The following is a 60948-nucleotide window of genomic DNA, read 5'->3' as shown; positions in this document are numbered from 1 at the left end:
CAACTTAGTGTCCTCATTTGACCCTTCGAAGGGTCAAGTTGCTGTTACCTTCTAAACTTTTATCAGAAACAACCTCCATGACTGCGATGAACCCACCAACCTCTGTGTGACCCCAAGCGATTCTGAATAACCGCCTGATAAACTTACGGGCCTTCACATGACCCCATTCAGTGCCTTCATTATCTGCTCTGGATTCTAAGATACCTGCTGAGAGTCTAAGGCTGGAACCTAATGTAGTCCTTGATTCTTTTCTCATCGTTGCGGCTACTCATTCATTTCACAGGTGTGAAAGGATCCTGGGAGCAGGCCCTTTCTCCACTCTGCCTCTCAAATTTCTGCCTTGGGGCATTTTCAGTTGGCCTGTCAGGAAGAGGTCCAGTCCAGTTAAGTGACTTCCCTACTACCACCCTGTCTCCAGGAGCACTTAGGACATTTGGGCAGCTTCCTGAATCAGTCTTTTTCCTCACTCCTCCAATTCTTTCTTCTCTCTGCCTTGTCTTGGCTTGTCTCCCCACCCCTCCCAGAGTCCCAAATGGTGATGGTGACTGTCTGTCCCCCTCCCCTCTAGACTGTGAGCCCCACGTGGACAGGTAGCTGGTCAATCCTTTTCTCCCCGCAGTATCCCAGCAACCAGCACAATGTGCAGTACTGTTGACCTTCATTGAGTGAGAGGATGAATGCTCAAGAGACACTGTCTTCAGGAGGCAGCCCCCAGGAGTCGCTGAGCTGCAGCCACTTCCCAGGACCAGTAGGTGGCGCAACCACTTGCAGCATCTCACCTGCGTCCTCCAGCCCCTGGATTTGGACAGTCCTGGAAAATGGGCATTATTTTGTGGGGTGAACATAATGGTCCACTAGAATGCAGGAAAAAAAAAATTAGAACTTTGATTTAGATTTATTTTCATCTCATCTTTTTTAAATTTCTATTTTTGTGTATGTTTTATAATGTACATAATATTTTAGTACAGTAGAACATGTATATAATTTACAATAAATAATTATACAATTAAGAAAGTGAGCTAAAAAATGTTTTTTACTGATCGGAGGCACAACAAGTGCTCAGGGAAGTACATCTGTCTGCAACGGACAGGGCTTGCTCCTCTGTTTTCACTCACCTGCCCTCAGAAGGTGGATAATGGGAAGCTAACCCCCAAAATCAAAAGACCTTTGAGACAGCATGGAGAAAGTACAGAGAGCTCTTTATGTTGCCACGCTGCTCTTTCACTTTCACGTAAATGAGCATTTAAGTATCCTCAGCAAAAGGAGGGGGCCAGATGGTTTGATTATAAATACACTTCAGCTGATCCCAATTAAGTAATCTGCTTTCCGTCCTTGGTTATCAGGGTTCTCTCCAGCTAGTCCTCTGACTTTTCAGGGTGGTTCTTCTGTATTTTAGTTGTATTTCCAGCTTGGTCCTGGGAGAGTGTCATTGTCGCTTCCACCTACTCCGCCACCATTTTTCACACAATCCAAGTGAAATAATCTGGATTTAAATCCCTACATCTCTCCACAGATTCACATATCCCTTGCATCAAACATGAGTGGACTTGTACATGTTGGGTGCTTAGTTGCAAGGTTGACTTATTAACTAAATATGTTACCACTGAGATCAAACTGCTGGCCAAACTACAGTAATCTATTTTAAAAATAGAAAGGATTTACTCATCATAGCTCCACTGAGGGTGTCATCACCCCACCACTTGTCAGTCTGAGGAACTCAGGGTTTAAAGGATGCTAGTCTGTGATCATCACGTGGCAAATTTCTCTTTCTTCCCAAAAATGTCCTTAGCTAGCTAGCATTTCTGAAATGGTGAAAGAAATATCAACTTATAAAAACAATCAGTAACTTGTCATTCCACCTTTTCCCAAGACCAAGGATGAATGGTTTCTACAACCTTTCCCCCATCAAATCTCTTCCAGCTTGTTGACAAGTGGCTATTTGCAAGGCAGATTGTCTTTTATTCCTGTAACAGTGGGTCTGAACAAGAGGCCATCTCTGGAGCTCAGAGACCTGGCAGCACCAACATAAAGACCAAAAAATAAACAGAGCCACAGTCCCATCCCACTCACACACCATGATGCCCGTGGGACAGGTAGGGTGGCACACACACACACTGCCTATTTATTCCAAAACATCAACTGTAAGAGCTATGTAAGTCACAGGTCAGCCGGAAGGGGGGAATGGAGTGAGAGGAGGTCAACACTATTTCCACCTTTCCTCCCAGAGTGTCAGGGCCACCATGGGGCCAGACAGCAGCCCTGAAATAGGCTTTTCCTTCATCTTATTTTATCCTCTAATTGATATCAGTTCCAAAACCATCCTTAAAGGGGGTTTTATATAGATATATAATTCCTATATCTATACACTTGTGTCCGTATAAAAGAAAGCAGCAGTGGCCTCAATGGATGGAAGGAGAGGTGGATGCACACATGAGTGGAGACAGCTCGGCACGGAGGAGCAGGCCCGGGTCCTGGATTATTGCAATGTGAGAGCGAGAACGGGGGGCGATTCCAGAGGCTGCTGTGTAGAGGGAGGGAGGATAGTGCTGGTGGTCCGCAGACCTGCTGCTGCTCAACTCAGAGGCGGGAGGAGGAAAAGGGTAGGGGTCCAAGCTGAGACCTGGAGTCCAGGCCTGCCCTCCGAAACAAGGGAGATGAGGGAAGGACTTGTGAGAAGACGAAGGCCTGGGAAGTCCACTGCCCTTCCCGCTTCACCAGTGAGATGGTATGTAGAGCATGCACACAACAGGCCTACAAAATGAGGCTCCGTGGTGGACAGGGATGCAAGGGCTGAGGAGAGGGTCTGAGGCCCAGAAAAGCCCTAGAATACAAAATCAATGCCATGAATAGCATCTCCATCTCCTTGGCTCATGGGGCTCTCCACACCCCTATGGCTGCCCGTCAACTGCCTGGAGCTGGCCCAATTGGCCTGTGGCTGGAACGGTGCTCTCTGACCCCTCTGGGGGCATTTGCCTGCCTCTGGGGCCTGCTCATCCACGCCAGCTAAGTTTCAGGTCCAGTGGTGTCCTTCGTGGCTTTGCTGCCAGTCACAGTTCCATGGCCCTGGCTGAGGGCAGGGCTTGAGTGTGTCTTGCGGAGGGAAGGGTCCTCCCCTTCCAGGGTGGCCAGCCGGGACTCAATCCGCTCCAGGTCATCCGAGCCCACTTTGATTTTCACGGCCAGGAGGTGGATATAGGTCTCATAACGGCTTTTCTAGGGAGAGAGCAGAGAAAGGTAAAAAACTAAGTCAAAAGACAACAAAATGTGGAAAACTATTTGTATCTTAGATGACAAACGACTAATTTCTGTAATATTCAGAAAACTCTCATAAGTCAATAAAAAGGAGATAATCCAATAAAAATAATAGGAAAGCACCGGCAACAAAAGTAAAAACAAGCAAATGGGATTACATTAAAAAATATTTTTAAAGAGGAAGTCTTTTTTAATATGTTTTTATTGATTTTTAAAGAGAGAGGAGGAAGGAGGAGAGACAGAAAGAAATACCTATCGGGGATTAAGCCCGAAACCTGGGCATGTGCCCTGACTGGGCATCGAACCAGCAACCTTTTGGTACACAGGACAATACTCAACCAATTGAGCCATACTGGCCAGGGCAGGATTACATCAAAATGTTAAACTTCTGTGTATCTAAGGATCCAAACAATAGAGTAAAAAGGCAATCTAAAGAATAGAAGAGCCCTAGCCAGTTTGGCTCAGTGGATTGAGCATCGGCCTGTGGACTGAAGGGTCCTGGGTTCGATTCTGAGTTGTGGGCTCTATTCCCAGTGAGGGGCATGCAGGAGGGCAGCCAATCTATGATTCTTTCTCATCATTGATGTTTCTATCTCCAAAGAATAGGAGGAAAGATTTATAAATCATATGCCTGCTAAAGGTCTAGTATCCAGAATGTATTTTTTTAAAAAAAACTTTCTACAAAGAACCCAATCAACAAATGGACAAGGGGCTTGAATAGACATTTCCCAAAGAAAATGTACAAATGTTCAATAAGCACATGAAAGTTTTAATCACTAATCTGAAGAAATGCAGATCAAAACCACAATGAGATACCACTACACATCCATTAGTACGGCTATATAAGAGGAAAAACACACCAGAAAATGCCAAGTGTTGGTGAGCATGTGGAGAAATCGGAGCCCTCATGGGCTGCTGATGGAAATGTAAAATGTATAGCCGCTGTGGACAACAGTATGGCTATTCCTCAAAGACAAAAACAAAAACAAAAACAAAACAGAAAATAACATTACCATATGATCCCACAATACCACTCTGGGTATATATCCAAAAGAACTGAAAACAGTTTTGAAGAAATATTTCCACACCCATGTTCATAGCAGCATTATTCAATAGCCGAAAGGTGATAGCAACCCAAATGTCCGTCAGCAGATGAAGAGATAAACACAATGTGGTATATACATACAATGGAACATTATTCAGCCTTAGAAAGGAAGGAAATTCTCACATTTGCTACAACACAGATAAACCTTAAGGACATTATGCTAAGCGATGTAAGTCAGTCACAAAAACTCAAGTTCTATATGATTCCACTTATGTGAAGATACTAGAGTCCTCAAATTCATAGAGATAAACAGTAGAATTGTGGTTTCCAGGAGCGGGGAGGCGGGGGGGGTGGGGGGGAGGTAGTGGGGGCAGGTTGAGGAGTTGTTTAATAGGTATAGTTTCAGTTTGGGAAGATGAAAACGTTCTGGAGATTTGTTGCACAAACAGTGGGAATACTAGACTTAACATTACTGAACTACACTCTTTAAAATTGTTAAGATGGTAAATTTTATGCTATGTGTATTTTATCACAATTTAAAATTTTTTTAAATTTTTTTTATTGATTTCAGAGAGGAAGGAAGAGGGAGAAATAGAAATATTGATGAGAGAGAATCATTGATCGGCTGACTCCTGCACGCCCCCTACTAGGGATCGAGCCCTCAGCCCTCAACCCGGGCATGTGCCCTTACTGGAAATTGAAGCATGAGCTCCTGGTTCATAGGTCAATGCTCAACCACTGAGCCACGCTGGCCGGGCACAATTTAAAATTTTTAATCCAAATTAAAATAGCAATAAGATGCCACTTGTTAAGCCTATCATATTGGTGAAGATTAAAACATTCAATAATGTCCAGTGTTGATGAGGGCATGGAGAGAAAAGTGAATTCACAAACTATTAAACGAGTTGTAAGTTGATAAACATTTAGGAGGGTAATCGATTTGACAGTGTCTGAGGGCCTTGACACTGAGCTTAGGCCCTCATCACAGTCAAGGGAGGCTAGGGTCCTGGAAAAAGCAGGGAGTAAGGGTCAGAAGACTCTATTCCTGCCCAGCTCAGACATATGAACAGAAACCCCTTCATTGCTAGGCTTCACATCCCCCCTCCCCAATTAAACCAGGTGGGAGTGAGAAAGACCAGGGCACTGGAACCATAATCTATCCCCTGGTTTAGGAGCCTGGCTCCTGCACTTCTTTTTAACTGTGTCACCTCAGGCAAGCAATCTGACCTCTCCAAGCCTCAATTTCCTGTCTGTAAAATGGGGATAATAACAGAACCCACTTCACGGAGTTAATATGAGGATTAAATCAATCCATAGAAGGTAAGTGACGAGAATCACACCTGGAAATTCATAAGTGATCAGTCCCCTGTAGCTTTTGCCGTCACCATTTTTACCTTGCAGAGAGTGTGGATCTGAGGAGATTTCTATACGCTACAAAGCTTTACGTGTGTCCAAATGGCAGGGTCTATCCTGGGAGCTCTCCTCTCTTCCCCACACCTCAGTAGAAAATCAGTGCAGGAGTTTAGAGACTGAGATTGGTAACTGCTTGCCCTTCCTGCTCTGGGGGCGTCCTAGCTCAGTCCCAGCCTATCTGGCTGGCTGTCCACTCCCAGGTGCAGGGCAGTCCCAAGGCCAGTCCAAAATGGTCCCTGCCTTCCTCCCTCAGCCAACTCCCACCCCTCAACCAATGAAGGTGATACTCAGTCAGCCCCATTTGGGAAGCATCGTGGGGCAGAATCAGGGTAGTGGGCAGAGAGATGAGATGGAAAGAAGGGAGAGCTTAGGAGGAGAGATTAAGTTGCTCTGCTCAAGAAACATGTGAAAGAGGAAAATGAGACAAAGAGGGTAAAGTCACATGGATAGGGCTTGCGATTCGGTAGCTTCCTGAGAAGCTGGGCCTGTGGGGAAGTGGAGGCGACGAGCGAGCGGCTTGGAGAGGAGTGAGAGGAGTGGTTGGGAGGGGAGGAAGGTCTGGTAGAGCCCGGCTGGTGCCCTTTGAGAGACATCACTGACAGCTGGACTGTGCAGACCGGCCCATAGGAGGCCATGCATGGCTCATGATTGCCTCAGGGGAGCCCCCAAAGTGGGGGACCCCCAAACTAGGAAACCCCCTGGCTATGGAATGATGTTGGTGGTGAGAAGTGGCAGATGGTAGGTGGAGCTGGCCTCCTTGGGCCCCAGCCCTGTCCTTCACCATCCTTCCCACAGAGCGCCCACCTCGAATGTGAGATAGTGCTCCTTCAGCCGGCTCTCCTCCGCCTCCTTGGATTTGTGGCCCCTCTCCACTGGGTGACACCTGTGCTCAGCCAGCTCCGCAGTCACCTGCCTCAACTTATTCTCATGAGAACGCAGCTGCTCCTCCTGCAAAGACAAGTCCTGCGCGGTGAGATCCTGCTCTCGGGATGTCATAGGGGTGCATCTAATCCTGTCCTGCCAGGACCTGCTTCACCACAGGGAAACGGAGGCCTGGCCAGGGTCATCGATTCGTGGGGTAGAGGCAGGCTCTGGACTTGAGGGCATGCTCCTCCACCTTCTTCCTTCCTCCCTGCTCTCGTTGGCATCAGCTCTCCTAGCTACCACCCCTCCCCCCACCAGCAAACTTGGGAGAATAGAGACCCTAAGCTTGTATGTGCACATACACACTCCCTGACAGACACACAATCACCCAGAGACATCCCCTGGCTCATGTGGACTCTCACACACAAACACACTGGACCAAGGGCAGCCTGGCCTTATTACCCCTGGCTCCATACAATTCACACATTCTCCTACACTCATGCCAGACACAGAATGGTCACAGACCCAGGATCACACTGAATGACAGAGACACTGCCACACAGACAAGAGCATGCACACATCCTACCACAGTATAGTCACATTGCTTTGTGCTATGTGAGCAATGGGCTGCAGGCATGTGTGTGCACGTGTGTGAATGCATGTACAGTGCATTGAGTAAGCATGAATAGAGGCTCTGGGCATAAGCAGCAGCCCCAGGAGCTCAGTGGAGAGACCCAGGAGAAGGGCCCTGTAGGAAAAGGGCCAGCAGCTGGCAAAGACAGGAAGTAAGAAGCTTCCCCTGCCCTCTCCCTCTCAAGTTGTGGTCTTCCATTTAGCCTTTCCTCTCAAAAAATAAAAATAAAAACACAAGCCCTAGCCGGCTTGGCTCAGTGAATAGAGCGTCAGCCTGCGGACTGAAGGGTCCCGGATTCGATTCTGGCCAAGGGCACATGCCTGGGTTGCGGGCTCGATCCCCAGTAGGAGGTGTGCAGGAGGCAGCCGATCAATGATTCTCTCTCATCATTGATGTTTCTATCTCTCTCTCCTTCTCCCTTCCTCTCTGAAATCAATAAAGAAATATATTAAATAAATAAATAAAAACACAAAATAACGGAAAAACTGGAGTTTGAATGGATTGGAGTTTTCTGGCATTACAAATAAAACATTTAAGGGTAGATGACTAAATAAAGGGTCAGTCAAGTCTTTCTATCCCTAGCTCCCTATGACACACACATTTTCTCACATTCATGCCAAACACAATTGATGCCCACAGACCCACAATCACATCCACAGGATACACTGCCATTGGCATAGAAGCACACCCGAATCACTCACCACAGCATAACCAGGCCAGTGTTGTGTGTGGTCTCAGTCTTCCCTTCTGTAAACGGGAGTAAGGGGGGAGAATATCTGCCCCTTCGCCTTGTCTCTGAGCCCAGGACACTGTGTAGGAGCTGAGGTGAGGGCTATTAAATGAGGGGGCCTGGCATGGGGGAGGCAGCCTGGGGAGGCGGTGTTATGACCCTAGGAGCTTGTACCTGGCAGAGGCGAGTGGTGCAGGAGGGCAGCAGGGGCCGACAGAACTTCTTCATGGAGCTGACAGCAGCTGGGAAGGCCGGGGCTGAGAAGATGGCGGCCACCAGGTTGATCCTAAGGATCCAGGACAGCATTTCCTCTTTGCTCCTGGGGACAGAATGGGAGGGGAAAGGGCGCCCGTTTCTCACAATAGGACTCCCTCTTCCCTACCCAGCACCCCATACCCAGCACTAGCCTGGCAGAGAGAGAGCACAAATACCTCCGTGCAGGTGGGCAAAGGAGTGAGGGAGGAGGGTGGGCTGGGGGCTGGGTGGGCCTGGTCACATCTGGATAGGGAGCTCCCTTCTGTCCCAGATCTGAGGCAAGACCTGGATTTTCATGTGAAAATAAAGCTGCCAGGTCCAGAGCTAATGGCCATGGAGCTACTGGGTCCTGGGGCCAGCTGGCCCCAGGATCATTAGAGGCAGCAGGTCATCCCCACTTCCATCCCGGGCACAGACACTCATCCTGAGAGCTCGCCTACTAGCCTCTCTCATATGAAACATGAAACCCCAATCGGAAGTCACAGAAGGATGGTGTGCAGGGGAATGGACGGAAGGCCTTACAGAGAAACTGTAGGGCGTCTTTCCCACCCTTCCCCCCACCCCGACTTAAAGCGAAGGATGGTTCATAGACCATCTACCCCGTGTGTAGGGAGTCGGCATGCATCAGAACCACCTGGAGGGCTTGTTTAAACCCAATTGCCGGCCCAGCCCCAGAGGTTCTGAGTCAGCAGGTCTAAGGTGGGGCCGGAGAAGCTGCATTTCTAACAAGTTTCCAGGAGACGCTGAGGAGACCATACTTGGAGAGCCACGGCTGCAGGGGACCCCGCTGTTGGTTTGTGCTGAGCGGATGCACACATGCAGGGGGAGCTGAGGGCACCTCCCCTAAAGCAGATGAGGAGAGGGGTGCGGTGCAGGCTCCATGCTGCAGGCTCTGAGTCCAGAGGGAGCAAGGGGCTCCCACTCCTACTCACGGTGCCTGGAACAGGAAGACCCTCCAGTCAGCTGTCTTCAGCTTGAGCACGTTGGACTTCTTGCTGTAGTCAGAGGCCCGGGTGGCCAGAGCATGGTGCACGCGAATGGCGTTCTTCAAGTCACCCTCAGACAGAGCTTTGTCAGGCCTGTACTCATCCTGGACAGATGGGGTAGAGGCGGGCAAGCCTCTGTCATGGCCAGGCTCAGGCTTACTGACCCACATTTCCTCCACCCTCGCCTGCCCTCCCTTTTGTTCTTCCTCCCTCTGTTGATATATCTCTCTTCATATTCAACTCCTGCTGCTGTGATACATGCCAACCCCAACAAGAATCACTACAGGCACTCCTCAGTTTATCCCCGAGGCCTGCACAGGCCTCACACTGCTACCCTCTGAGCCCCTGGGCACTTAAAAACACTCTCCCTGAACTCACCAAAGCTCTGGGTGAGGCCGAGTCGGGCCCCTTCTCAAGAAGGACCCAGCATCTACCTGCCTAAGCCCCAGGTCCTTCCCAGCACACTCTGGGCACCACAAGAAGGGGCTGGTCGGGGGAATGAGCTGACCCTAATTGGGTAAGGACACGGAGGCAGTCTCTCACCTTCTGCAGGTACAGGATGGTCCCTTTGAGCACCGCATAGAATTTCTTCCAGCCACGCCTCCCACGGGGCGCTGGAGACAGGGCACAGGTAGTGTGGCTGCAACCATCCACCCCAATAGCTTCCTCCTCTGCCTCCCCAGCACATCTACCTGCATGTGCATCCCCGGAAGACTGGCAAAGGGGGTGGATCCCATCTCGACTAGCATCCCTCCCCATGCCCCTTCCCCCGCCTGACACCCACTCCTCTTGCCATCCATGTCAGCGTGGGTCTTCCGGGTCAGCACACCATGCTTGTAGGTGGTAGCGCTGAGAGCCTGTGGGACATCCAGGAAGGGGTTGCCACCATCCAGGATCCGTGTCACCTTCTTTGTGCCGGTCCCAAACTTGTCATCCACCAGCTCAGACAGTGATTTCCTCAGCTCATCCTCGTCACTGGGAAAGTGCTAGGCCTGAGCACCACCTCCAGGGAGGCCTCAGCCCCACCTCAGCATGCCCTCTACCCACCAACCACTCCTCTGAGAGCCAGTCAGGTGAAGAGCAGAAAAGCAAAGGTTCCAATTCTAGAGCTTTGACTCCTCCCTTCAAGTCTTCAATTCTGACCCCTGACCTCTGCTCTTTGATTTTTTTTTAACCTCCAATTTCCAATCCACCCTTGATCGCCAAGTTGGAGACCTTATTATCTCCTGATCTCCTTCCTGGTCTTCGTCTTCTCTCCAACCCTGAAAGCCCAGCTCCAGGGAGCAGTAACTCGTGGCCAGACTGAAGCTGCTGCCCAGGCCCCACAGATATGCTGGGAAGGGCAGCCAGTAGATGAGGATTCCCATTGAGCCTTGGTGGAAGAATGCCAGCTCTTCCCCGTGGGGTTGAAATCCCTAACAATCCCTGCCTGGGACCTCCACACAGATCCAAAGACTCGGACTGCCCTGGGGAACACAGCAGGGCAGAGCTACTCAGTCTCCCCAACTAGCAAGGTCACCACACCTCTTTCCAAATGGCTCACCTTCGGGACTCACTGCCTTCACAGGGCAAGTTAGGAGGCAGTCACCCATCCCCACTGCCAAGAACAGCTGCCACCTAAACATGGTCATATTCTTGGGATGATTGGGGGCCCCATGCCTCCTGCCTGCCTACCTACCTCCCAAAGGGGAAAGAGTTATTATTTGGGAATAGTGACAGTATCTCCAATACAGAAAGCCAGTGTGCAACTTAAGTCACCGTTCAATCTGTTCCATAGCAGCGTAAACACTGCACGCTTTTTATCAAGACAGAAAACAAACCCAAAGGGGAACTCAACATCAGGTTTGGCCAGCTGGACAGGGGTCAACAGGCCCTGGGGTGAAAAAATCAGCACCATGGAGAGTGGCAGGAGTGACATCCCTACACCCCACCTCCCCCAGCCACTCCCGTTCGCCCTCCCAGTGATTCCGTGTCCCCATACCTGTGCCCATGGACACTACTCACATGGCCCATTCCAGCTTTTCATTCTTGATGGAGTTGTAAAGGGCCTGGGAGAGGAGTAGAGAGAAAGAGATGAGCTCTAATGAAAAATCAAAGAAATCTCTATCTACCTCTAAAAATGTGGACGCAGTGAGGGAGCACTTTTAAGCCAGTGGGGCAAAGTGGGTGTTTGATTCATACTTGTTTTTTGGATGGGTGAGTGGATGAGGTGGATGATTGGTATATGACTGGGTGGACAGATTTGAGTATGAGAGGGTAGGTAGATGGGTTGGTAGGTAGGTGAATGGGTGAGGAAATGGGTGGATAGTGAGTGGATGACTGGATGTGGAGTGTGTGGGGGGAATGTTTAGAGGTATAGGGGATGTCTGTGTGGGTGATGGGTGAATGATTGAGTTGATGGGTGAGTGGATGGAAGGATGGATGCATGGGAGGTGAATTTGTGGGTGAATGAGTAGATGAGAAGTATATAGGTGGGTGGTGAGATTGAGATTATTTGATCTCACAAATAACAAGTGCTTCTTGATGGTGAAGAAAGTAACTATGATAAGAGAGTGGTGGAGACAATCTTCTATTTTGTTAACCTCCAAACTCACTATCCAACTGTCCCTCTGGCATCACCAGGTCCTTCAAACCCACTATCTAAAACTGAACTCATTTTCTACCTCAAAAAAAAACCAAACACCTGTTTTTCATCCTCTAAGGTCAAGAACTGACCAGAGCTCTACCCTGGGGTTCAGCCTCAAGAGAAAACTAAATTCCCTTAATTCCTGGTGATGTTGAAGGAATGAGTGGGCTTTTCTCTATGGTGAAATTGATGGCAGTGGTGGTGGTAAAGGTGGTGGTGATGGCCATGAGAGCTGTGACAACTGGTGGCAGTGTTGATGATTACCATGACACCTCTGCCTAACTCAAGACACATAACAGTCAAATGTTGAGCTGAATGATTTCTAACTCTGTCCCAAAGTCATGGTGGCCCTGACCTCGGCATTGAGAATCCAGAATATCATTTTAGTGGGGCAGAGGCCTCTCTTCTCTCCACCCACCCTGGTACAGCTCGGGGAAGGGGAGCCCTTAGCAGGTTATACCTTCAGCAGGTCTTTGGCAAAGTCTTGGCCATCATTCAGGTGGTCCAAGTTGGCAATGAATTGCTGGCAGGACATCTTCTTGCCAATGTTCTGTAATGGAGAAACAGTTCTGCCTGAGAGTAGGGGCAGAGGCTGGTGCCATCCCCACACCTGCCCTGCCCAACCAGAAGGGATGAGGCAGCATCAAGGTCAGGGCTTCCCTCTGTCTCCAAGAGTTTACAAAACTCTTTTTTTTACATTCAAGATCTATTTGGTCCTCAAGCATCATGAGAGGTTGGGGTTCTCCTCAAACCCAGTTGAAGGAGTCAGACTGAATGCAGTATTGTAATAGTTGACATTTGCCAGGTGCCTACTATGTTCTAGGTATTGAAGTTGACATGCATTATATTGTTTCCTTTTCACAAGGAGAAGGAATAGTGGTTGTTATCATTATCCCCATTTGAAGGTAAGGAAACTGAAGTGCAGGAAGGTGATATGCCCATGATCACACAGCAAGGAAGTGGAAAGGCTGAGTGTGTCTGACACCAAAGCCCATGCTCTCACCCGCTACTCCATGGTTAACTCTCCCAAGGTCTTGAACCCAGGCCTCTTGGCTCCTGAGCAGAAGCTCTGTGTATTCCGTCACAACTGTCTCACCCTCTCACCTGTACAGAGGGGCGGCAAGACCTCTAAGAGGTAGGTGAAGTGAGGGAGAGTTTGGTCTTATGAGAATCAAAAATCAATCCCAACCAACACATATGGGTACCCCGTGCTGAGCTTGGCTGGGACCAAGGGAACCCAAGCAGATGGTTTTACTCCAGAAGGTACAAACAGACAAAAAGCTGGGAATAAGCATACCCCAAAGTTATGTCTTCATTTTTTTTACCAACTAAGTAGCAAAAGGGCTCCAGCACTCCAAACCCAACACCTGATACTTTCAGACTCTCCTTGCAATATCTACATTTGAGGAAACACTGGATAACACTTCATCTTTGCGAACACGAAGACCCTTGAACACCAGATACTTATTGGTATAGGATTTTGTGGATTTAGCTTTGCTATAGGCAAAGTCTCCCAAGATTACCTACCAATGGAATAGGTATTCCCCCAAAAGGGATTTCATAATCAAATAAGTTTATTTACATGTTTCAGAGTCTTTAACATGCTTAAATGTGTTGAATGTCTCCAAGGTAATGATTCCATGGACAATTTCCCAAATTTATTGACTTTGGCGCCATTTTAACAAAGAGAATCTATTAACATCATGTGTGACACTTATATACCACAGAAAATAATTCAGAAAGCAATGAGATAAGGCTTTATGACTAGCTGACAAGCAAGAATTTTCTCTACCTTTTCCAAAGGCTTAAGGAGAAAAGATCCTATGTGTGCCTTGATATAGTGTGTTTCATATGTTTATGTGTATACTTTATGTATACATGTTTGTATGTATGCATGTGCATATGTAGCCATTTATGTGTGCATTCATAATAAAGGAGTATGAAGGCAATATTGATAACATTTTCTGAGTGCCACACACACGAACATTCCCCAGCCATCAGTCAGGGGTACAAAATCAAAAAATAACCAGGCAAACTTTCCAATCCTCATAACAACAGACCATCTTGTTGCAGATAAAACCTCTCAGAAAAACAGAATTGCTGGTCAAAATATTAACAAAACATCTGGGTGAAGACATTGGGGGAAATATAAAGGTAGTGAGGACTTCAAGGGTAAAGACCTGCCGAGAAGGGAACTATGGAGAGGTAAGCCCAACCAGGAGCAGCTTTCCTCCTGGAAGCATCTGCTAATTCACAAGCAGTGGCCAAAAGGCTGAGCAACTGAGTGGTCTAATGGGGGACTAAAGAACAAAAATTGGAGTTCAGAACCCACCAAGGACAAGAAGCCATGGGAAACACCTCAGTCATACTTCAAAAATATTGAAATTAAGAAAGGAAATACTAAAGGGAGCTCTTCAGACTGAAGGAAAATTATCCCAGATGAAAGCATGGAGAAGCAGAAAGAAATGAAGAACAATAAAATGGGTCGCCAAATCTAAGTGAATATTGATTATGGAAAACAATAACAAAAAGTTTCTGGGGAACAAAATATAGAGAAATATGTAATAGTTAAAAGCATAATACCAGGCAACAATAAAAATAAAAAAGACAAGAAAGCATAATACCAGTAGTGTATAAGTTGAGAGGACAATAAATAGAGTTAAAATGCTTTAAGGTTATTTTATTGCCCAGGAATCTGTAAGAGTGCTTTAATACGTCAAGAATGCATATTGCGGGAGAAACCAAGATGGCGGCATAGGTAAACACCTGAAATTGCTGCCTCGCACAACCACTTCAAAACTACAACTAAACGACAAAACAGACATCATCCAGAACCACAGGAAGCCTGGCTAAGTGGAAATTCTACAACTAGAAAGAAAGAGAAAAGCACTCAGAGGAGGTGCGGAAGTGAAGTGCAGAGGTACGGAGGCTCGCATGCGGAAAGGGCTAGCAATTGAGTATGCGGTTGTCTTTTTCAATCGGGAGGGAGACAAAAGCTCCCAACTGCTCTGAACTCCAGTTCCGGGCAAGACTCTGGGGATTCAGACTCATACGGGGAGAAACTGGACTGTCTGGCATCAGGTGGAACTCGAGGGTGGCTTTCTCTCAGAGGTGCTTGCAGCGATTACCACAGGACACTGAGACCCAGGCCTCTTAGGGCAGGGCTGAGGATCAGCCATAGCTGTTTGCTCCGCCCTAAGACCCCGCCCCACCCAAGCTGTACGCAGAGGCCTTTGCATATGAATGGCCTGGCCCTTTGCATTCTAAAATTACCTAACAAACTGCAGCTGGGTCAGAGAGACCCAGAACATCCAAAAGAAGGCCCAAGGCCCCACAGCAGCCTGCATTGCTTCACAGCTGGGCCTCATCTGGGCACCTCCAAAACCCAAACAAAGAAGAGGAATCTGCAGATCTCTCCGTAGCTCCTGCTGGGTGGCCTCAGGCAGAGGCTAAATTGGCACCTCCTTGGAGATCCAAGAGCCAGTGTACCCAGTGGTCATAGTGGGACCATCCAGATTACAACTCCTCAGATCCATAAGGGACACACTCAGGGGGCAGACTCAGTGAGCACCTACGTCTCACTGAAGCAAGTCTTGTCCCATAAGGGTGTCTCCAGCACAGAAGTTCTCCCATCATAGACACAGCTGATTCTCACAGCCAGTTGGCCTGGAGATCAATTCCTCCCAGTGATACCAACAACAATCAAGGCTTAACTACAACAAGATTGTGCACACAGCCCACAAAGGGGTGCACCAAGGGTGTCCACTTCAGGTAACTGGGGAGGCTGAGCCACTGGGCCCTATAGGACACCTAGCACACAAAGCCACTCTATCAACACAGGGAAGCAGCCAAAATGTGGAGACAAAGAAACAGGTCACAAATGACAGAAATGGAGGAAAGCAAACTACTGGATATAGAGTTCAAAACTATGGTTATAAGGTTTTTCAAGAATTTTCTAGAAACCGCCGATAAATTTAGTGAGACCCTCAAGGATATGAAAAAAGACCAACTAGAAATTAAGCATACACTGACTGAAATAAAGAATAATATACAGAGATCCAACAGCAGACTAGAGGATCACAAGAATCAAGTCAAGGATTTGAAATACAAAGAAGCAAAAAACACCCAACCGGAAAAGAAAAAAGAAAAAAAGAATCCAAAAATATGAAGATAGTGTAAGGAGCCTCTGGGACAACTTTAAGCATACCAACATCAGAATTATGGGGGTGCCAGAAGAATAGAGAGAGCAAGATATTGAAAACCCATTTGAAGAAATAATGACAGAAAACTTCCCCCATCTGGTGAAAGAAATAGACTTACAAGTCCAGGAAGTGCAGAGAACCCCAAACAAAAGGAATCCCAAGAGGACCACATCAAGACACATCATAATTAAAATGCCAAGAGCAAAAGACAAAGAGAGAATCTTAAAAGCAGCAAGAGAAAAACAGTTAGTTACCTACAAGGGAGTACCCATACGATTGTAAGCTGATTTCTCAACAGAAACTATGTAGGCCAGAAGGGAGTAGCAAGAAATATTCAAAGAGATGAATAGCAAGAACCTACAACCAAGATTACTCTACCCAGCAAAGCTATCATTCAGAATTGAAGGGCAGATAAAGAGCTTCACAGATAAGAAAAAGTTAAAGGAGTTCATCACCACCAAACCAGTATTATATGAAATGCTGAAAGGTATTCTTTAAGAAGAGGAATAAGAAAAAGGTAAAGATAAAAATTATGAACAACAAATACATATCTATCAACAAGTGAATCTAAAAATCAAGTGAATTAAAAATCTGATGAACAGAATAAACTGGTGAATATAATAGAATCAGGGGCATAGAAAGGGAGTGGACTGACAATTCTCGGGGGGGAAAGAGGTGGGGGGGGGTGCGGGAAGAGACTGGACAAAAATTGTACACCTACGGATGAGGATAGTGGTGGTGGGGGGGGTAAGGGCAGAGGGTGGGGTGGGAACCAGGTGGAGGGGAGCTATGGGGGGGAAAAAAGAGGAACAACTGTAATAATCTGAACAATAAAGATTTATTTTTTTTAAAAAAATGCATATTGCACCAGGCCGTTGTGGTTCAGTTGATTGAGCATGATCCCAAGCACTGAAAGGTCACCGGTTCAATTCCAGGTCAGGGCATATTTCCAAGTTGTGGGTTCAATCCCCAGTCAGGATGCTTATGGGAGGCAACTGTTGATGTTTCTTTCTCTCTCTCTCTCTCTCTCTCTCTCTCTCTCTCTCTCTCTTTCTCCCTCTCTCTTCTTCTCTTTCTAAAATCAACAAAAACATACATTTTTTAAATGCATATTGTGTCCTGGACAGTGTGCTAAGTGGTTAGAGCATCAGCCTACACACTGGATGGTCACTGGTTCAATTCCAGTCCAGGGCACATACCTCGGTTGCAGATTCACTCCCTGCCCCTGTTAGAGCGCATTCAGGAGGCAACCAGTCGATGTGTCTCTCTCACATCGATGTTTCTCTCTCTCCACTCCCTTCTACTCTCTCTCCCCTCCCTTCTACTCTCTCTGAAAAGCAATGGAAAAAATATCCTCAGGTGAGGATTTTAAAAAGAAGAAGAATGCATATTGCAAACCACAAAAAGAATTCTAAAAGAATGCACAACTAACAAGCTAACAATTCAAAAAATACTTAAATAATCCAAAAGCAGATAAGTGAGAAGAAAAAAGAAACAGAGAACAGGTGTCAAAGAAAAAAATAGTAACCTGGTATGTTTAAATATATTAATTATTAAATATATTAATAATTCATTACATGGTCAAATTAAGAAGCAAATATTATCAGACTTGATTTTTTTAAGTATATGATACAAGAGATACATCTTAAATGTAAGGGAACAGAAATCTTGCAAGCAAAGGATGGAAAAATATATAAATGCCAACACTAACAAAAGAACTTCAGTATAACCATATTGACAAACATAATATCTGACAAAATAGACTTAAGGACAAGAAACATTACTAGAGATAAAGAGCGGGAATTCATAATGATAAAAGGGTCAATCTACCAGAAGATATAGCATCCTAAATTTGTATACAGCTAATAATAGTCTCAAAAAATAAAAGAGAAAAATTGATAGAACCAAAGGAGAAAGATATATTCATAATCTTGGTTGGACATTTTTTTATCCTCACCCGAGGACATGCTTATTGATTTTTAGAGAGAGAGAAAGAGAGAGAGGAAAAAAACACACCAATATGAGAGAGAAACATTGATTGGTCACCTCTCTGCACATGCCCTTACTGAGATCAAACCAGCCACCTTTAGGTGTATGGGACCATGCTCCAACCAACTGAGTCACACAGGCCAGTCAGTTGGAATTATTAACACTGCTTTCTTGGTAACAGGAAGAAGAAGAATACTAAACAATTAATTAGTTAACAACAATTAAGTAATGCCAATAAATTAGATAACCTAGATGAAATGGACAAATTCCTACAAACACACAAACTACCAAAACTGGCTCAAGAAGAAGTAGGAACTCTGAATAGGCCTATAACACGTAAAGGAATTAAATCAACAATCAAAAACCTCACAATTAAGAAGAGCCCAGGACCAGATGGCTTCACTAGTAAATTTTATCAAATATTTTTTAAAAATTAACACCAATACTTCTCAAACTCTTCCAAAAAATTGAAGAGAACACTTCCTAACTCTTCCATAAGGCCTGATACTAAAACTTGACAAAGACATCATAAGAAAACCTATGACATTTTCATGACCTTCGATTTGGCAATGGTTACTTACACATGACACTAAAAGCAAGCAACAGGAGAAAAAATAGATAAATTGGACTTCATAAAACCTTAAAACTTTTGTGCATGAAAAGACATTATCAAGAGAGTAAAAAAGACAACCCACAGAATGGGGGGGGAAATTGCAAACCATATATTTTATGTTATGTGTATTTTACCACAATAAAAAAAAAAGTCACTAAAGAGATACAACATTTTTACAACACAATTAAAAGACTTGACCTTATCTACACATATAGGACATTTCAACCAACACCTACAGAATACATTTTCTTTTCAAGTCCACATGAAACAGCTACTAAAACTGATCTCTCTCTGGACAGAAAAGCAAGACAACAAATTACAAAGAAGTGAAATCACACCAGGTAAATTATCTGATTTAAAAAATAATTACAACAACCAAGCAAAAAGACATGTACCCAGAAAATAAAAAAAAAAGACAAGTACCCAGATCATCCCAAAGCCAAGGGTGGGGGGGATGAGTTGAGATCTCCAAGTTCCCAACTCCTCTCTCCCCACCTCACCCCATTTGGGATCAACAGGACCTCCCAGCCTGCCCTTGACCCTCAGACCTCCCACAGCCTCTGTCTCCCCGCAGAAGCGTATGGCCAGCCTGGTCCCAGACCCCTCCCAAGGCCTGGATGTTTAAGGAGCGCAGTGAGGCGAGGAAGAGAGGGGGGAGGCACAAAGCAGAGGACACTGTTTCCATGAGGTCCTTTGGAGAGCTTACAGTAACTCCAACAACCAGGCCCTGGGCTAAAGGCTTGGCCAATGCTGTCTCCTTAAGCCTCATGGGACTTGACAATGGGGGAACTGAGGTTTAGTGAGTAAGTAACTTGCCCCAGGCCACACAGCTATTGTGTGGAGAAGCCGATGACCCTTGCTCCTGATCGTTGAGCAATACTGCCTCTAGAGAGAAAGATGGCATCCTCAAAGTCTCTTGGCTGCTAAATATGAACAATCTTGCCCCACCCACCTCTGATCTATGAAGGTGTTGATGTTTCTCTTCAGCTACGGGCATTAATGTGGGGCCATGGGCAGCTAAGCCCACCAAGCTCAGAAGTATTATCTACCCAGGGGGTTCATTGAAGAGTGGCTACTGCCCTCCTTAGCAGCTCTTAGCCATGGAGAGGGGCATGCAGGACTTGGCACAGCAGTGACTGGGTCCTGAGGTTGCTCTCAGCCGTGCCAAGGGTAGGTAGGGTATGTTTAACGTTCCTTTTAAGGTGTGCTAGTAAGACCTGCTCTCCATACACAGAGCGAGCTGGTGTTGGGGAAACATTAGCAGGTTAATAGGTGTTAGCTCTGGTGACATTCCCATGGAATACACATATCTTCCATCCTTCCACACATGGCCATGGGCCCGGGTGGACATAACCAAAATTGTCACACGACCACTCTTCTTACGAAGGTCACGAGGCTCTCACCTCCCCAGACCAGGTGCCCCCAGGTGCCCTTGCCCACTCAATTTGTCATTAGACTGTGGCCTTTGAATTCTTGACCCTGAAGGAATCTTCAGGCTGGGCCTTTGGGTTCTCCATCAGGTAAATGTTAATAGTGATAATGAAAACTATTGTTATTCTTACATAATATTATTCATAATTAAATCCTTACTAGGTGCCAGACCTTGACATTTGGTGTTGTGTATATTACCTCTCAGCCCTCCCAGGATGATGTGTGGGAAATCATTTCTCCCACCTACAGATGCAGAACCTGAGATCAGAGCGGGCCGGTGTTCTGTCCAGGGTCACAGAGCTACCCCGTGGAGGCAAGAGTAGGATCTGAAGTCGGGTCCGTCCCAGTTCTTTCTTCCACCCTATGTGCCTGGAATTCTGGGTTCACTCTGGAACCAGGCATGCTGGCCTGTTGTCCCCATGAGTCACTAAAATATCCCCAACCCAACAGGGGGCTCTGATCTGGGTGAGCAATGAGGGGGGCAGTGATTGGTGGGGCCAGACACAGTGATGGGGGGCATGGAGGGGAACATGGAGATGAGGGTCTAGGCTCACAGGGCATGCACACCAGCAGCTACACTTACCACCTGAGGGAGGGCAAGAGAGCCCAAAGGGGTGTCCCCGGAGCAGATAAGGAAAAAGGAGTCATGGAGTCAGAGCAGCACTGAGAAAGCCCAGGGCCCGGACCAGACAGCCTCACAGCCCACCCAGGCACCCACCTGTCACCCCACTGTTTGGCTGGTGGGGGGCAGGGTGACGAGAATGCCTCTGGAGGGAAACTGCCATTTGACAGGTAGGGGCGACCTGGGGTGTGGCGCTTCAATGGGGCCACATTCGGACTTGTGGGATGACGGGTAGGAAGAGCACGTGACCTTTTAGCAACGTCTGGCCTGGGCGCAGCTAGGGTCGCACATCTTATTTAGCACATCCCAAGTTCCTGTGTGCCTCAGCTCTTCTCACTGCCCTGCCGAGGCACGTGTCAGCTGGATAAACTAGGGCAGGACCATGTCTAGAGGCCACACTGCCCAGCTCTCAGGTCTGCTGAAGAAGCATGGCTCCTAAGCAGTAGGTCTCAGGAAGGGGGCTGGAGAAAGGGCTGGCCCCTAACAACCCTCCCCAACTCACATGTCCATGCAGGTCCGTGTTGAGCAGCATCAGGGCACAGGTGAGCGTGTGGATCCCATCTAAATCAGAGATGGCGGCACCCTCAGTGTGAGGGCCCACTCATTCCCACCCCCAGCCACCCCCTTGTCTCCTGACAGAGCCAGACTGAAGGTCTCAGAGATTGGAAGAGGCCAGCCACTTGCTAAACCCAGTGCCTGTGTGATGCCCCCTGCCCTACCCCCATTGAGGCACTGGAGTCACTTGCCTGCCCAAGGTCAGGGCCAACCCCTCCCTCAGAGGAGACTTGACCACCCTGGGCCTGCTCTGGCTCAAACTCCTACCTCCTGTGGCCAAACTCACCTTGAACCTCAGACCCAGGAATGGCTCTGGTTCCCGGGCCGTGTCCCTGCCATAGCCTGTATCTCTTCCAATAACTGGCCTAGTCCCCCAGTTTCTGGAACTCAGGTGCATCCTTAGGGCAGGTCTGGCCCCTAAGAGGGCCCCAGCCCAGACCCCCACATCAGGACTCCCACCACACTGAGAATTGGCATTGCAACAGGGGACCGGGGAGAACAAAGACCCAAAGGACTGAATCTCTAGGATGGAGGGTTTCAGGCCTGGGGAATGGCAATGGGCAAGACATCAGGAGGTCTCTTGCCCAGCAGCAGGCTGTGCCCATTTCATGTGCTGTAGCTTATTCACTCAATGTTGATTGAGCGGGACAGAAGTGGCAGGTAGATCAGGGCAGGAGGAAGCCAGGGCCTGGCAGGGAGGGGCAGGGTGGGCCAGGCAGAGGGGGGCAGGTGGCCATACCTTCCGAGGTGCTGTCATCGGGGTTGCACTGGCAGTACCGGCGAGAGAAGTGAGTGAGGACCCGCTCTCGCTCCTGCGTCTCCCCCATCAGCGGGAAGGCCTTCAGGAAGGTTCTGAGGGGGGCACAAATCAAGGATGCTGAGGGCCTCCCAGAGCCCCTGAGTCAGTCTGGATCCTCACTCAGGGTAGGAACCCCCACCACACACACACACACACACACACACACACACACACACACACACACACCTGCCCTAAGGGGCCAATGCTCTAGGGCCCCAGCATCCAAGCCCAGGGAGGCCCTGGCCCCCAGGACAGCTTCTGGAGTTTCAGCCCCCATCGCTCTCCAGGGCCTTTGGAAGTGGGCAGGGGACAGATTGCGATGAGCAGGGGAACATCTCAGTGCTGGCATCAGCTCTTCTTTGGGGTAAATGCCCATTCCTTGCTCCCTCCTCTACGCTGGACCCAGACTGACCACACCTGCCCCTCAGACTGCTCTGCCTCAGGCACACCCACTCCTCACTCTGTGCTACCAGCTGAGCCCAGAGCACAACCCCATCCTCCCACACTCTTCTCCCACCCCAAGTCTGAGCTCTTACCAAGTTGTTCTTCACCCCTAATCTCAACCCTGCCTCCTCCTCCTCTGTCCTCATCATGGGCCAGGACATCTCCAGACGGGGGCACCCCTGCAACGCCCCAACACATCCTCCCTGCAGACACCAGTGGTCTTTCTAAACACACATGCAGTCAAGACTCACCCCTGCTTAAAACTGGTCACTGGCTCCCCAGAGCCCTCAGAATAATGCCCTGGCCCTCCTGACTACACAAGCCCCCTCCTGTCTCTGCAACCTTGCACCCACCTGCTGCCACATGTACTCAGACCCTGGACAGGACAGGCACTTTCACTGCTCAGGGCCTCTGAGCAGGCTGGGCCCTGCCCAGAAGGCCTTCTCTCTGCTGGGCAGCTCCCCACCCCTTCCAGGGCCCAACACAAAGGGCAGCAGCTCTCAGGGGCCCTGGCAGCTGATCCCCACACCAGAGGGTCTGGAAGATGGGGCCAGGCGCCTCGCCCAGGGGAAGCTGCAAGCTGAGGTAGTTTGGGTCTCTGTCTGTCCTGGCTCACAAAGCTCATTTGTTCCTAATTTGGCAATGGTTCGTTTGGTTTTTGTGGCGCCCACTGTGCTTTATCCTCTCACACTGCTCCTAAGGCACTCTGGGACCTATGAGCCCAGCTCGGCCAGTCCTGACCCCCTGAGGCTTCCCAAGGCATCAGAAACGGCTGACCACTGCTCCATCCCAACCAATCAACTGCTGTGCAAAACCCTCTAGTTTTCCTCCTCTCCCTGTCTCTCCCGCTCTCTGTTCTCTTCCCCTCGGCTGGCCCCCAGCTCTGTGTTTCCCCTCCCTCTTCTCACACCCCATCAGCACTTTCTAAAACCCATCCCCCATCCCAGCCTTAACCTGTCCCCAGCCCAGTTCCTACTCCCCAGCTCAAACACCCCTTCCCTGGGGGCTTCCCCAAGCCCCAGCTCAGCACAGCTGCCACCAAACTCAGGCCTTGTCTTCTACCACCTGGTGGAGTGTGAGAAGCCCGACGCCTCTGGGTCAAAAGCTGCCAGCATGCTGCTATCAGCATCGCCTCTCAAATCCTGCTTCATACCCAGCACCTGCTGTGGCTCCGCAGTGTCTGTGCAGTACAGCCTCAATCCATTGGGCTGACATGCAAGGTCCTGCCGCCCAGCGTCCAGCCTCTGATCGTGAGCTGATCCGCTGTATCCCCCTCATTCCACTGCAAACTTCAGCCTCAGCTCAGGCCAGGGTTGCTTGCAGCAGACCAACTCGTCCACTGAGAAGGACGGGGAAAGCCAGGCAGAACACATCTCTCTTACGCTCTCAGAACACTGCCCTGGGTTCTGACAAAGACCGAAAGGGCCCAGATTCTGGAGAGGAGAGTAGGCTGTCCACAGCTGCTTGCTCCCTGGGCACTGGTGGTTATGGGCACAGGCAGGAGGCAGAACTGGTGGTGGCTTCACGGAGCTGAAGACACGAACCCAGAGACTCGAGGGGCTGTACACACATGGCCAGCTTTCCTTTGAGAGATTTGCCAAATTTTGACACGTGTGGGGCAGGATGTACATGAAAAGCTAAGCAGAAAGCCTCTGAGAAGAAAAGAGGGATTTGGATTGATAGTCTTACCACGTCGAGGAGACAATTTTGGATTCATGATCCACCCAAAGGAGAGGCGCCCATGAACACACCAGGCTCCCAGTGGCAAGCCCGACGGGACCTGCCCCCTGGGGTGCGGTGAGCCCTAAACCTCTCCTCAGCTCCGCCTTGGCTGGATTCAGACCGGGCCCCTGCCTCCCTCCAACTGCCTAGCAAAGGACAGGGCAGCCCCTCTCTGAAGGTGCATAGCATGATCTAGAGCAGCTATAATTCTATCCAAAATGTACAGCATCTCATTAAAATGGTTCTACACATACAGAGAGACCCTTATGATGTGGTCAAAAGGGGGGGAAATAGACAATAGAAACAGAAATAGATGATAATGGCAGTGGGCTGGGCAGACAAGGGCTTTGACATAACCATGGCTAATATGTCAAGAAAAGGGGGGGAGGGGAAGTGAGAAAACAAGTGAAAAGATGGGGAATTACCCAGAGAATTATAATCTGTAAGAAATATTTTTTAATAAAGTGAAAATTCTAGACCTGAGAAGTATAATAATAGAAAGTGAAAACTCAACAAATGGGTTTAATGCCCTGTTAGACACTGAAAAAGGGTAAATGATTTGTAAGCAGGGCAATAGAAAATAGCCCAACTGAGCAGGAAAAAAAAAAAAAGAATGAAAAATGCATTTTTTTAAAAAGTGTAAGAGACATGTGGGACATGACGGGAAAGTCTACTATGCAAGGACCACCCGGCCCGTAACTCGGAGACTGCTGTCTCTCCCCGAGGGCTCTGGCCTGGTGTCACCCTGCTGGCTGGGCCACCAGGCCTGCTGGACACTGGGCTGCATCCTCCCTCTCTGGGCTCCCCTGAGGGCTACTCCCTGGGCCCAAGCCCCAATGGGGCCTGAGATCAAATCTCCCTCAACAAGTGCGGAAAAGTGGGAAGGGAGTGGGGCTGTTGCCTTCTTTCCTCTCCTCGACCTTCACAGCCTCAGCACCCACACATCGCGGGCACTCACTGAGTCGCTGGAAGGCTGCTGCTCTGATGGCCCCTTCCCCAGCCTCCCCAAAGGGGTCACGTTTATGACAGAGCTGGCATGAGAATCCAGATGTGCAGCCTGTAACACCTGTGGGCACTGCCCTGTCCCAGCCCCACTGACCTGAGCGCTCTGTCCAGAGTCAGGCCTGAGAAGTCGAAGAAGCTGAGGTACTCCCCGGCCACCAGCCTGCTGAACTCGTTGCTGCCAGGAGAGCATGGGGTGTCCATGAGAAGCAGAGCACAGCAAATAATGGGGGGTACATGGGAAATACCCTGACCCACCCACTCAGACCTGCCCACCCCAAGGCTGTCTCCCCTGCTGGCCAGTTGGGCTCTGACAGTTCACCTGGGCTGGGGGTCAGGAAGGCTTCCTGGGGGAGATGATGTCTTGGGCAACACCTACAGGAAGGAAGAGCCAGCCAGGATGCAGGGTGTCCCTATAGACTGCACAACATGTCCAAGAAGCCACCAGCAGGGCCATGTGGCCAGAGCCATAAAGCAGGAACAGGGGCAGCAAGATCTGAGACAGGGAACAGGGCCCAAGGGCCAAGGGAAGGATCCAGACTTGATTCTGAGGGCTGACGTGGGGAGGGGAATGAGTGAAATGGTCAGATCTCTATTTTGAACACGCTACCTGCTGAGTGGAGACCCACTGTGGGGCTGCAGTAGCTACCCAGGAGGGAGAAGGAAGAGGGGGGAAGGAGAGAGATTTTGGAGGCAGAATCCACAGGATATGGGGATGAATCAGGTGTGGGCATGACAGGGGAGGTGGCCCCTGGGGGAGATATCCAGCGCTCAGAACAGCAGGTGGGGAAGGATGTATCCACGTGAGAGACTTCAGCCCATAACAGGTAAATGGCTCTGTTTCTTCAACAAACCAATGGCATTAAAAACAGGAGGGGAGCCCTGACCGGTTTGGCTCAGTGGATGGAGCGTTGGCCTGCGGACTCAAGGGTCCCAGGTTCGATTCCGGTCAGGGGCATGTGCCTTGGTTGCGGGCACATCCCCAGTGGGGGGTGTGCAGGAGGCGGCTGATTGATGTTTCTCTCTCATCGATGTTTCTAGCTCTCTCCCCCTCTCCCTTCCTCTCTGTAAAAAATTAATAAAACATATTTAAAAAAAAAAAAACAGGAGGGGACTGTCCGATTGTGGTTGACTAATGCAGACTTAAGAGACGTATTGGCCAAATGTAATGTGTAGACCTTGTCTGTGTCCTGAGTTGAACAAACATTTTTGAGACAATCAGAGAAAATGAAACATAGACTGAATGTTAGAGATAATTAAGAAATTTTTGTTAATTTTCTTAGAATTTATAATGGAATTATGATTGTGTAAAAAAAAAATCCTTATCAACTAGAGACACATACCAAAGTATTTATGGAAAGAATGATAGAGTGCCCAAAATAAGCTTTAAAAAATTCCAGCAAATGGTGGGGCTGTTGCGGGGGCGGGGGGGGGGGGCGGTTTAGAGGAAACAAAAATTTAAAAATGTTGATAACTTTGAAGCTGAATAAATAGTACATAGAGGTTTAAAGTATTTTCTCTGCTTTTCTGTATGTTTAAAACTTTCATAATAAAAAGTTTAATTAGAGAAGGCGTAGCCAGTGTGTCAACACAGTTGAAGGTGAGGTCTGGCAGTGGCCACTGGATTCAAGACATGGGCTGCTACTGACCCTGGCAGGAAGGGCTTCTGAAGAGAGAGGGTGAGGAAGGAGCCAGCCCTCAGGCTGAATGTGGAAAGGAGGAGCAGTTGAGTGTAGACCTGTGATCAGGAGGTTACGGTTCAATTCCGGTCAGGGCATATGCCTGGGTTGCAGGCTCAATCCCCAGTGTGGGGCATACAGGAGGCAGCCAATCAATGATTCTCTCTCATCACTGATGTTTCCATCTCTCTCTCCCTCTCCCTTCCTCTCTGAAATCAATAAAATATATATATTTTTTTTAAAGAGAGAGAGAAATAAAGGGGGAGCAGACAGAGGCCACCATGGGCACAAAGTCCCAAGAGTTTTAGCTACAAAGAGGCAGGGGGTACCCCATTCGATTTGGCTCAGTGGATAGAGCATCAGCCTGAGGACTGAAGGGTCCCAGGTTCAATTCTGGCCAAGGGCATATGCCCAGGTTGTGGGCTCAATCCCCAGTGGGGGGCGTGAAGGAGGCAGCCAATCAATAATTCTCTCACACCATCGATGTTTCTATCTCTCTCTGAAATTAATAAAAATATTTTTTAAATAATAAAAGTTTTAAAAAGAGGCAGGGGAAGGAAGATCAATTGAGGAAGGATTTTTCTTTTTAGTTGGAAAAGACTTGAGCACAAAAGGCTTATGGAAAAACTCTTATAAAGGGAGGGGCTGAAAAGACAAGGGAGGATGAGGATCAACCAGAATGAAGGCTTCTGAAGGGTGTCGTTAGGTTGGCAGGGTCACGGCCCAGCAGGAGTGGGGCTCGTACTTGTGATTTCTGAGCTGGGGCTGGGAGGACAAGGGCAGGAGCCATGTGGAGGCTGTGGAAGGTGGAAGAAGCTGGGTGGAGGGAGAAGAGAAGGATCCAGGAGCAGAACCAACCTTAGCGCCTCCCTGTGGCCTAAGCCCCAGTTAGTTCACACTTGGGGGTCTAGGGTCGGAACTGTCCCCGTTAGCCTTGGGAGCTAGGCCTGCTCCTGCACCTTCGGAGCCTTACTGAGGTGCTGGGAGGCCCTCCGAGGAGGAAGAAAGGCAGGAGGACGTGCTGATGGTCAGACATGCTCAGGATGTGCAGGCAATGTCCTCAGCCTCAGTCCGCGCCTGTCCCCCGACCCCTTTAGGACTCTCATGTGCCTAGTTCCTTTTCCCCAGTCCACAGGCCAGGGCGCGTCTCAGTGGCTTCGGCCCGTTGAGCCAGTTCCAATAGACAGTGAGTGGGGCTTCATGAGGACCAGAAACCCTCCCCCAGCTACTGGGCAGCCCAGGCCCAGAGCCTCCTCTCCCTGCCCCCTTAGGCGGGCCACTAGCCCTCACCCAGCTGTTCTGTCCTCACTACCATCCATGGTGGCCCCATAACCACAGGACACATCCCACTCCCCCAGCCCCGAGGGGCTGCTCCGCCTCCATCTCCCCTCCCTGGGCGTGTGGGCCGTCACCCAGGCAGCCCAGAAAGGAAACAGATGTAGGGCAAGTCCAGAAATGAGGACAGTGGCAGGAGGAGGGTTGTGGGACTGTTGGAGCCACCCAAGCACCAGGCACCCCTAATAGAAGCCACCTACACCCCTTTCAGGCTGGGGGAGACACCGGGTGTGCCTGGGGTGGGAGGGGGGGGAGACAAAACTCACTTCTTGCCCAGCTGCCGGGCGACGTCACAGCGCTGGAAGCCCTCGAGGTGGTAGAGGCGGCGAGCCAGCCGGCGGGCAGCCTCGCTGACCCCCTGGCACCCGTTGGCCAGCGCATCTGTGCTGCCAGGCTCCAGCCCCTCCGAGCTGCTCAGCTCTGAGTCGGAGTCGGACAGGCCATCCTTGAGGCTGGGGTCACTGCAGAGGGGAGGTGGGGTGAAGAGGAGGGGCTCAGAGGCCCTGCGTCAGAGGCCCTGGGGAGGCCTAGAAGGTCTCCCCAGGCCTGAACAGCCACACAGGGGCCAGAATAGGGCAAGCTCCCCTGCACCAGGAGGGATCAGGTCAGACTCCTGGGAGAGCCCTCTCCGGTGATATCGTTAGAAGCTCCACAAACCCACGGCATAGCTCCCTGGCCCCACCGGGGCAGACAGACCTGGAAGGGCAGCATGGACCCACAGGACTGGGGTGGGAAGTCTGGGTGCAGATGAAGGGCATGATGACCTTGGTGAGGGCTGTTCACTCTGGGCACTGAGTTGCCCTCACTTGCTTTACCTCCTCTGGGTCTGTTTCCCCATCTGCTCCCAGTCTGGACCCTGCCTCACCTGGTCGAGTTCAGCAGCTTGTCCGTGTCCTCCTCCTCGTCCTCCTCCTCCTCCCCACCTGGGCCCTGGAGTCCATCTTCATGGAAGCCATTGGGCACGGCCGTGAGAGACAGGCAGCTCAGGACGTTCTCTGAGCGGCTGCTGGAGATGGAACGCCGCAGGGGGCTGCCCAGCTCCCCATCGCCGCCAGCTGCTCCCATGTCCCCTTCGGGCCCCATGTCCCCAATGCCCAAAGAACTCCCTGGCTCAGGGCTGTCACGGGCCCGCTGCTGGATGAGGGGTGTAAGGGGAGCCTCAAAGCTGACACAGCTGTCGCTCTCGTCCGTGAGGCTCAGCACGTCTAGGGAGTCGAGGCTGCTGTACTGGGTGCCCCGTAGCAGTTCCGACTCAACAATCTTCTCAAACGTGGCACTGAAGCCGTCCCGTACATCTGGCTCTCCAGGGCCACCCAGCCTGCGGGATGCAAGGACCAGTCAGCATCCTGCCAGGGTGCCCCATTGCAGGTGCTGGGACTACACCCATCTGTGCCTGGGAGCTCCCTGCAGGTGGGGAGTGGGCATGGATTGTGTCCTGTTTATTTTCTCAGCTAATACTGCCAGATGCTGGCTGGTTACTGGGGTAGAGCAGGCATGGCCCCACCCCCCAGTGCCCAACCCATGCCAGGCCCATAACAGGCATCGGTAAATGACTGAGTCCTCTTCCTTCAGCCTGGCCCACAGGGCTGCTCCCCTATCACAGCGGGAGTCACCGTGGTTCATAATGTTGCTGTCCTGCTAGCCTCGGAGGTTCTCAACTTGGCTGACCGCATTCCAGCTTTGCCTTAATGCCACCTCCTCAGAGAGGCTGAGGGAGGCGGGTCCACACCACCGACCTCACCAGCCCCCCTCCCATTATTCTCCGTCCTCAGGATAGCTCTTCATGCCCTCCCAGCCTCTATCAGGATGTAGTATTCTGGTTGTTCCCCTGTTTACCATCTGTGCCCCGGCCCCACCCAACACCAGGCCAGAAGCACCAAGCACACAGTAGGCACTCAGCAAACCTTACTGCATGACACACTGGGTGAGTGAGCAGAGGCTTGTAGCCCCTGGCCCGCCCCCCTGCCTGAGCCCTCGCAGGGCCCTGTGCTGCCCCAGAGGAAGCCTTTGTGCTGGCTGCTCCCTCTGCCCGGACTGTTCCTCCCTCAGGCCAAAGCCTCGGTCCTCCTTTTCTCAACCAGGTCTGCCCTGACCACCCCATTTATAACTGGGACCTGCCCCAAACATCCTAGCCCCCTTCATTTTTTCCCCAGAGCACTTACTTCCTTCTAACATACTTTAATACAATAAAGTGATGCTGTAACTCCAATAAGTAAGACTGGAGTAAGATTCCAGATGGCTCTTAAGTCAGGGGTAACTGACAGGGATTAACCCACAAAGCCCACTCTCTTAGGTCAGTTGCAACTCCAGATCCCCAACTCCAGAAAGTGGAGGGATGGACCAGATGACCTTCCATATCAAGACATTTTGGAACTCTAATGTCCAGCCTGGGATGGAGGGAGTAGGACCCTCCAGCCCCACATAGAAATAGCCCATGAGAGCTTGGGGACTGATGATGGGCCTGATGGCCTTGGAAATCTCACGGCTCTATTTTCCCCAAATAACCAGAAGCTGAGCAAAGTTGAGACATGACATTCCCATTTCATGGATGAGAAAAACAAGAACCAGATAGGCTAAGTGGCTAGGCCCAGGCCAATAGCATGGAGCAGCCAAATGTGGTGAGCCCGTTCTGAGACACCAACTTACCCTGGTTGAGGGTCCTCAGTGTCTGGACAAAAGCTCCGGGAGGCATCTTCTCCTGCTAGCCCACCCGCCCTCCAGGGCCTGGACCCCGTAGAATCATCGAGAATGTTAGAGTCTGGCCCCAGGACTAGACCATTGGTGAGGGAGAGGCCAAGGCTGAGGCCGGGGAGGGCCATGTCCAGGCCCTTTGTGGGCTCCTCAGTGTCCACCAGGGTGCTCCTTATCTCACGTCCTGGGCTGTCGTGGCTACTATTCAGGTCCTCGCTGGCCGCCATTCCATTCTGGACTGGGGGCTCCTCCTCAGACTCCAGGCCGGGGTCCCGGGTGGCACCATCTTCCCCAGGCAGTACAGATGGGAGCTTATCCTCATCCATGGCAGGCTCTGCTCTACCCTGAGCGGGCTGCTCCTGGGACTCCGTTAGATCTGCCGGCAGGTGGAGACGAAGGGGTGGGTCAGACAAGGCAGGTGTTGGGGGTCTAAAGCCCAGCGGAACCAGCACCAGGCAGCCTGCTTGGGGACAGAAGGATGGCCGAGATGACCTTCTCAGGATCTCCTGACTAGTGTCTGGGTCCAGGCTGTGGTGTCTTCAATGCCCTGTTCAAACCAGCCCCCTTCTCCTCTCCCCCGACCCCCTACCATTCTGTGTGCCCCAGTCCTTCCTTCCTTGTTGTGCCCTCAGAATTCACCAAAGCCCCTTGAGGAAGACAGGTTGAGAGGGTCCAGGACACCTCCTCCAAGCCCCCTTCCTCTCCTGCTAGTGAGTGTTAGAGACAAAACCCCAGGCTGAGAGCAACCAGCCTCCTTGCCTCTTTGCATGTTCTCTCACCCTGGCTCTGGGAGCCAGACAACAGTGAATCTGTGGTGAGTGGAAGGAGCTGGGATGGGGCTGCCTTTACAGGGGGAGTTAGGAGAGGAGGCAAGGAAGTCGACAGAAGTGCAGCTTTATCACTACAGAAGCCACCTCAGAAGCCAAAGTGAGCCATCCAGGCCCAGCGTGAGGCGCTGTCCAGGGTGCTGGGCAGGTGCAGGGCCACCCCAGAGCCTCCCTGAGAGCGTAGCTGCCTTTGCTGCCCAGTGCCCAAAGCTCTGGCTGTGGGAAGAATGAGGGGGCCTGGGATTGCCCTCCACACCTGGGCCTTCAGAGTTCACCAGCCATGAGGAGGAACTCGTGAGGGGGCTGCAAGGGGAAAGCCCTGCTCTGCCCAACTCACTGTGACCTCTCGTGGGTCCAGGCCTGGACTCCTCACTGCCCTACCCAGGCCAGGCCCACTCCCTTCTGCCCTGCTCTGGGCCTGTTTCTCCTCTATAAAATGAGGAGACCCGTCTTACCTGCCATTTCCACTGCCCCCTTCAAAAATGGGTCAGAACCAGCCCACATTTCCCATAGGCTTCCTGCCCAGATGTGATGGGCTGTGTTCTGACTCTCCCCTCATCCCTCTCTGGCCCAGCCCCACTCAGTCTAGGCTACTTTTTCCACCAGCCCTTCCCCCTCCCCCCCCCCCCATGATCTCTGCCACCAGGGACACAGCACAACCTCTCCAAACAACTTCCTGCCTCTCTTCTTCAGGCTCAGCTTCCCCCAGCACGCCCTGCTCCTCTGGAGAAGGGGCTCGAGGGCTCAGGAGAGGCTGGGGGAGGAGGGGCTGGCCAGGCTCCTGGGCTGCAGCAGAGCAACCAGCAGGTACAGCCACAGAGATCTAAGTGAGACCCACACTGCCTGAACTTGTCGGGTCATAAGTGTCACCTAAGGGACTTGAATGACATAGTATGAGGCCCTCCCCCCAGACCTCCTGAACCAGAATCTACAGGGAACTGATATAGTGGGAGGAACTTCCCACTCAGAGAACATGAGCCTGGAGAGGGAAGTGAGCCTACTTCTCTGGGGGCTTCTGGGCCCTTAAGGGATCTCTGACACCACAGGACCGCTGACGGCTCATTTCGCCCTGGCCGGTGTGGCTAAGTTGGTGGGGCGTCCGGGACACAGAAAGGTTTCCGGTTCAAGTCCTGGTCAGGGCACATGCCCAGGTTGCAGGCTCGACCCTCAGTAGCGGGTGTGCAGGAGGCAGGCAATCAGTGTTTCACTCTCACATCCAGGTTTCTCTCTCTGTCTCTCTCTCTCTCTTTCTCCCTTCCTCTCTTTCTTCAACATAAATAAATAAATAAATAAATAAATAAATAAATAAATATTTTTAAGATTCATTTAACCTTGGTTGTCAAACATGAAGTGAAAGAGAAGGGGGCATGACAGGGGTTTGGGGCCCCAGCCCACCCTGCTGAGTGTTAGCCCCCTAGAGTTTTGAAGCTTGTGTGAGAATAGATTTTACTTTTTAAAAAAACTATCAGATTTTTTTTAAGTCTGAAGCACCAGGCTCTAGGATACCTGCACCCTGGGGGACCCCAAAGGGCTTGGCCCTGAGTGAGGGATTCTTTCTGGTTTGCCCTAAATCCTGCTGCTTCAGTTGCTATTTCACTCTGTTCCCATGGGTTGTGTGCTCAGAAGAGGGAGAGAACAGGTCATCTCCTCAGCTAGAGTCCTGGGGTGGGGGAGCACTGAGAAAGGAAAGAGGAGGGTGAGTGGGGCCCTCTGGCCTGCTGCCGGAGTACTAGTCCTCTGGCCTGCTTTCTAGCCCAGGGGCCTGGATGAGCATTGGATCTGGGGCACAGGGCTTCACCCCAGCCCATCGGGGTGCCTCAAACTCCCACACCCACACCAGGAGGCTGCGTCTGGCAGGGTGGGGTGCCTTCGCTTTGGTCAGGGCTCGCCCTGAGCTCCCAGGAAAGCCTGAGATCTGAAAGCAAGGACCTCTTGGGAGGCCCCCCAACTTCCAGCAGCTGCCTCAGGCTGGTTCTAATCTTACCTGCCCTGCCATGTCCTCCTGCAGCTGGGAGCAGGATGGAGGTTCTGCCAACACCGGGCACTGGGCCGATCCTCGGCTTCTGGGGGTGAGCAGACAAGGGGCAGCATTGAGCTCCATTCTGGGCGGGGGCCCAGAGTCCCTGCCTGGGCTGAGGGCCAACTGAGCCCAGAAATAACTGAGCCAGGACCTCCCTCTCTTAATGAACCCGAGGAAGGGGTACATAAAGGGGAGCTTCAGGGCAGAGGTGTGAAACAATGCCCCAAGTCCTCACACTGAACAACCATGTGCCCTGGGACTCGTTGTTCCTTCTGGGGGACCCATCCGCAGAATGGGGGCATCACCTCTGCTCTCCTTCCCCAGGGCCAGAGGGAGAACTTAAGGTCATGAGTGCTGGGAAAGCTGAGATCCAAGGGAGAACAAACACACCACAGAGGTCAAGGAGAAAGGCCGCTGTGGCCCACTCTTTCCACCACACAGTGAGTGGCTGCTTCTAGAACTCAAGAGTAGCCTCCCCACCCCCAAAAAAAGAGTAGTCTCCCTCTGCACCTGGCTGGGCTGGAGGTACAGGATGAACCCCCAGTTTCCCAGGCCCCCTGTCAGACTCTCCCAAAGGATCAAGGGCTCAAGTCTTCAATCAGAAGTCCACCTAAAGCAGTGACCCTGCCCACCTCCAGCCCTGCTGGAAGAGGGGGAGAGGTGGGCACAGCTATGCCATAGGTCACATCCCAAGGAGATTGCCTGCAAATGACAGGCTGCCAGTAGCTAGATCCCCCATATCTTCTCAGCCTGAATCAAGCCCTGCTCTAAGCAGGGGCTCCCACTAACAACTGCCTTTGGGATGACCTTGGGCTCAACAGCCTCTTTTTTCAGCACCAACCAAGATGGGACCCATGATGACAGTGGAACTCCGGCTGGGCCAGGCCTAAATGGCAAGCCAGCCACTTTCTGGGTCTCAGCTGCTCCTGAGACAACCCGCCCGGCCCCTTCTCCCTATGGAAGCTAGAGTGAGTTGTGAAAACAAGTTATATCACATCGCTCCCTCACTCACAACCGTCCAACAGCTCCCTCTGCCCTTCAATTAGAATTCAGTCTCCTCAGCATGGCCTACAAAGGCCCTGCCTGAACTGGTTCACTGCCCTCTCCCCACCCCCCAGCCCATCAGCCACGTGGCCTTCTTTCTGCTCCCTGAGCTCATTCCCACCTCAGGGCCTTTGCACCAGCTGTACCCTTGGCCTAGAATGCTCTTTCCCTAGATCTTTAAGTGACTGCCTCTTCTGTCACTCAGGGCTCAACTCCAGCACTGCCTCCTCAGAGCAGCTCTCTGTGACCCCCGCGCTCTCTCACATGCCTCCACGGAGCAGCATATCTGCGAAGCGGCACTTAGCAGAACGGAAACCTCCTTTTCTATTTGTTTCCTTACTTCCTGCCTCACTAGGCTGTAAGCTGAGTGAGGGTGGGGACTAAGTCACATTCACGGTTATCTCCCCCAGAGCCCAGCGCAGTGCCTGACAAACAGTGGGACGTTTTTAAATATTTGGAGATGGTAATCATCCCTGTTGTAGGCAGAGGCTGAGAGAGGTTGAGTGACATGCTCAGGGTCACAAAACTGGAAAGTGGCAAGGCCAGGGACTGTGAGGAGCCCAAGGAAAGGCTGGAACAGGGGCCAAGCAGGGAGGGCTCCAGGGCCCAACAGGCTCTATAAGACAGAGGGGAGAGTGCATGGGTGCAGGTGCCTGTGTGCACGTCTGTGAGCAAGCATACAGTGCGGACATTTGTGGGTGCAGACACACATGCAGACATACAAACACACATGGAGGATGCTGGGCAGCGTCCTCAGAAGGCAGTCCCCCTGGGTTGTGAGGTTGAGATAAGGATCCAACAGGCCTAGGGGCAAGGTTCAGGGCAGCTAGACTCACATCATTGGCCAACTGGGATCAAGCCATTCTGCTTTGGGAGAAGCCAGGGGCAGGAAAGGGACAACCTAGTGCTTCAGGCTAGGAGGGCGGGGGGCAGGCACCCACAGTGACCACAGCCATACCCAGTGGCATCAGGTGGCTGGGTGGGTTTGGGGGCAGACAGGCCCATTTGGTGGAAATGGGGGTTCAGGAGGCAGAGCTAGGATAAGGAACCCAGGAAAAGCAAAATCTAAGAGCCTATGTGGGATGCTCGCGGTGCTGAGAGCCCAGGCAGCGTAGGTCAAGGGGGCTGGGGTCAGAGAAAATCGTTTTGGGATGTCAGTGAAAAGGCAAGGCTGAGACCGCAGTTGCCCCAGGAAGCAGGACTGAGAGCCAAGAAACTCCCTTTTTGCCTCCAACGTGAGAAGGAAGCTTGGGTGAATGAAAGCCCTGATTTCCCGTGTACATCAGAGATTCTAACAATTTCAAAGTCTTTGACTTCTTTGAGCATCTGATGAAGCTGTGGATCCCGCCCCAGACAGACTGGCACATACGTGCATAACATGGTGAGTAATTTTTGAAAGGCTCACGGACCTCTAAAGCCCATCCATAGGCTCTGGGCATGAACCCCAAGCTGGGAAATTCCCCAAGGACCTTCCACCTCTGATACTGAACACTCAGAGAAAGTTCTATGAGTGGGGGGAAAGCTGAAAACCTTTCACTATCACACCTATTCTATGCCCACTGGGAACCCACCCATACATCCCCATTGGTCCCACTGCCCTTCCCCAAAATCCCTACTATACTGACTCCCTAGCTCACCCAGATTTTAGCCCATGGGCTGGGGTCTTCACACACACACACACAAACACACAAGTATATATGCACAGGCAGTTAAATACTAGTAAGAGGGCTGGCATGCAATTGGTGCTCAGAACAGACCTTAGCCAGCTGTGCCTACACCATTCGTGGGCACTCCAGCACTCCGAACCTGCCGGGCCACCGAGAGCATGGGCAGCAGGGAGTTGATAGGAAGACACCTCAGGGGGCGTCACTGGATCACACAGCTAACTGTGCTCTCCCACCTCCCAACACCAGCCTCTGCCAGCCAAGGAGTCTGGAAGTCAGGGCCTCCCTGTCACCCCGGAGTTCTAGGCACCCTCCCTAGACAAAGATCAACCTGGGCACATACCTCCTCAATGTCTCAATTGCCCAGGGCAGGGAGGCGCCCAGGATACAGAGGGATGTCTACCCAGGAGCCCCAGGAACTTTCCTGCCTCCATTTCCCAAAGTGACCCCAATCCCTCCTAACCCACTTGGTCTTCCCAGCTTGGACCACCTTGTGCAGCAACAAGTGCCTCAGACTGAGACAGTGCAGTCAGAGAGACCTGGCTTCAAATCCCAGCTCTGCTACCCACAAGCTGTATCACCTCGGGAAAAGTTGCCCACCTCTCTGAGCCTCAGCATCCTCCCCTGTAAAACGGGAGTGCTAACAGCATCTGCCTTGCAGGCTGCAGTGAGGACAAAGGAGATGGCGTGGCTGCAATGCTCAGCTCAGAGCTGGCCACAAGTGCTGAGGGAATGGCAGCAGCTACTGCTCCCAGAATCCTGTCTCAGGTCTGCAGGGGAATGGCTGGCTGCCCACACTGGGCATGGAATGCACAGGAGAGCAACATGAGCAGCACAGGACACTCAGTGGGCCCCAACAGACCCTTGTTCTGGGCAGCCTGCCAGAGAAGGTTCTAAGGCGGGGACTTCAGAGGCCCAGCCTGAGGGTGGAGGCAGGAGAAGGTCCTGGGGGAACCAGGAGGATGGGCCAGAGAGAACACCCTACCTTTTCCTGAGGCAAGTGAGGACCCTACAGTTCTAGCCCCACTGACACTCCCACCCCAGGCCAGGCACCCTCCTAGTTTTCCATCTCAAAGTCCCAGGTGTGGGGCAAGGGCCATGCCTAGGCCTTCCTTAAAAGGCATCCATCCCCTTTAGGTGGTGCCCATCTTGGGTTGTTAAGGAGCCCGGCACCACCCCGCTTTCCTCCTCTCATTTTGGCCCCTGGGGAACCAGCTTGCCTTGGGTTGTAGGGATCTGGAAAGCCTCCTCTTTTTCCCGGTCAGGCATGGTCCCTGAGCCCTGGATGCACATTTGCATCTTATCTGCATGTGCCCTGCAGCCTACTGGGATTTCCAGGGGCCCCTGGGCCCAGCTCCTCAAAGGTCATCCCTTGACCTCTCCCTGCTTGCTTCTTTCCCCACCCCCAAGCTACTTTGCTTATCATTTGCATACATCTGCATGCTAGTTTGGAGAGCCCTCAACACAGCTGAAATTCACAATGTCTCCTGTCAAATCCCAAATCATGTTTATAACTGGTGACTCTACCCCCAGCTGACTTCCCTATAGGGTAAGCCCTCAGTTATCTGGGACCACAAAGGACTGGGCTATTCGGAGGAAGTGACTGGCCGCTGCTCTGTCTTCCTGGATTCCAGAGGACACCTGGGACTCACTCTACTTCTTGAGCCACATGTGACCCATGCGCCTGTGGATTGCGAGTTGAACCCCAAGAGCTCTATAATGGACTGACCAAGTGCAAGTCCTCCCAATCAGCCCTGCTCAGCTAAAATCCCTGCGGGGGAGCAGGCGGACCCAAGAGCTTCAATCTCTGAGCAGCCTCCCCCCAGTCTGATTCAACAGCCAGGAGAGAGGAAGTAGGAAATTTCATCCTCCCTTCTTTGCCCAATTTTCACTTACCCTGTTACTGTCTAGATCCTCACATTTTCTGTCCAACCCCTCCCAAGAAAACCCCTCTCCCTTCCTGCCTCATCCCCTGTGGTCTTCATCCTCACCCCTTCCCCAACCTCTTGATTATACAGCTCCACTTAACCCCGCCCTTGCTGAGTCCCCCTTTCCCTCCTCCCTTCCTCTTCTCTCATCCTCTCCTACTTTAAGATTTTAGCACAAAGTCTGACAAAGGTTGTGGTCTTCTTGGGGCTGGTTGAGGGCCAGCAGCATGTGGTACAAAGCGAGCAGGTGTGAAAGGTGAGTACTGGGCCATTCCACTATTGCCTCCCTATCCCCATCTCTGAAACTATCCCTCCTATTCAGCCATAGCCCACAGATGGGAGATCTAGTTGCTGGTAAATGCCTCATCCCTTGATGGACAGTACATGGGGGAGGAGAGAAAGAGTCAGGAATGACACCAACATTTGGGCTCTGAGCACCTAGAAGGATTGAACTGCCATTCCTGAGATAGGGAGGACTGGATGGAGCAGGTTTGGGAGGAAGACTTGGAGCTCAGCTTTGGACAAGCTAAGTTTGAGGTGTCTAGTAGACATGACTATTGAAATGCTGAGTAGGCTATTGGACCTCAGAAAAAGAGGTCAAAATTTAGGATATAAATTTGGAACCTGGAAGCATGTAAATGATGCTTAAAGCCATAGGACTAGATGAAATGGGCACGGGAGTGAATGTAGTAGGACAGTCGGCAAGGGCTAAGTCCTGGGGCACTCCAAAACTTAAGAAGTGGGGGTGGGGGAGAAGGGAACTGAGAGGAGCAACCCATGAATGAGGTCAGAGGAAAACAGGAGAATGGATATCCTGGAGGTCAAGGAATTTTTCAAGGAAGAGGGAGAGACTGAATGTATCAAATGCCATAGATGAGGACTGAGAATTGGCCATTAGGTGTAGCCACATGGAAGTCATTGGTGACCTTGAGAAGAGCAGTCGGTGAAGTCAGGGGAGTGAAAGATCAATTGGAGTGAAGTCAAGAGAGAGTGGGAGGAGAGGGCATGGAGACAAAGAGTCTAGACAGCCATTCTGGGGAGTTCTGCTGTAAATGGGGAACAGAGAGATGCAGTGGTAGGAAAACCAACAGCTGGAGCAATGTCTCCAACTAGGCACAAGGGGACAGGATCAGAGGGGAGGCCTTAACCAGGAGCAGGAGCACTTCTGCCCGAGTGACAGGAAGGTGCTGGCAGATGGGTGAATGTAGCACTGGAGTCTGAGAAAGTTCTGGTTGCTTCTATTTTCTCAAAGAAGGAGGAAGCAGTGTCTGCAGCTATGAGGGAGAGCTGGGGAAGAGGGACTCGGGCTGAGGGTGAAAGTGTGAGGCAGTCATCAGGTAGGGGTGGGGAGACCCATGGCAGGACAGTGCTGAGGACCCACCTGACGTTCACGGTTTTGACCTTAAAGTGAGACCAGTCGAGTAGAGGTTTTTCTCAGGCCCATTCAACTACACAGGTCAGATGTGGAGCAGGCTGGGCAAAGGATTTGGCCAGGGTTGGGGTTTTGCCAAGCAAGCACGAAGCCAAATGAGTTGGGGGGCCCTTTAAGGGAGGGATTGTCCTGACTTATAGTGGCCAGCTCAAAGTTCCTCCCCCCTGCTGGTGCCTGAAAGCCCACCATTCATTTGCTGCTGTGGGTTAGGCATGACCGTCCCTCTGCCCTCATCCCAAAGTGAGCTTCTGAGAGGGTGGCCACAGGTAACCACCAAGACCTGGGGAAATGAGCGTCCCACACACTGTTCCTTCAACCTGGGTATACCTCAGACCTCGCACACTTAAAACCACATTCTCTACCGCCTTTCCCAAGCCATCGCACAACATCTCTCCCCACCTCTAGTGGGACCCCAGTGCCAGTCCATTCTGCCTCATAAATCGCTCCTTATTCCACCCCACCTGCCATATCCCAGTCCCAGCAGGGCTACCACACCACCAACTCCATTCCCTCTGTATGCCATACACAGCAGCCCTGAATCCAGAGTCCAGCATGTTATGCAGGACCTCACTGTGGCCTCCTGACCGGCCTCTTTTCCACCATGCTGGCCCGGCCAATGCCACTCCATCCTCCTCAGAGCGCCTTTCCGGCACTCACATCTGTCCCATCACTGCCTTTCTCCCTGTCTTGCCCCCTCCCTCCTATCTCCCCTCCTTGTGCCCCTCAATACTTTCTCTGGGCCTCTGCCCCACTCTGACAGCACCTCCCCTGAGTTGTGGCTCACCCCATCCCCACCCCGGAGGTTGTGACTCCTTAAAGCCCCATCAGTGACAGCTTAGTCGCCCTTCTCCAGCGTGTGGTCTGAAGTAGGAATTCAGTCAGTGTTGCTGGCCAGGTGCATGGTTGACCAGGTGGATGAAGCTTCTGGAGGCAGAGAAGAGGGAGGAATGGGATTGAAACAAAGGGACTCCTTAGCCAAGTGACCTAACTTAGCACCACCTATTAGAGGACAAGCTGATGACACGTGTCTCCTGATGGGATGCACTGAGAAGGACACAACATCACCTATGGGATATGCTTGCAAAAAAAAAAAAAATGTTTAACCTGAATCTACTCATGAGGAAGCAATAGCACAAATCCAGAATGTGGAACAGTCTACAAGAGGACTGAGCAGGAGTCTTTAAAATTGACAATGTCATACAAAGACTTTTTAAAAAGCAGGGGAATTATTCCAGATTAAAGGAGAATAAAAAGACATAAGTAAATGTAATGTGTGATGCTTGATTACAAAAATACATTTTTAAACAGCTATAAAGGACATTACAGGGACAACTACAGAAATTTGAACGTGGATTACATATTAGGTTAAATTGTACCATTAGCCCTAACTGGTTTGGCTCAGTGAATAGAGCGTCGGCCTGCAGACTGAAAGGTCCCAGGTTCTATTCCGGTCAAGGGCATGTGCCTTGGTTGCGGGCACATCCCCGGTGGGAGGTGTGCAGGAGGCAGCTGATCGATGTTTCTCTCTATTCTTCTCCCTTCCTCTCTGTAAAAAATCAATAAAATATATATATATTTTTAAATTGTACCATTAATTTCTTGTGTATGTTAATAGTATGGTCATTATGTAATGACCATGGAAATTCTTGTCCCAGGAAATTCATGCTGAAGTATTTAGAGATGAAGTGTTATAATGTCTGCAACTTACTTTCAAAAGGTTCAAAGAGAGAGAAAAAAATGTGGGCAAAATGTCAACAATTGGCAAATCTAATTCTCAAGGTGAAGGGTATAGAGGTAGGTGTTCGTTGTACTATCCCCAGATTCAACAAGACAACAAATTAAGGGGGAGGGAAAGGAGTGAAGGGAGACTCTCCAAAGAGTGGAGCTCGGGGCCTGGCTTGCCGGGGTAGGAGTGGGAAGAGAGGGCAGACCTTCACTCCAGCAGCCCACACGCTGGGCTGGAGTCCTGGCCTAGGCTGGGCTGGACGCAAGAGTCGTCTGGGACCAGGCAGACACAGCCCTGGCGTGGTTCACCACCTAATGAGGGTCAGACCTCAGGGAAGCAGACTTAGCTGTGAGCAAACCCACCTGGGGAACAAAGACTCTGCAATAAGAGCCAGGTCCCAAGGAGACCAGGAGGGCAGCTCTCAGCCAGGGCAGGGCTAGCGGAAACACGGGCTGCGGCCAGGAATCAGGTCTGCCCAAGCCCACCCTTCCCCAAAACACCCCTCAAGGGGCGACAGCCTGAGTGTATCCTTCCATGTGAGAAGCCAGGCTAAATATGGAGCCTCAGACATAAGATGCCACTCAAAACAGATTTCCCTGGAAAAGACCATCTGGCAAAGGATGTCTAGAGCATCGTCTGTCGAGAGAAGTAGTGTCATTCCCCTGCAAGCCGACATCCGGAAGGGGAATGTCTTCGTCCCATCTCTCTAAAAGACCCAGCTTAGTGCCTCAGTTTCCCCTAGGTCACCCCTTGCTCCAGGTGGAAAGGCACTCGGTCCCGCCTCCCTCCTTACTTGCACCTGTGAAGTAGAAGAGACTGAGACATAGGTCCAAGCAGCGGACAGTTCTGCTCAGGTGCAAATCCTGACTCTGCTGTGTGCCCCTTTACAAGCTGCTGTGTGTGTGAGTACTCAGCGCCATGGTTGTGCTTGAGATCCGGAAACTGAGTGAGGTACTATCCCCAAATCCCTCTCTCGGTCCTGTCAAGAGCAGGAAGTCCTTCTTCCCAGCTAACTTTGCTCCCTCCCCCAGGAAACACTGCAGGCCAGGTCAGCTGCGGGTGCATGCCCCATGGCTGTCACAGCAGGACAAGCTGCAGGACGGACGCCTCGCTGTCGGGGTGCAGGCAGGGCCTGGCGTGGTGGGTAGGGGTGGGAAGTCACCAAAGCATTGAGGCTTCAGCCCCTGCAAGAGGCACCACCAGCAGGGAGGTCTTCCAAGGACATTGCAGTCATTCCTCCACCTTTAGCTGGGCCACCACCCACCTACTCACCCCAATGCGCGGGAGCCCTCTGGGTCCGGCCACAACCTGGGGGCCTGCCCTGATTCCACCAGGACCGAAATGCACTGTAGCCCCACTCAAAAGCCACTGCCTCTCACCATACACCGGGAAAAGGGGAGATCTCTCCTCCAGAGAGGTGGGGTGGGGAAGAGAGGGCAGCCGGCCCCTTTTACTGATTCTGAGATCACAAGTCACAGAACGTGTAGCTTCCCTAGGAGGTAGGGTTCCAAACCTCCCCAGGGAGGGGGTGGAAGGATGACTATATCTGCCCAGGGCCAGGATTTGGTCTTGGAAGGGTCCAAATGTCCCTTATCCGCTCTCCCTCAAGCTGCCTGAGGACCCCTCCCATTAAGCAGCTTTTGTTTCCAGGGTCTGGAAGAAAGAGCTGGGGAGCCCAGGAAATCCCACATGCCTCTCCTCTCCTCAGACCCAGGCTGCCCACCTGCCCTGGCCAAACCCTGAGCCTTCTCCCTGCTCCCCATTCACCCACCCATGGAGCTCAGCCTGGCTTATCCTGAGCCTGCCAAAAACCTCGGCCCCACTTCCATTCTGGCTGGGGCTTCAGCCCCCAGTTCTTCCAGCCCGCCCCCCCCCCCCCCGCAAGTTGGTCCCAAGATGAAAGGGTAAACTGAGGCAGTGTCCCCCTGTGCCTGAACAGAGACAATATCCCCAGTTCTGACTCAGGCAGCTCCCAGATCCTCCAGGGACAGCAAGAGTCAGATACCTCCTCCTGGGGGGCGGGGGGGACCAGTTGGACCGGGTGGTCCCCACATCTAGACTCCCTGCCCCACCCCAGCCCCAGCAGTGGGCTCCTGGGACCCCTCCCTCCCTGCGGCTGCCACAGCCATTATGTGCCTTCCCGGCCTTGCCCACTGCCTGCCACGCCCCCATGCAAGCCCCTGATCTAGCGGCAGAGCTCCGAGCCGGCGAGGCCTGGCGGCCGAGCCAGGCTGTCAAAGTTGGGAAACTGGAAACAGAAATAAATCCTCAGAGCTGCTCCGCGGTAAAGGTGACGGCTGGCAGGCCCAGCACCCAAAGTCCCGGCCCCTGGCCGCCAAGCTCCCACGGACACCCCATATCGCACCCATACACACTTGGGTTATACAAAAGGGGGGACCCGGAGGCAGAGCCCTGGAGACAATTGGGCCGGCCGGCCCTTCCCCTCCTGCAGGCTGGCCTGGGGCTCTCCGTGGCGCCCCCACTCCCTGGCTCAGACCCGGCCACCCCAGAGCTTCCTCTTTCGGCCCCATCTCCATGACAACCGCATCCTTCGATGCTTCAGCCACCACCGAATTGATCTGGAAATGTAGCTTTGTTAGCAGACCCCGGCTGGCATGGAGGGCGGAGGGCGGCGCCCCGCCAACCAGCACGGTCCCCCGCACCCCCAGCCCTCCCTCCGGGTCCCCAGCCCGGCTTGGGCTTCGGGGAGGGGCGGGTCCCGGAGCACACGGGCCCTGGGGACAGGGTGGCCCGCGCCCCACTCACCGCTCGGGGGTGCAGCCTGTCAGGGCGGCGGGGCCATGCGGGGGCTGCGCTGGGCCGGCCGACCCCCGCCTCCGTCCCTCCAGGTGTCGGAGCCGCGCCGCGGAGACGCCGAGCGGGGAAGGGGACTGGCGGCGGCGGGAGGGAGGGAGGAGAGACGGAGGGAGGGCGGAGCGGGAAGGGCGGGGAAGGGCGGGGGGACTGCGGGCGGCGGAGCGGAGCGGGGCGGCCACGGCGGCCACCCGGCCCGCGCCCGCCACGCCTCCCCGCCCAGGGCCAGCCCGCGCTCCCGGCCCCGGACGGTGCGGCCCGCCGGCCCTTTGAGGAACTGGGGGGGGGGGGGGGGGGGGAGCGCGAGAGGTTATCCCACCGCCCAGCCCCGCCCGGCCCCGGCCCCGCTGGCCTCTAACCCGGCCCCGGGCAGCACCCTCGGGCCCCGGACCCTGAGCCCTCGGGGTCCCATCCAGGTGAAGGAGCAGTTGGGGTCTGACGTGCCCTCCACTCCCCTCCCCACCCCGAGACCGGACCCTGGCAGGGGCGGAGCGTGGAGCGCAGGGGCGGCAAGGTGGACGACCCGGCAGAGAGACAGCCCCCCTCCCTCCCTGCCTCCCTCCCCCCCTCCCTCCGAGGAAGGCAGAGGGCGGACAGACCTGGGGTGAGGAGGCGGGCTACAGCCGGAGCTGGAAGAGGGGAAGGGGGTCCAGGAGAGGGACAAAGGGAAGAGACCCTGAGTGGGGGGCAGGGGAGGGGGCCCAATCCAGGAGTGAGAGACCCGGCCCCCGTCAGGGTGTGGCAGGGAGGCAGAGAGAGGGGGCGCTCTGGGCTGTGAGACCATCCCCCAAGTGACTGGCCCACAGACCCTGCCCACGCAGTTACCACGTGAAGCCCTCCCCACCCAGGCCCGAGCTCTGAAGAAAAAGGGGGGGCAGTATTGTACCGGGGCCAGACACCCAGCACTTCCCGGCGGGGCGGCTCCTGGGGGCCAGATTCTACCTCCCAGGGCTCTCACCCTAGGATCCAGGGAGACCGGGATCCAGGGAGGCCCAGCCCCCCAGAGAAGGGAGCTCAGGTTGGAGTCAGCCCTGCCGCAGGAAGCCGCCTTCCACCTCTCCTTCCACTGCAGCCTGCGGGCTGCTCACCAAGCCCAGCCCCTGCCCACCTCCGGACCCGGGCGGGGTCCCTCCCTCTGCCTGGTCAGGCCTTTGAGCCTGCTGTGCTTCAGGAACTGCCACTCTCTCCTCAAATCTCTGCTTAAACGCCCTTCCTCCCCCTGAGCTTTCCACCCATACACACCCACAGTTAGGGACCCTCTTCTGAGGGAAGAGGGGAGGGAAGAGAGGGGTGCTGGCCTACGAGGGGTGTCTGCACTGTGCAGGGTGACCGTCCTTGGAGGTGCAAGGGCTGAGCGTGAGTGGTCTCCTCCCTTTTCAAGCTGGGCCACACTTGAAGCGTGGTGACACTTCTGGAATCACTGCCTCCACCGTGTGCCAGAATCCACACTAAGGGCTTCCCACGTGTTAAACTGAATCCTCAAAACAATCCTGCAACCTTCTGAGACTCCAAAAGCATGAGCCACTTGCTTAAGGTCCAGGAGGTCTGACCTGTGGACACAGCCGGGCGGTTGAGAGGGTACTCTGGCCACCCCTTTCACTGCCCAGCAACTTCTAGGACATTCCCACTGAGCCCAAATATAAGGGGCCATTCTATTGCAGGCCCCCAGGATCTTATTGAAGGGCACAAAGGGAGCATGGCTTCCCTACTGTCCTGCCCTCTACCTTCTGCCCTTTGCTACCTGTAGGCAGAGATGGGTGGCAATAGGCAACCAGTAGGGGCGGTGGGGGGAAGTGGAGGTGACAGCTCTTTGCTTCCACTCTCCCCATTCTCAGGACCCATGACTTTGAGTCTCAGCTGGACCATCTTTCTTTTTTTAAGTTTTCTTTTAAATCCTCGCCTGAGGACATGCCTAGAGAGAGGAAGGGAGGGGGGAAGAGGGAGAGGGAGAGGGAGAGGGAGAGGGAGAGGGAGAGGGAGAGGGAGAGGGAGAGGGAGAGGGAGAGGGAGAGGGAGAGGGAGAGGGAGAGGGAGAGGGAGAGGGAGAGGGAGAGGGAGAGGCAGAGGGAGAGGGAGAGGGAGAGGGAGAGGGAGAGGGAGAGGGAGAGGGAGAGGGAGAGGGAGAGGGAGAGGGAGAGGGAGAGGGAGAGGGAGAGGGAAACATTGCTCGGTTGCCTTCCTTATGAGCCCAGACCAGGATCAAACCTGCAACCTGGGTATGTGCCCTGACTGGGAACCGAACCAGCAACCTGTCGGTGCACAATGTGATGCTCAAACAACTGAGCCACTCTGGCCGGGCTGGACCATCTTTCTTAGCTTTTTACTACCCCATCTGCCCCGTGTGGACGCTCACCTGCCCCTTTCTTGTGGGGCTGATGTGCTCAGTGCCCACTCACCCAAGACCTGGCTCACAGATAGGCTAACGGCCACGGCGAGTGCAGCTGCAATGAGTGGCTCGCTCATGAAATGGATTATTCCATCTCTGTCCACCGAGATGAGCTGTGAGCCCCCTGAAGGCAAGACCTGTCTTGTTCACAATGTGTCCTCAGCACCTAACACGGAGTATGGCTCAATAAACACGTGTGTCAAGGAAGGAGGAGAGGAGGGAGAAGGGAGGGAGGTACAGCCACCTCTCCACTTAAGCTGGGCTCGCTCAGAACCTAGTCCCTGGCCGGGGTCCGCTCCCGTCCTTGGCAGTTCTGGGACCTGCTGCAGTGGGCACGAGCAGCCAGGCACCTAGGATCTTGTCGGGCCTCTCTGCTTCCTGGCTGTGTGGCCAGGGACAGCTACACCCCCTCCCTGAGCCCACTTTCCCATGTCAAGTGGCACTAACTCCAAGGGCCCAAAGGACTGTGACCGGCCGCAGGTGGGCTCTGTGTGAGAGAGCTCTGGGTGCCATGGACAAGGAGACGGAGTCATTGTTATTATTCCTGATAACTACTTGTGCCTCTTGAAAGAGAACAGGGTCAGTGTCCCCCAATCCAGCAGCCAAATGCACAACCTTCCCCAGCATCCTTCCAGGAGAAGAATCATCTCCAGCTTCTCCCCATTGCTCCAGTGACTTCCTTTCCTCCTCCCCCTTCTCCCCTCACCCACCTGAGAGTGGGTCTCAGAAAGGCAGGTGCTGGAGGCTGGCCAGGGGCAGGGGGCACAGTTCCCAGACCACTCATCCCAACTAAAAATGACCTCCTCTTCCTCGTCACAGAAAATGTCACCACCATCCTCCCCTCAGTTCAGGCCGGACACCTGGGAGTCATCCTGGCCTCTCTTTCTCTCACATTCGACAGCCCTGGGCAAATGCTATGGGTTTACTTCAAAGTATATTCCCGCCCTAACCGGTTTGGCTCAGTGGATAGAGCGTTGGCCTGTGAACTGAAGGGTCCCAGGTTCGATTCCGGTCAAGGGCATGTACCTTGGTTGCAGGCACATTCCCAGTAGGGAGTGTGCAGGAGGCAGCTGATCGATGTTTCTCTCTCATCGATGTTTCTAACTCTCTATGCCTCTCCCTTCCTCTCTGTAAAAAATCAATAAAATATATTTAATTTTAAAAAAGTATGTTCCCAATTGGCCACTTCTCATCAGCTCCAAAGCCACCGCCCCGGCCCGCGCCCCCATCACCTCTCCCTGGAATATTACTGTAGCCTCCTAACCACTCCTGCTGCTTCCGCACAGCCCCGCTACGGACAGGCCCAACACGGCAGCCAAAGGGGTCCTGTTACATGTAAGTCAGACCATGTCATTCCTCTGCTCCAACTCCCTCAATAGCTCGGATACCACTAAGAGGTGAACCCCGTCTTTGCTGCAAGGTCCTCCATGGCCTGGCCTGCCCCACTCTGACCTCCTTTCCAGCCTCACCGGCCTCCTCACTGTCCCTCTGACACACCCGGCATGCTCCTGCCTCAGGCCTTGGCACCTGCTAGTCCCTCTGCCTAAAACACTCCTCCCCCACGCAGCTGCATGACCCCTCACCTACTCAAATGTCACCTTTCCTGGCCCCCTACCTAAAACACTACCCCTCCCTCACACATCGCCCCTTCGCCTGCTTGTTTTCCTTTCTAACACCTTTATATACCACGTTTACCTGTTTAATCTGGTTATCGCCTGTCTCCCTACCATCACTAGACCACAAGCTCCAGGAAGGCAGGAAACTTGTTTCACTTCTGTATCCCCAGGGCCTAGCACATTGCCTGGCTGGCATAGAGCAGGCACTCAGCAGAGCATCAGATACAGAGCACACTAACAGATAAAGAACCTGAAGATACTAAAAAGTGTTTTGGAACCGCAAAAAAGGTGGTGGTGGAGGGGTGACAGCACCTAGCTGGAAGGGTGGGGACTACTTCAGCAAGGTGGTCAGAGAAGGCCTCTGTGAGGAGGTGCCCCAGGCTGGGCATGCCCCCACCAGCCCACACAGAGCCATCACCCCCACACACACACGCATCACAGCATCACACTGTGCCATTATTGTCTGGCCTGGGTGCTCCATGAGGGCAACGACCCTTCTCAGTCCTCTTCGGGTCCCCAGCTCCTCCAGAGGTCAGCATACAGTCCACAGGGTAATAACGCCGAAGAATGGATGAATGAGAGCTCCTGGGAGAATCTACTCATGGGTCGAGGGATTGTGACAGGGCCTGAGGTAGGGAAGCTGAGCAGCAAGGAGCCAGGCAGGAAGCCATAGAGGCCTGGTGGGGAGGGGGGGGAGGTCCTTGGAGCCTCAGGGTCTGGTCTGTACAACCCCCAACATTACCTACAACTCCTGGGGGTGTCTGGGAGGCGGAGTGGAGGAGAAAGGCCATGCTCACTGGACAGCCCCTGGCTGTGAGGTAATGATTCATCCGTTCATTCAGCATCTACTGAGTACCTCTTGTGCCCACGTGCCAGACCCTGGGTGCGGGTGGGGGCAGGGCCCAAGCAAATGCCCTCCCTCCACAGCTCAGGGGCAAATATCCCTGTGGGTGGAGCTTCCTGGAGAAACAACTGATTTGCTTCACCCCAATTATCACAAGATAATCAAATTTCAGGTACGGGTTTACTAGTTTCCTGCCTACTGCCTCCCCGGAATGTGAACTCCGGGAAGGGCAGGAACTGTATATCTTGTTATTGCTGGATCCCCAGCATCTAGCAAGGGCCTGGAGAGCAGTAGGCACCCAATAAGTATTTGCTGAATGAATGGATGGATGAATAAGTGAGTGGTAGAATATGAGCAAGTCCCTGAAGAAGGCGAGGATTTGGACTTGCAGCCAAGAGGAGAAGGCAATTTGGAAAAGGGCATCACCTGAGCAAGCATCAGGTGAGGGGATGGTCACCTGGAAGATTGCATGGCCGTGGGCAGGAGGGAAGAGAGACAGCTGAAGCTCGGAGAGCTGCCTGTCCCACCCCCTCCCCCAGCAAACTGGCCCTGGAACCCTGGTCCGAGACGGGTGGACAAAGCTGAGCAGGGAGAGCCAAGGACTTGCAGAGCCTCGAGCCAGCCGGCTGTGGGCCCAGGGCACAGGCAAAGCCGGGCCCAGAACTTTGTCTGTGGTTCTTTGTGGGGCTCCTGGGAGCCTGTCCAGGGGAATGCCAGGAACTGGCCAGGGTGCTATGGGGTGGGCACTCCCCTGCCCCCGGAGGTCTGGCTGGCCATCCAGGCCTGGGTTAATGGCGGGTTAGGGAGAGGATCCTTACCCTGGGGAAGGTAACACCAACCCGTTCCAGGAAGTCGGAGCTGCTAGGATTGGAGCGGCCCGCAGATCCTATCCAGGTTACCGAGGTCCAGGAACGGTGGAGATGCAGAGTTAGGGTGGAAGCTAACCCTTCCCTCACCCCACGCGTTGCCCCCAAGAAATTCAGCAGGAGGGAGTAGGACAAGTCTTTTTCAAAGCGAAGGGACGTCGGACAAGTTGACTCCTGCCCAGGGATCGCTGCCAAGCCGGGATGGTTTGCAGGAGGGCAAGCGCCTGGTTGCTAGAGAGCCCGTGCGAGGTCCTGGAGGCTCTCTATCTCCCTCTGCTGGCCGGACCCAGAATTACCAGGGCGTCCCGAGTCACGGACCCAAGCACGTCCTGGGTCCTCTGTGCTGGGTCCACGCCCGCTCGCTCGCTCTCGCACATCCATAAAGGAGGCGAATAGAGGTCATATGGGTCATCCCCTGCCTCAGCACCAAGCCCAGCCGCGCTCCGAGCCACAGGCCCTCTGCGCTGGGATGCTCGCTCGTTCTGGAAGTGCTTTCCCTGGTCCAACCTGAGCATTCCTTCAACTTGGCCAGGCTGTCTTGCAAGGCCACGCTCTTCCACAATACGGATGGAAAACTGAGGGCCCTTCTTCCGTGGATCTGCAGTGGGGAAGGGAGAGGGTCTAACCGGCGGCGATCCGAGAAGCCGCCCTGTCCAAGCCCTTCAGTAAGCAGTCGGTCACGAATGGGTTCTTTTTGGGATCGTGGCGCCATCTCCTGGTGTCTACAAGAACTGCACCTGCCCCACCAGGCCCAAGCATTGGTTAGGCGAGACCACTGAAAACAATCATCCTAGCTGCTTAACTTCTATTGCGTGTTCCGTGAGCCAGGTTCATGCTAAATTCTTGGCATCACCTCATTTCATACATTATCTCATTTCATCCTCTCGAAAACCCTATGAGGTGGACATCATTCATCCCATTTTACCTGAAGTTAGGAAAATTAAGTGGCCTACCCAGAATACACCTCTAGTAAGGGGCAAAGCCCAGACTCCACTTCCTGATGGGGACTTTAACTGCGCTCTTCCCCTGTACTGGAGGGGCTGGGGGGGTGGCAGCTCAGGAAGGAGCTCTATGGAAGACAGGTCCCCCTTCCTACTCCTCTCCCCAACCTTGGGCGGAATCCTCCGTAGCTTAGCTTAGCTTACAGCTGGTAGAGCAGGGACTGCCCTGCTAGTGCCCTTCTCCCCTGACAGCTTGAGAGTTCCTAGGACATGGCCGAGGAAAATGTCCCCAGGCCCCCTCCATCCAGCATGACCGCTGAGGGCCCTCTGTATGCTCAGCCCCTTTCACTTGGGACTGACACACCCTGCAGGGCCCTAATCAGCCAGTTCAGGAGCTCAGGCAGGTACAGCCTAAGTGACAGACACTGGCTTTGGCCCAAAGGGGCTCATGTAAATGAAAAGTCCGGAAGTAGATCCAGCCACAGGCAGTATTGAATCCAGGCTCCCAAGTGGGGTCTTCCTCCACATCTGCAGCGGGTAGTCCACTGTGTTGGCTTCATTTCCAGGCGAGCTGTCAAAATGGCTACGGCAGCTCTGAGCTTTTGTCTGGCTTTAGGAGCGGTATTGATCAGTAGAATAAAGCCGGTGCAAAGGGATCCCTTTAGAGGCATACCACCAAGCTCTGTCCTCAGCCCTAGACATAGCTGATCCATAGGCTTTTTGTTTCTTAAGCGATAATTTGAATGAAGACTTAGAGGCATATGCAGTATATTTATAGGAACTGGAAGATGGAGGGAGATGACATCGGAAGCCAAAAAGAGGTAACAGGGTAACTGGTTAAGACCATGGTGTCTGGATCCAAACTACCTGGGTTCTAATAACAGCTCTGTCATTTATGACTGGGTAGACTTGGGCAAGTTACTTAGCCTCTCTGTGCCTCAATTTGCTCATCTCTAAGATGGAGGTAATAGTAGCTCTCTCATAGGATGGTTCTGAAGTCTGAATGGGTTACCTCAGTGTCTGGCACATGGTGAGTGTATGTGAATTTGCTACTCTCATCATTATCACGACCAGCTAGAGGGTTGAGTCAAAACCAACAAGATGGAATTTAATGAAGACTAATGGAAAAGCTGACATTCAGGTTCCAACAAAACAATTGTACAAGTTCAGGGCAGGGAGACCTGGATGGGCATCCATCCATCCATTCTTCTGTCCATGAGAAACAGTCCAAGGTGCCCATCAAGAGGCAAGTGGGTAGTCCTGGCCAGGTAGCTCACTTGGTTTGAGCATTGTCCCAAGGTTGTGGGTTCAATCCTCAGTCAGGGCACATACAAGAATCAACCAATGGCCCAGTCGGCGTGGCTCAGTGGTTGAGCGTCAACCTATGAACCAGCTGGTCATGGTTTGATTCCTGGTCAGGGCACATGCCTGGGTTGCAGGCTCTGTTCCCAGTGGGGGACATGCAGGAGGCAGCCAATCAATGGTTCTCTCTCATCATTGATGTTTCTATCTCTTTCTCTTTCTCCCTTTCTCTGATTTCAATAAAAATACATTAAAAATAAATTTTTAAAAAGAAATCAACCAATGATGCATAAGTGGAACAACGAATCAGTATTTCTCTCTCTTCTTCTCTCTCTCTAAAAAAAAAAAAAAAAAAAAAAAAAAAAATCAATTAAAGAAAAAGAACTCCATACAATGGAATTCTACTCAGCAATAAAAAGAAACAAACTACTAATGAATCTCCAAAACATTATGGTGAATGAAATAAGCTAGACACAAAAAGAGTAGATCATGCATGATTCCATTTTTATGAAGTTCTACAATGGGCATTGTGGAAAGAAATCAGTGGGGACAGGAGGTGTTTAGGGAACTTTCTGTAGTGATGGAAATATTCTATAGCTTGATGGGTATTGGGGTGTACAAGTTTATGCACTTAACCAGTGGTGTGTGCTTAAGCTTTGTGCATTTCATTACATATAAATTTTGCCTCAAAAAAGCAAAGAACCATAAACAAATATTGAACTCTAGTTAGTGATATACTAAAGTGTACTGTTACCTGCAGCTTACTTTGAAATACATTTTTTAAAATGAAATGATGGATAAAGGAGGGATGCATACATAATGATAAAACAAATACAATATTAATGTAAGTTGTAAATTCTGAGTGGTGGCTAGAGGAGTGTTCACTGTAAATTTTGAGAAAAAAATAGTCACCACAGAAGGGGCCATTCCCACCCAGAGTATTATACCCAGTGGAGAACTGCTCAGGAGATGAAAGGCTGGAAAGATTGTTTTTGGGGAACTGGGGCCATTTACGCTGGAGAGAAGGCTGGCTGAGGGGTGGGAGGAGACAGCCTGCATGGAGCAGACAACAGCACTGTCCGGTGCTCCACGGGATGAGTTAGTTCCAACAGTTGGCTAGCACAGACAGGCCAGTCTGGTCTCACTAGAAGAAGCTGTCTACAATAGAACAGGCTGTCTTTTAAGGTAGTGAGCTCCCCATTACATGAAGTGTGCAAGCAAGATGGGCAGCTGTCAGAAAGGTTAGAGAGGGGATTTTTAGACGAAGAGAATGGACTGAGGGCCTCTGAGATCCCTTAAAGCAACTCAACAGTAAATTTTTAGCCTTGATAACCAGACAAAGGGTCAAGGGAACTCTGAGGCCATTTCTGACATTGGTGGTAGAGGGGGTGGGTCAGGGAAAACTCTCTGGAGAAGGAGGCAAGATCATTGTCCTTCTGGCCTCTCCATCTCCAGCCGGTGGTATGTATCTCATACCACATACTGATGCCCCTGACTGGGTAGATTTAAACAGGGCCTTTCTACATGAACCTGGTTGACTCCTTATTTCTCTCTGGGCCTCAGTCTGCCCCTCTGTTCAATGGTCTCAGCTGAAACCATCCCTGTTTTTTCCCTCGAGGGATAGTTAACCTGCTAGTCACACACTTATATGGGAGGGCTGGGGGGGTCGGCAGTCGGTTTTTTTAGGGGGACCCTGGTTGTACCCCAGCTTAGACTCCCTTGCACTTGGCCTGATGCTCAGAGGAGATTCAGCAGAGGTGGCAGTGGCCCCAGAGATAGACCAAGGGCTCAGCTAGGTTCCCTAGGTACCATTTCCTAACCTGCTGCCTCAAGGGAAAGTCAGAAAGAAGGCCTATGGTACTATGGGTGTTGTTACCATGGTGATGAGGGCATATATCTGGGCTCACCCCAGGGCCCTACACAGCTCCTCCCCAAGGGCTTCAGGGAAGTCTCCTGAAATCCAAGCCTCCCTCCCCAGCTGTCCGGGCCCTGCCCACGGTGGGAGAGTGCTCTGATGATGCAGGGAGTAGCAGGGGCGAGGTGAGGCCAGGAGAGTGATGAACAAATCAGCACTGCCCTGCAGAAGAATTCATTCCGGGTGGGCCAGTGGTTAGAGCACAGGAGCGGTCAGGCAGGCCTGGGCTGAATCCCAGTGCTGAGTGACCTTGGCAAGTGGCCCCACTTCCCTGAGCCTGTGAGGAGAGGATGTTGCTTTGAGGATGAAATGAGAGGCCACTGGGATGGCGATGAGCTCATGACTTCATTTTTTCCTCACACAGCCACTTGGAGGCGGAAACAAACCGCAGAGCCCCCGCAGACCTGCGACCCCAGACCTGCCCCCACTCCAACCTGCGTCCACCCCAACCTTCCTCTCCCACTCCTTCCTCCAGTCTCCACGCCTTGGTTCTGCTACCTCGGCTGCCCCCGTGCGGTCCTTCTCGGTACTGCAGCAACCGGCCCTACTCACCTAGCCAGTGGCAAAGGCGTCCCTGAGGCCTTGCCCAGTTGGGACATGGAGTCATCTTCTGGTCTCAGGAGGACAAACACTTGTTTCCAAACCTTCAAGTATTGGTCGTCATTCTCAGAAACCAGCCTGGGCCCCTGGGTATGGCTCCAGATCCTTCTGGCTGGCTCCAGACCTGTGGTAGGAACCCAGGAAGCAGCACTGCACCCTCCCGCCCGGGTGGACATTGTGGGCGGGAGGGAGGTAGGTACAGCACGTTCTTAAGGAAGATCCCATAATGACCCGAGACTTTGGGGGGTGTCCAGACACACACACCTAAAAACCCACATACCCCAGGCCTCCATGTGTACACATACACACACCCAAAAGCACCACTTGTCTATACGGACACACTGCCCCTGCACACATGGCAACATCACCTACCAATCAAACCCTGTTTTTCTGTGCATCCATCCCTCTGTCACTGTGCCTCCCCTCAGCGCCATCCCCCCCCCACCCCCCATCTCCACAACCTGAGGAAACTATAAATTGCAAATACAAACTCCTTTCCATGGCCTGACGCCCTGGATTATCCAGCCCTGCCTACCCTTCAGACCACACCTCCCACGACCAGCCACTTGCCCATTGTTCACCGTTCCTCCAGCAAAAATATGCAGCACTCACTCCACGTCAGGTCCCCTGCGTTACTGCTCCCTCTCCCTGAAATGTTCCTCCCCCCGGGTCCTCCGGCTGCCTCCTTCCCTCCTTTTAGGCCTCCATGTATACCATCTCATTCCAGACCATCAGAGCTTCCAGACGACTGGCGCTAAGGACTCCCTAGCCTCTATTCTCTCTAAACGTGTTCCCTTCAAAATGCGTATCCTAATCATTAGAGAAATGCAAACCAAAACCTCCATGGGAGACCACCTCGTACCTATTAGGATGACTACTATAAAACCAAAAACAAAACAGAACAGAAAATAAGTGCTGGTGAGGATGAGGAGAAATTGGAAGCCTTGTGCACTATTGGTGGGAATATAAAAGGGTGCAACCAATGTAGGTGATTCCTTAAAAAAAAACAAAAAACACAGAATTACCATATGATCCAACAATTCTACTTCTGCGTATACACACAAAATAATTGAAAGCAGCGTTCCGTGTTCACAGGAGCATTGTTCACAATAGCCGAGAGGTGGGAGCAACCCAAGTGCCCCTCAGTGGAGGGAAGGATAAACAAAGTGTGGTGTATACATACAATGAAGTGTTACTTAGCCTCAGAAGCGAAGGAAATTCTGACACATGCTACAACACGGGTGAATCTTGAGGGCATTATAAGCAAAATAAGCCAAAAAAGGCAAATACTGTATGATTCCACTTACATGAGCTACATAGGGTAGTCAAATTCATAGACACAAAAAGTAAAATGGTGGTTGCCGGGGCTGGAGATGGAGGTTAATTGGGGAGTTACTGTCTAATGGGCATGGAGTTCCAGTTCGGGATGATGAAAACAGTTCTAGAGATGAATGGTGGTGATGGTTGCACGGCAGTGTGATGGACTTAATGCCACCGAACTTGTACACTTGGAATGGTTAAGATAGTAATTTGTATGTTATGTGTATCTTACCACAATTAAACATGTTAATTTAAAAATATGTGTCAAGCCGAAACCGGTTTGGCTCAATGGATAGAGCTTCGGCCTGCGGACTCAAGGGTCCCAGGTTCGATTCCGGTCAAGGGCATGTACCTTGGTTGCGGGCACATCCCCAGTAGGGGGTGTGCAAGAGGCAGCTGATCGATGTTTCTCTCTCATCGATGTTTCTAACTCTCTATCCCTCTCTCTTCCTCTCTGTAAAAAATCAATAAAATATATATTTTTAAAAATATGTGTCAAAACATTGGTTTGCTTGTTCAATCCTGCCTCGCTTATTAAACTGAACTCCACCAAAGCAGGGCTCTCTATGGTACACCTACTATGTGCTGTCAGTCACTGAGGACACGGAGAGCAAGACAGACAAGGTGCCCACCCACCTGAGGCTCACAGCCTGGAGCGAGGGGAGAAAGACACTGAACAAACAAGTAAACAAAACGAGTCTGTGTGGGAAATTAGAAGAGTGAACTGTAACAGTGACTTCAGGGGGATGTCAGTCGGGCACACCATCCCAGAGGAGGTGACATTTATGTCAGGACCCAAGAAACAATAGTCATCAAGCATCTGGGAGACCAGAACTGCGGACAGAGAGCAAAGGGCAAAGGCCCTGAGGGGAGCATGAGGCTGGTATGCTAGGGGAGCAGCAGAGAGAGGAAGTGGGGGAAGCAGAGTAGAGAGGAAAGGAGGAGGACCTGAGAGAGAGGAATGGATGCATTCCTGGTGGCAGAGGAGGGAGGCCTTCCGTGAGTGGCAGCATGTAAGTGCCCAGCTCTGCACTAAATGTATTTGTGAATTAGCTCAGTGAATGCTCACAGCAATCCTTGGGGCAGGCCAGTCATTACCCCGTGGCGTAAAGGGGGAAAGAGGGTCAGAGAGCTTGGTGAGTTAGTGGGTCTGGGCCCAGAGTCACAGACAAACAGAAGGAGAGGGAGTCTTCTGCACCCCGTGCTGCCTGCTGCACCCCTGCCCCCGGGGGCTCTTTTCCTCTGGCCTAGCTGCACCGCCACCCCACTCCCTCCACCTTAAGTGCCAGGGCCTCTGACAGGTTGCCAGGCTGCTGGCTGATCACTGCCAAGGGGTTTCTGTTTCTTCTTTTACTCTCCCCCAAAAGTAAGCCAAGACAAGAGAATCACCCCCTGTCCCTCACCTAACTAGGGACAGGGGAGAAAGAAGCCCATCTCTGCCTCCACAATAGCCTGTTTCTGAGGCCCCCCTGTAGGCCTGGCCCTTGGGGAGCCCCATCTTAAGGAGAGGGAGCCAGGAAATTCATGAAGCTTGCCAGGCTGGATGGCAGCCTGGCAGTCAATGAAGATGCCCCCAGAGGCCAGGGGCAGCAACATCTTCAGGCGTCCCACACCCTGAACTGTGGCACCTGGAGAGGCCCAGCCCCGGAGGGAGGGCGGGCACGGCTGGGAGGTGCAGCACAGGAAGGAGGCGGTTCCGCTCTCACAGCTCCCACCTGACCTCGAGATGGAAGGGCTGCCACAGTGCAGGGCCCGGCTCAGAATGAAAACGCAGAACCCCTGGTTCAAAAAGCCAGGGGAAAGGACCCAATAGGAAGAGCACAAGATATTACACAAGCAAATACATATAAAGCTTTGCTACGTGGTCTACCTCTTGGTTTTTCGCGATGTTTTCTATTTGCTGTTTAATGTCATTCTAAGTAAAGAAAAATTAAAAATTTAAATGAGTAGCATGAATTGTACCATTCACCTTTATATGGTGTGATGCCGGTTTTAAATGCAAATATGCGGAAATTTCACCCATATTCAGAATCACCAACATTTCACAATTTGTGTTCTGTAGCTTGTGCATGCGTATGTATTTCATTCCTACCTAAAAGGTGGAAAGACCACACAAACTAACTCGACTGTTTTTCTTTCACTCCAGATGCCCACACATTCAAACAACTCTCCACGCCCGTCCATCCGAGAGGAAGAGGACTGGGGGCAGCTCTGTCCTTCCCTGTGCTGCCTTCATGGTCCGTGTAAGGGGCTGCTTATCCAGGGAAATAATATCCAGGTAGGAGAGTGGCAAGGAAAGAGGTGGGGAAACCTGCGTTACCAGGGGGGCCTGATGCTCCAACCTGGCTGCTCCCCATGGAGGAGCCGTGAGAGATGAGGGCATGGAGGTGGCAGGTCACACCCTGGAGACCTTGAGTGCCTCCACTCTGACCACGCTACCCCTGAGGTTCCCCAATGCTCTCAGAATAAAACCCACAGCCCCATCCCCGAGCACGCCTCCCCTCCCACCACCGCTCATTGCCACACATTCTGCTGTCGCCATAGCCCCGTTGTCCCTGAGCTGACCTTGGGAACTGCCCTCCCTCTGCCTGGAATCCTTTCCCCATCATGCCCTTCTTCGGGCTAATGCATACTCATCCTTTGGGTCCCTGCGTGAATATCACTTCCTCCAAGAAGCCTTCCTTCACCTCCCAGGCTGCAGCAGGCACCTCCTCTGACCGGTCACAGGCCTGTGCACCGCTTCACTGCTTGTTGTCTTCTCCTCCTCCCTCACCACAGGCCTGCTCTGTGGGGCAGGTTAACAGGCCCAGACCCCAGCACATAACAGGTGAATGAACGCAGGAGTTCCCAGGCAGTGGGAGCCTGTGGGAGCTGTCTGTGGTCTCATGGGTCTGGCAGCCAGGCCATGGAGGAGGGACTCACAGGCCCGACGCACCTACTGTGTTCCAGGCCCGCATGGCACTTCACATCCCGACTTTATTTTTACTCCCCTGCAGCCCAGGAAGGAGGTGTTCTTGTACCTGTTACACAGATGAGAAGACAGAACATGAACGAATCCTCTTTTCTTGAAAACCCCCCTCTCCACTCCCCCCCTGCCCCCCCCCCACTCCACCATCACCACCACCACCACCACCCCCACCACCACCACCACACAAATCCGAGCCCCAGCCAGGGTGACCAACCCAATGACCTCTCAGCCAGGCCAGGCCAGATGTCCTCGTTTCTCAGCCAGTCCCAGAGAGAACTCACTCCCAGCTGGGGCCTGTCCCATCCTTTTTCCCTCCCCCTTCTTCCTCCCCCTCCCCACTTCCTTCCTTCCTGCTCTTGGATATTCCCTTTGCAGGAAAGGCCCCAGGATCCGGGGCAAGGCCCCCAGGTCCAGCAGCCCAGGCCAGGACACATGCTTCCTCCATCATCTAGGCCCCTCTGCCCTCCCGGGAGGCCGGAAATCTGATCCCGGCCTCGGAACATGGGAGCACTGCACAGGGGACAGCCCAAGGTCATTGTGTCCCTCCCTCTGCCTCCAGCCCTAGCACAGGCCGAGCAGCTCTGGAACTCACCCTGGCGGCCTGGAGCCCCGCTGGCGGGGGCTCGGTCCCTCTGCCTGCGCGCTGGTCTTACCGGAGCCTCTTCAGGAAGGCCCTGCGCACGGAGACACGCAGAGTCGCTTTGCACAGCACCTGACACAAAGTGAGCGCTCCGCTAACAGCGCCTGTGATCCATACCCCTCTCCCCAACATCACCATCACCAGAATTAGTCCTCACAGCTATCCTGGAAAGCAGGTAGAGTTTTTATCCTCAATTTACAAATGAGGAAACTGAGGTTTAGAGAGAAGGGAAGTGGCCTACCTAAGCTCTGTAGCAAGTATCAGAACTGAGTACAAACCAGGCCAGGCCAGGGCTCTTCCTAAGCTCACGGTTCTGCCACCCACCCGTGCGCTCCTCGTGATCCTGGAATATAATTCTTTACCTGCTGCGTGCCTCAGTTTCCCCATCCATACAGCGAGGAGGAGGGTGGAGGAGGCATCTCTACGTTTACTCCTATAAATGGAAAGGAATTCACTAATTCCATGAGCAGAGACTCACTGAGTGCTGTCCTTTTGCCAGACCCGAGATGGGCACAAGATCACAGACCTGACCCTGAGTGGTCCTACAGGCCAAGGCACCCAAATCCAGAAGTCTAGCCTGGATTTCTTCTACTGGGGCTCTATCCATTTCCCCAGTTCACAGAGCAGAGGGACCCTCACACTGTGGGAGGGGGGGAGGGGGCCCGAACACCTCCAGGACTGCTGAAGATTGGGGAGAAGGCCCAGGCAGGCGGAGAGAGAACTGAGGGCTGGCAGGTGGGTAGAGGCAGTAATGGGGCCAGAGAGGGGTAGGTGGAACTGGATCTGTGGGGATGCCATTGCTAAGGCTAGGGTCAGGCAGAAGCTGCCTGGCCTGGAATGGAGATGCCTCATCCTACCCCCAACATCTTCCCCCCACCCTCCTTCTGCAGTCAATGCACCCACATAAAAGCCCACACTGCTGGATCTTTGAGTAGAGATTCATTTCTTGGTGGGCTCAGGGCTCCCCCCACCACCACTCTGTTCCCACAGTCCCTCCCCAAGGACCTCAGTCCCAAGCTCCCTAATCAATGCCATCCCTTCATCCCAGCCTCCAGTCCCTCTGCCTAGCCCCCAGAGAGGCGCCTGGATCGCCAACAACCCCAAGGCCTCACGCACTTCCACTCTGCCCTCCAGCTCCAGGATACACCCAATAAATCAGGATGCTGCTGGAAGAGGCAGGGAAAGAACGCACCAAGGTCCCGGCGG

The 60948-nt window shown here is 52.3% G+C and overlaps 1 protein-coding gene across 1 annotated transcript; it reads right to left on the bottom strand.

Moving 5' to 3' along the window:
- Positions 1–3003: 3003 nt before the first annotated feature.
- PSD2 (pleckstrin and Sec7 domain containing 2) lies at positions 3004–33762 on the bottom strand (the record flags this gene model as incomplete). Its single annotated transcript, XM_079770213.1, has 15 exons — positions 33701–33762; positions 30845–31265; positions 29064–29516; positions 28465–28659; positions 25282–25362; positions 21957–22069; positions 21165–21223; positions 12266–12355; positions 11184–11227; positions 9964–10154; positions 9723–9793; positions 9126–9283; positions 8113–8257; positions 6515–6658; positions 3004–3213 (listed from the first exon to the last, which is right to left on the bottom strand). Exons 2-15 carry the CDS (start codon positions 31213–31215, stop codon positions 3004–3006), a joined length of 2325 nt encoding a protein of 774 aa, XP_079626339.1. The 5' UTR covers positions 31216–31265; positions 33701–33762.
- Positions 33763–60948: the final 27186 nt, after the last annotated feature.

Source organism: Cnephaeus nilssonii (genome assembly GCF_951640355.1).
Source record: "Cnephaeus nilssonii genome assembly, chromosome: 5".
NCBI lineage: Eukaryota > Metazoa > Chordata > Mammalia > Chiroptera > Vespertilionidae > Cnephaeus > Cnephaeus nilssonii.
Note: the sequence above shows the minus strand (reverse complement) of the source record. Positions and strands in the feature narration are given on the sequence as shown.